Here is a 72,089-nt window from a genome sequence, read left to right on the forward strand (position 1 = left end):
AGTCGTAATGACAACATATCAAAAGGGACGTTAAAGAGCATAGCATTTAACATTATCGATATTTTAAAACATATAATTAATTTTAGTATAGCCTCCGGAATTTTTCCTGCTCACTTAAAATGCTCTGCGGTTATAACACTCTTTAAAAAGGGGAATAAAAATGACAAAAATCAATTTATGATAAAAAATGTTGTGCGAGTCTCTTTGTATACATAACAAAGGCATTTGATATGGTTAGCCATAGTATTCTAATAAGCAAGTTTAGCTCCGCAGGTTTTCGTGGTAATATTATTAATTGATTTACGTCATATCTAGAGAATAGAGTTCAGAGAGTTAAAGTTGAAAATAATCTAAGTGAACCCACGCCTATAACTCTAGGGGTTCCGCAGGGTTCGGTTATTGGACCAATCTTAGTTTTAATATACATTAATTCAATGTTTTCTTTGCCTTTTATTGGTAAAGTAACAGCCTTTGTTGATGACCTTGCCATCGCATATGGAAAAATACGGAAAATGAATTTAATCTTTTTGCTGATATTATCACGATGTTTACCTTTTCAAATCTTGTTTCGCAAGGCATAAGCTCGTGGTAAGCAGCAAAACGAAGTTGATGTATTTCAACCTTTGTGGGAAGAAAATACTTGAGAACGAGGTTGTCTTTCATAGTTCTATATGTATGCGGCATCGTTTGTATTCTAATACTTGTACTCAATATAAACTGCGTTCCAATAGAATATTGTTATTGGTGTATAATGGACTAATCGATTCAAAATTATAATACGGAGTCAGTTGTTGGGGTGGTGCCTACACTAGTAAGATCCATCCGCTTTTAATCCTACAGAAGTGTCTAATCCGAAGAATATGTAAATCTGGTCGTTTAACACACTCTATGGGTCTATTCAAAAAAATTAAATATTCTTCCTGTGCGGCACTTATACTATTTTAAAGTTTAAAAATGTTTTATAAGGAACGGGTATACGCAAAGCCCAATATACAACCTTCACAATCTGAGAAATAAGACGTTATCTCAAACAAAAGTTACTAACTTTCGCACCACACTTTTTCGTAACTTCTACAGCATCGTATCATGTAATCTATATAACAAACTACCTGCAAAAATACGACTCATTAGAAGGCTGCCAGCGTTTTTGAGGGAAGTGAAGCAGTGGCTACTTGGTTTGAATCATGATGACATTGGAATTCTTTTGAGACCTACACTCAAAAAAAGTTATCATCAAGGCGATGCCATCTAGGCATCAATGTGCAATTTTTTCCTATCTTTTTTTCGTCATCAATGATCTTATATAGACTGCATATAAATGTAATGCGTTTAATAATCAATCAAGTATTAAATGTTATCATAATGAAACTAGGAAATTTATACAGTTATCATTTTGATACATTTTGAGGGCGAAACAAATATTTTCCATGGACAAATCAATAGTCACGATACAAAATTGATACTTTTAATTATACTTTTTATAATATTTATCGTTGCATTGATACCACGAAAATGATACCATTTATAGTTTCATTTTTGCACATCGTGTATTAAAATGATAGTGATGCTTTTTTTTTTTTTGAGTGTATAATATAAGTACCTGTGTCCATTAGCATCGAGTTTTTTTTCTTTTTCCATTTGATGAAAGTACCTTCACATCTGTAATTTTGAATTTTTTGTTTTAATATACATGCATATAATAGTTATACTTTTTCCTTATACATATTTATATATTTTAAATTTTAAGCAATTACAAACATTTTTTATAAGCTTTTCTGATCTGATTGTTGATAGTGCAAATAAAAGAGACTTATTCCACATTTTAACTCAAGGTTTCCCCAAATTTCCCTGGCATCGTCAGGAGTTAAGATGTCTCTATTAATTTAGTAAAAGAAAGCGAACTTTAAAAAAACATAAATAAGTTTTGTGTGTTTTTTATTCATACATATATATACAGATATGTAAGAAGACGGTGAACATGATTACACATAAAACACAAATTACATACTTGACAATAACGTTAATTTTGCACTTACTTACATAAAAATGTGTTGCTTTAATTATTAAAATATGTAAAAACAATTAAACTATTAAAACTAAATAAAAATCGACACCATCATTTTTTGTGGTAAACTTTTCACTATAAAAGTTATAAACATAATAAATATGAAGCGGAAATATTGTCAGTGTCTTCTCTTCTGTTAATCGTCTGTTCCCTTTTTTGAAGTACTCGAAGGCTCTCTATGGTGTATCGCGTTTTTTATACTCAGTTGAGCAGAGCTCACAGAGTATATTAACTTTGATTGGATAACGGTTGGTTGTACATGTATAAAGGAATCGAGATAGATATAGACTTCCATATATCAAAATCATCAGTATCGAAAAAAAATTCGATTGAGCCATGTCCGTCCGTCCGTCCGTCCGTCTGTCCGTTAACACGATAACTTGAGTAAATTTTGAGGTATCTTGATGAAATTTGGTATGTAGGTTCCTGGGCACTCATCTCAGATCGTTATTTAAAATGAACGATATCGGGCAATAACCGCGCCCACTTTTTCGATATCGAAAATTTCGAAAAATCGAAAAAGCGATAATTCCTTACCAAACACGGATAAAGCGATGAAACTTGGTAGGTGAGTTGAACTTTTGACGCAGAATAGAAAACTAGTAAAATTTTGGACAATGGGCGTGGCACCGCCCACTTTTAAAAGAAGGTAATTTAGAAGTTTTGCAAGCTGTAATTTGGCAGTCGTTGAAGATATCATGATGAAATTTGGCAGGAACGTTACACTTATTACTATATGCCTGCTTAATAAAAATTAGCAAAATCGGAGAACGATCACGCCCACTTTTTAAAATTTTTTTTTTTTAAATTCAAATTTTAAAAGAAAAGTTAATATCTTTACAGTATATAAGTAAATTAAGTCAACATTCAACTCCAGTAATGATATGGTGCAACAAAATACAAAAATAAAAGAAAATTTCAAAATGGGCGTGGCTCCGCCCTTTTTCATTTAATTTGTCTAGGATACTTTTAATGCCATAATACGAACAAAAATTTACCAATCCTTGTGAAATTTGGTAGAGGCTTAGATTCTAGGACGATAACTGTTTTCTGTGCCACGCCCAGTTTTTATACACAGTCGACCGTCTGTCCTTCCGCTCGGCCGTTAACACGATAACTTGAGCAAAAATCGATATATCTTTACTAAACTCAGTTGACGTACTTATCTGAACTCACTTTGTATTGGTGTAAAAATTGGCCGAAATCCGACTATGACCACGCCCACTTTTTCGATATCGAAAATTACGAAAAATGAAAAAAATGCCATAATTATATACCAAATACGAAAAAAGGGATGAAACATGGTAATTGTATTGGTCTATTGACGCAAAATATAACTTTAGAAAAAAACTTGATAAAACGGGTGTGACACCTACCATATTAAGTAGAAGAAAATGAAAAAGTTTTGCAGGGCGAAATCAAAAGCCCTTGGAATCTTGGAAGGAATACTGTTCGTGGTATTACATATATAAATAAAGTAGCGGTACCCGACAGATGATGTTCTGGATCACCCTGGTCCCCATTTTGGTCGATATCTCGAAAACGCCTTCACATATACAACTAAGGGCCACTCCCTTTTAAAACCCTCATTGATACCCATATCGTACAAACACATTCTAGAGTCACCCCTGGTCCACGTTTATGGCGATATCTCGAAAAGGCGTCTACATATAGAACTAAGGCCCACTCCTTTTTAAAATACTCATTAACACCTTTCATTTGATACCCATATCGTACAAACAAATTCTAGAGTCGCCCCTGGTCCACCTTTATGGCGATATTTCGAAAAGGCGTCCACCTTAAGAACTAAGGCCCACGCCCTTTTAAAATACTCATTAACACCTTTCATTTGATACCCATATCGTACAAACAAATTCTAGAGTCACCCCTGGTCCACGTTTATGGCGATATCTCGAAAAGGCATCCACCTATAGAACTAAGGCCCACGCCCTTTTAAAATACTCATTAACACCTTTCATTTGATACCAATACAGTACAAACAAATTCTAGAGTCACCCCTGGTCCACGTTTATGCCGATATCTCGAAAAGGCGTCTACATATAGAACTAAGGTTCACTCCTTTTTAAAATACTCATTAACACCTTTCATTTGATACCCATATCGTACAAACAAATTCTAGAGTCACCCCTGGTCCACCTTTATGGCGATATTTCGAAAAGGCGTCCACCTATAGAACTAAGGCCCACACCCTTTTAAAATACTCATTAACACCTTTCATTTGATACCCATATTATACAAACGCATTCTTGAGTCACCCCTGGTCCACTTTTATAACGATATTCCGAAAAGGCATCCACCTATAGAACTAAGGCCCACTCCCTTTTAAAACACTTATTAACACCTTTCGTTTGATACCCATATTGTACAGACGCATTCTAGAGTCAACCCTGGTCCACTTTTATAATGATATTCCGAAAAGGCGTCCACCTATAGAACTAAGGCCCACTCCGTTTTAAAACACTTATTAACACCTTTCATTTGATACCCATATTGTACAAACGCATTCCAAAATCCCCCTGGTCCACTTTTATAACGATATTCCGAAAAGGCGTCCACCTATAGAACTAAGGCCCACTCCCTTTCAAAATACTCATTAGCACCTTTCATTTGATACCCATATAGTACAAACAAATTCTAGAGTCATCCCTGGTCCACCTTTATGGCGATATCTCGAAAAAGCGTCCACATATAGAACTAAGGCCCACGCCCTCTTAAAATACTCATTAACACCTTTCATTTGATAGTCATATCGTACAAACAAATTCTAGAGTCACCCCTGATCCATCTTTATGGCGATATCTCGAAACGGTGTCCATCTATAGAACTTAGGCCAACGCCCTTTTAAAATGCTCATTAACACCTTTCATTTGATACCCATATCGTACAAAATAAATTCTAGAGTCACCCCTGGTCCACCTTTATGGCGATATCTCGAAACGGCGTCCATCTATAGAACACAGGCCCACGCCCTTTTAAAATACTCATTAATACCTTTCATTTGATACCCATATCGTACAAAATAAATTCTAGAGTCACCCCTGGTCCACCTTTATGGCGATATCTCGAAAAGGCGTCCACATATAGAACTAAGGCCCACGTCCTCTTAAAATACTCATTAACACCTTTCATTTGATAGTCATATCATACAAACAAATTCTAGAGTCACCCCTGATCCATCTTTATGGCGATATCTCGAAACGGCGTCCATCTATAGAACTTAGGCCCACGCCCTTTTAAAATGCTCATTAATACCTTTCATTTGATACCCATATCGTATAAAATAAATTCTAGAGTCACCCCTGGTCCACCTTTATGGCGATATCTCGAAACGGCGTCCATCTATAGAACACAGGCCCACGCCCTTTTAAAATACTCATTAATACCTTTCATTTGATACCCATATCGTACAAAATAAATTCTAGAGTCACCCCTGGTCCACCTTTATGGCGATATCTCGAAAAGGCGTCCACCTATAGAACTTAGGCCCACTCCCTTTTAAAATTATCATTAACACATTTCATTTGATACCCATATCGTACAAACAAATTCTAGAGCCAGACCTGGTCCACCTTTATGGCGATATCCCTAAATGGCGTCCATCTATAGAACTATGGTCCACTTCCTCTTAAAATACTCTTTAATACCTTCCATTTGATACACATGTCATACAAACACATTCCAGGGATCCCCAAGGTTCTTTTTACAATATGGTGATTTTCCCTTAATTTGTCTCCACAGCTCTCAACTGAGTATGTAATGTTCGGTTACACCCGAACTTAGCCTTCCTTACTTGTTCTCTTTTATCTTTGTCCAATATTGTTGTATATGCAATTTAGCTGTGTGGTTGTTTGTTACCGCGTGTTTAGATAAAGCTGTTCTTTGTTTTTGTTTGCTTATGTCGACTTCGTGTTCAGCTAATCGCGTAACTAGTGTTCTTTTAGTTGTGCCGATATACACTTTGTTACAGTTTTCGCTGTCGTTGCCTTTGCACTGAATTTCATATACCACATGACTTTGTTGTTTGATATCTATAAGGCTTTTTGTTATTGTGAAACACGTCGGTAGAGTGCAATTCGATTTAAATGCCAATGTTTTGTGGGATGTTTTCTTATTATTATAATCATGAGCGAGATTTTCTGTGAGTCTGGGAATGTATGTGACACTGAAGTATCGCTTTGTTTGGTTGTCTATATTTGGGGTTTGTTTTGTTGTGTTTTTTATGTCCATTAGTTTTTTGTCGATTAAATTGGTTATTAAGTAGTCAGGGTAGTTATTCTTTTTAGCATCTTTTTAATTTTTCTGACATTGACCTCATGAAATTGTTGATGGCTAATTGATAATACTTTATGTATAAAATTCTTGGCTGCATTAATTTTATATTTAAAGGGCTGAGAAGAAAAATAGTTAATTAGGCGCCCAGAAGCCGTTGGTTTAGAATACTAATCTAAAATCAATTTATTGTTGTTGTTGTGAATGCGGGTGCCCAAGAGCGATACTGCCATTTACTTCTTTCTCTACAGTGAATTTTAACTTGTTGTGGTATTTGTTGAGTGTATCTAAAATTATATTTGCGTCGTCCTTTTTAATAATCGCGGAGATTTCGTCTACGTATTTGACTAGGACTTTGATTTGTATGCTGTGTTGTTTCTGGAGTTCCATGAATGTGAAGTTGAGTACATCGTCCATGACTATGTCGGCAATAGTGTGGGGAGAGGGGGTTGCCCATGGGCATGCCATAAGTTTGTGTATACATCTAGTCGTTCTGTGTGAAGTAATTGTTATCTTTGAGGCAGAAATCTAATACGCTTTGGAACTTGCTCTTTGATATAGTCGTGTTTTTTGCTATTTCATCCCATTTCCGGATAATGATTTTTGACGCTAAATTCGTTGGTATGTTGGTGAACAAGGAGACAACGTCGAACGACACTAACACATCTTTTTCACAAACATTTATATTGTTTAGTCTTTCTTTTAATTCATATGAGTTTCTAATGTTGAGTTCAGGCGAAATCAGCGATTTGAGTATTTTTTCTATAAATTTGGGCAGATGATAACATGGGACAATGGTGGACGAAACAATTGGACGTAGTGGACATTCAGGTTTATGGATTTTTGGCAGCTCCTATAAACGAGTGGCATTTGCTGCCGTGCTGGTCAATTGTTGTTTTTCTCTAAAGTTAATGTGTTTGCCTTTATATAGTTCGTATACTGATTGTTTATACTCAGTTGAACAGAGCTCACAGAGTATATTAACTTTGATTAGATAACGGTTGGTTGTACAGGTATAAAGGAATCGCGATAGATATAGACTTCCATATATCAAAATCATCAGAATGAGCAATGTCCGTCCGTCCGTCCGTCCGTCCGTCCGTCCGTCTGCCCGTTAACACGATAACTTGAGTAAATTAAGAGGTATCTTGATGAAATTTGGTATGTAGGTTCCTGGGCACTCATCTCAGATCGCTATTTAAAATGAACGATATCGAACAATAACCACGCCCACTTTTTCGAAATCGAAAATTTCGAAAAATCGAAAAAGTGCGATAATTCATTACGAAATACGGATTAAGCGATGAAAATTGGTAGGTGAGTTGAACTTATGACGCAGAATAGAAAACTAGTAAAATTTTGGACAATGGACGTGGCACCGCCCACTTTTAAAAGAAGGTAATTTAGAAGTTTTGCAAGCTGTAATTTGGCAGCGTTGAAGATATCATGATGAAATTTGGCAGGAACGTTACTGTTATTAGTATATGTCTGCTTAATAAAAATTAGAAAAATAGGAGAACGACCACGCCCACTTTTTAAAAAAAAATATTTTTTTAAATTCAAATTTTAAAAGAAAAGTTAATATCTTTACAGTATATAAGTAAATTATGTCAACATTCAACTCCAGTAGTGATATGTTGCAACAAAATACAAAAATAAAAGAAAATTTCAAAATGGGCGTGGTTCCGATCTTTTTCATTTAATTTGTGTAGGGTAATTTTAATGCCATAAGTCGAACAAAAATTTACCAATCCTTGTGAAATTTGGTAGAGGCTTAGATTCTAGAACGATAACTGTTTTCTGTGAAAAAGGGCGAAATCAGTTGAAGCCACGCCCAGTTTTTATACACAGTCGACCGTCTGTCCTTCCGCTCGGCCGCTAACACGATAACTTGAGCAAAAATCGATATATCTTTACTAAACTCAGTTCACGTACTTATCTGAACCCACTTTGTATTGGTGTAAAAAATGGCCGAAATCTGACTATGAACACGCCCACTTTTTCGATATCGAAAATTACGAAAAATGAAAAAAATGCCATAATTATATACCAAATACGAAAAAAGGGATGAAACATGGTAATTGTATTGGTCTATTGACGCAAAATATAACTTTAGAAAAAAACTTGGTAAAATGGGTGTGACACCTACCATATTAAGTAGAAGAAAATGAAAAAGTTTTGCAGGGCGAAATCAAAAGCCCTTGGAATCTTGGAAGGAATACTGTTCGTGGTATTACATATATAAATAAATTAGCGGTACCCGACAGATGATGTTCTGGATCACCCTGGTCCACATTTTGGTCGATATCTCGAAAATGCCCTCACATATACAACTAAGGGTTACTCCCTTTTAAAACACTCATTAATAACTTTAATTTGATACCCTTATCGTACAAACACATTCTAGAGTCACCCCTGGTCCACGTTTATGGCGATATCTCGAAAAGGCGTCCACATATAGAACTAAGGCCCACTCCCTTTTAAAATACTCATTAACACCTTTCTTTTGATAACCATATCGTACAAACAAATTCTAGAGTCACCCCTGGTCCACCTTTATGGCGATATCTTGAAAAGGCGTCCACCTATAGAACTAAGGCCCACGCCCTTTTAAAATACTCATTAATACCTTTCATTTGATACGCATATCGTACAAACAAATTCTAGAGTCACCCCTAGTCCACCTTTATGGCGATATCTCGAAAAGGCGTCCACTTATAGAACTAAGGCCCACGTCCTTTTAAAATACTCATTAACACCTTTCATTTGATACCCATATTGTACAAACGCATTCTAAAGTCACCCCTGGTGCACGTTTATGGCGATATCCCGAAAAGGCGTCCACCCATACAACTAAGGCCCACTCGCTTTTAAAGCACTTATTAACACCTTTCGTTTGATACCCATATTGTACAAACGCATTCTAGAGTGAACCCTGGTCCACTTTTAAAACGATATTCCGAAAAGGCGTCCACCTATAGAACTAAGGCCCACTCCCTTTTAAAATACTCATTAACACCTTTCATTTGATACCCATATAGTACAAACAAATTCTATAGTCACCCCTGGTGCACCTTTATGGCGATATCTCGAAAAGGCGTCCACATATAGAAGTAAGGCCCACGCCCTCTTAAAATACTCATTAAAACCTTTCATTTGATACTCATATCGTACAAACAAATTCTAGAGTCACCCCTGGTCCATCTTTATGGCGATATCTCGAAAAGGCGTCCATCTATAGAACTTAGGCCCACACCCTTTTAAAATACTCATTAATACCTTTAATTTGATACCCATATCGTACAAAATAAATTCTAGAGTCACCCCTGGTCCACCTTTATGGCGCTATCTCGAAAAGGCGTCCACCTATAGAACTTAGGCCCACTCCCTTTTAAAATTATCATTAACACATTTCATTTGATACCCATATCGTACAAACAAATTCTAGAGTCAGGCCTGGTCCACTTTATGGCGATATCCCTAAATGGCGTCCATCTAGAGAACTATGGCCCACTTCCTTTAAAATACTCTTTAATACCTTCCATTTGATACACATGTCATACAAACACATTCCAGGATTACCCTAGGTTTTTTACAACATGGTGATTTTCCCTTACTTTGTCTCCACAGCTCTCAACTGAGTATGTAATGTTCGGTTACACCCGAACTTAGCCTTCCTTACTTGTTTTCCTTTGTAGTGTGTTTGTTGGATCGACTCTAACTACTTTGTAAGTATTCTTTTCTCCTAGTAGATTTTCCATTTTAGTATGGTAGTCAATTTTGTAGAGTGCTATTGTTTTGTTTCCTTTGTCGGTGTGATGACTATGTCGTCTTTGTGTATCTTAAGGAACGCTTTCGTTTTTCTTTATGTTTCTAATACGAATTTTTCCACAGAAGTATGCCTGATGTTGCGCTTAAAATTCCTAATTCTGTTGCTAAGTTTATTTCTTGCTACTTCCTTTTCTTTCTCTGTTTCTAAAGTCTCAAAAACTTGTTCCATTTCGGCTATTGTGTGGACAGAGGAAAAATTGTTTGTTGTAGTTGGCAATGTAAATTTTTTGCCTAAAAACAATAGCCACTTGACATCCTCGGGAAATTCTATATTTGTAGCGTTGACAAACTATTCGGAGTTAAGGTTGATGCCTAATTTCCGAATTTGCTCGTGTTTGGGCTTCTGAATTTTGCAGGAAATGGTTGTTTCACTTTGCTTACCGATCTTGTTGCTTAGAGAGTTCTGCTTGACGACGACTGCCTTAAATTCATCTTCGTTGAGAGTCCTGCGTATTTGTTGATGTGCGTTATATATCGTATCCTTAGTTACTTTTATGTTCAGGTTTGTTTGCGTGATTTCAATATTGTGAATTTTTAAGAAAAATTGGTGTTTTGTATTTTCTATATGTTGGTTTACTTTGTCGGATGTTGCGTCTGTTAGCGTGCTTTTTAGTGTGTTGGAAAGATGGTTCGGTATGAGGCCGTATCTTTTACATTCTAATAAATATTTTAGTTGTTGTGATTGCTTAGCTAATTCAATTTTCTGTTTACTAAATTTTTTTAAGTACATGCAAGTGTGTTCGCCTTATTTGTACTTCATATGATTGTAGAAGTTCTTCATTCTCAGGTTTCTTATGTTGCTTTCTCTTGTTGTTGTTTAAATAAATAGATAGTAATAGTGATTGAAGTTCCGAGATTGTGTTACCGATCAGTTTGTTTGGTATGCAAACATTTTTTATAAGCTTTTCTGACCTGATTGTTGACAGTGGGAATAAAAGAGATCTATTCCACCTTTTAACTCAACGTTTCGCCTAATTTCCTTGACAATTAATACTATCTATTTATTTAAACAACAACAACAGAAAGCAACATAAGAAACCTGAAAATGTGGAAATTCTACAATCACATGAAGTACAAATACGGTGAACACACCTGCATGTACTTAAAACAATTTAGTAATCAGAAAATTAAATTCGCTAAGCAATCACAACAACTAAAATATTTATTGGAATGTAAAATATACGGCCTCATTCCGAACCATCTTTCCAACACACTAAAAAGCACGCTAATAGACACAACATCCGACAAAGTAAAGCAACAAATAGAAAAAACAAAACACCAATTTTTCATAAAAATTCTCAATATTGAAATTACGCAAACAAACATGAACATAAAAGTAACTAAGGATACAATATATAACGCACATCAACAAATACGCAGGACTCTCAACGAAGATGAATTTAAGGCAGTCGTCGTCAAGCAGAACTCTCTAAGCAATAAGATCGGTAAGCAAAGTGAAACAACCATTTCCTGCAAAATTCAGAAGTTCAAACATGAGCAAATTCGGAAATTAGGTATCAACCTTAACTCCGAATAATTTGTAAACGCTACAAATATAGAATTTCCCGGGGATGTCATATGGCTAGTGTCTTTAGGCAAAAAATTTGCATTGCCAGCTACAACAAACAATTTTTCCTCTGTCCACACAATAGCCGAAATGGAACAAGTTTTTGAGAAAGAAAAGGAAGCAGCAAGAAATAAACTTAGCAACAGAATTATGAATTTTAAGCGCAACATCAGGCACAATTCTGTGGAAAAATTCATATCTATTTATTTATTTATTTATTTCAGTCATCGAAACAAGATTTCTTACAGACTATGATTGTGTTTACATATTTAATTAAACAGTACAAATAGGCTTAACTTAAAACAATAAAGGCTGTCGTTAAAATTTATTTGCGGAGCGTATGTGTTACAAAGGCGTATGATTCTGGCTATCGGTTCATTATAAGAACAAAGCGACTTATGTGAACCCTCAGTAAACTTTCTGGGATTTCTGAGATTAATATTAGATTCCTGTACTAGAAAAAGGATAAATATATCTGGGCATACAATATTGCCATATAAAATATTGCAGGCAAATAACAGCGCCAGATATGACCTTCTGTCCGCAAGAGATTGTAAGCCAAGGAGTTTCCTCTTTGAGGCTTAACTCGGAATGTCATTTTCGATAATCACTCTTTTCACAGCAAATCTGGTAAATTTCTTCTGGATCATCCCTATTTTATCAGAGTACTTTGTGTAGTATGGGTTCCAAATGATCGTCCCATATTCTAAAATACTCCGTACCAAAGCAATATAGAGAGTTTTCAGAGTCACAGGGTCCCTAAAATCTTTGGTGTTCCTGATTATGAAACCCACCATCTAGTACGCTTTAGATGAAATTAGATAAATATGTTTAGAAAAAGTTAATTTCGTGTCAAAGATAATTCCTAAATCATTAATTTCGGATTTACGCAACAAATCAGCAGCCATCCAGAGAATAGTTGAAAGTATAGACATATGCGCGGCGACAATAAGAGACAACGCAACACTTGCTAATGTTTAGGCTTAGGTTATTGATGGTACACCAATTTAAGAAAATGTTTAAGTCTTGCTGAAGTTTTTGGCAATCGAGAAGGCTGTTAATATTGAGGAATATTTTGACATCATCTGCGAACATTAAGCACTCTGACGATATGACAGAGGGACAATGTGAGTTCTTTGAGGAATACCCGATGTGGCATAGACTTCAATGTTCGAGCTTATTGAGTTTATTATCACCGATAATTTCCTACCAAAAAGAAAACTTCTGAAAAAGCTCAATAAAGTGCCGGAAACACCAAATTTATTGAGCTTCAGTATAAGAATGTTAAGGTCTACTTTATCAAAAGCTTTTGAGAAGTCGGTATATACGACATCGAGTTGCGAATGTTGTTCCTTTGCAGTGATAATGTTGTTTGAAATAAGAGATAGATTAGTGACTATTGATTTACCTGACAAAAACCCATGTTGGCAGCTAGTTAGGGAATGCTGAACATGTTCGAGTAGTTTTTTGTTAAGTATGTGATCGAAAATTTTTGGAAAGACCCCCTGCTTTACTATAGATCGATAGTTGGAGGTGAGGCTTTTGTTTCCAGATTTGAAGATGGGTTCAATTGAACATGACTTCTATCAGTCTAAGATTCTTCCTTGGCGTAAACATGTCTTAAAGAGTTTGGTGATTGGTTTTACAAGAGAATACACGCACCGAATGAAAAATATTGGGGGAAGACCATTAGTGCAGTTGAAGCTTGGCTTAAGGTCTGAGTTTGCATTTGCAACATCACCCTCAGTGATAATAAATGCGTCAATAAAATTAAAATTAGTTGGTCTTGAAATTGTAGAAGCAGTGTCTTCGGGCTGGTAGCTTTCATAAACTTCTTGAAAAAATTAGGCAAATAGATTGCAAGTCTCTTTGTATTCCATTCTATCAGGTATGCCGCATGATTTACGAGTTCACGTAATTCCAGAACGAAGACGGATTGAGTTTCAGGCTGTCTTCAATTTTGGTTATACATATATCGATTAAAGAGATATTTATGAAGTCTGTTAAATTCGCTTTTATAATTGTTGAAATTATGAAGGTCCACGGGAGACTTTGAGCTTCTGTGTTTTTTAGAGCCTTATTTTTAATGTTCTTTAGATGGCTTAATTCCGCGTTGAACCAAGGCGGTTTATTTTTGGCTTAGAAGATTTCAAAGGCACAAACTTAGTGACGGCATCAGAAATAATGTCACAAATATTTGTATATATGAAGTCTGGGTCTTCTATGAAATCTAAAAAATCCCAGTTCGTACAATAAAGAGACGTATTCAATGCATCGAAGTTGGCTTTTCTAAAAGATAATAAAGGTTCGTGGTTCATATTAAGTCGCTGAAAACTTAAAAATTCGAATTTAATAGTTAAAGCTTTATGGTGAATTGTGTTACATAATATAGGTGACAAATTCAATTCACATGCTAATTTGAGATCTTCTGTTGCGAATACTAAATCCAGTATTTTATCACTGGAATTTGCAAAGAATTTAATTGTTGAAAATTGTTAGATAAGAAAAAACTAGTGACAGAAGATTCAATATCGGATTTAATATTAAATGGTAGTAGCCAGCCATTGTCAAATGACCAAATAATGTCAGGTAAGTTAAATTCACCCATAACTATTATCTGCCCATTTAGTGCAACAGATTCACTGACAAATTTTATGTTATTTATATGTTGTTCATAAACATTAAAACTAGAGTTAGGCGGTATATAGGATATCAAGGTGTGAATATGTTTGACATTTGAAATTGATACATCTATGCAGACTTGTTCGAATAACTTATCAGCAAAGGGCAAAACTAATAAACTGCTATTTAGGCTTGTTTTAGCTGCTAATAACACTCCTCCACCTCGAGCGCAGCCACTAGCAATAGGGCATCTATCATGGCGATACACAGTGTAATGGTTGTCAAAAAACTCGGAGCTGGAAATTTGTTCACATAGCGAGGTTTCGGTGATAGCAACAATATCATATTCACGTAATGATGAAGCAATCCTAAATTCATTTGATTTTGTTCGTATACCACTTGCATTTTGATAGTATATTTAAAATGATTCAAGTGATGTTGAGCCCGTTAGCCCGCTTCGAGATTCTCCGCTCCCTCTTGCAAAGACTGAAATGGACGGATTTTAAAATTAGCACTCCATACCTTTGCATCAAATATGGCATCATAGTGACATGGAGATACACCGAGTTTGAAGCTTATGCGCCTTAATACATTAAGATTTGCATCTTTCTGCACAAGTGCAAAACACGATAGATGGTCGCGAGTAATCACAGTGTGCTTAGTCACGTAAGAGATAATATCCTCCCTTTTGACAGTATTTTTAAAATAAGAGAGGTGAATCCATCTTTTCTTAGCAACCACATCAAGCTCCAAATTATCGTTCATACCAACCACGGGGGCGGCATTTAGATTTTTTACGTTTTCTGCATTTTTGGCATTAGCGCTAGAGTTTGCATTAACAACAAGATCAGTGTTACCATTTGCCCTAACATAGATAGGCGTACGTGGATATTTCAAAACAGCGCCCGTAGCATTAGCATTGATGTTGGCATTTGCATTAACATTGGCACCGGTTGGCCTTTTATTATCCATGTTGGCGACATTTTCTTTGGCATTAGTATTTCTTGGCGAACGTCGACTAGCATCGGCAGCGGCAGTACTCTTAGCATTTTCTATGGCATTAACATTAGCATTACTCGGCGTACATCGACTAGCATCACCAGCGGTAGCACTCTTAACATTTTCTACGGCATTAACATTGATTGTCATACCTCGGCTCAGAACGCCAGCGTCAACAGCATCGAATGTACTTCTAGTAGATAGGTCGGCATTATTGGCATTAGCGCCAGCGTTGGCAGAAATGGTGGGAGTAGCTGGTTTATGTCTATCGCTAGCATAATTTTTAATGATGCTGTTTAAGTTTTCAACGGCGCTGCTAAGATTTTTAATTTCGACATTAAGTTTTTTAATGTTAGCAGCTTTTTCACTTAGGGTAGACTGCAGTGCACTCACCTCAGCGTATAGTTCATCTATTTTTTTTTTAAACTGTTGTGATTTATCTTCGCAAAATGCTTTGATAGTAGAAATAGCTTTCGTATTCTCTGCTCTAAGAGCAGGCATTTCCTGAAGCAGTGATTGCAGAGTCAGTTGTTGTGTGTGGACGTTATCATTTGCGTTCATATTGCCTGCCCTCTTCTGAGAGGTAGGCTGTGATTCGGCATTAGAAGTTATTAGAAACATATAGAACAAGTAAGGAAGGTTAAGTTCGGGTGTAACCGAACATTACATACTCAGTTGAGAGCTATGGAGGCAACATAAGGGAAAATAACCATGTAGGGAAATGAACCGAGGGTAACCCTGGAATGTGTTTGTATGACATGTGTATCAAATGAAAGGTATTAAAGAGTATTTTAAGAGGGAGTGTGCCATAGTTCTATAGGTGGACGCCATTTAGGGATATCGCCATAAAGGTGGATCAGGGTTGACTTTAGAATTTGTTTGTACGATATGGGTATCAAATGAAAGGGGTTAATGAACATATTAAAAGGGAGTGGGCCTTAGTTCTATTGGTGGACGCCTTTTCGAGGTATCGCCATAAAGGTGGACCAGGGGTGACTCTAGAATGCGTTTGACAATATGGGTATCAAACGAAAGGTGTTAATGAGTATTTCAAAAGGGCGTGGGATTTAGTTCTACAGGTGGACGCCTTTTCGAGATAGCGCCATAAAGGTGGACCAGGGGTGACTCTAGAATGTGTTTGTACGATATGGGTATCAAATTAAAGGTATTAATGAAGGTTTTAAAAGGGAGTGGTAGTAGTTGTATATGTGGTCGCCTTTTCGTGATATCGCCATAAAGGTGGACCAGGGGTGACTCTAGAATGCGTTTGTACAATATGGTTATCAAACGAAAGGTGTTAATGAGTATTTCAAAAGGGCTTGGAGTTTAGTTCTACAGGTGGACGCCTTTTCGAGATAGCGCCATAAAGGTGTACCAGGGGTGGCTCTAGAATGTGTTTGTACGATATGGGTATCAAATTAAAGGTATTAATGAAGGTTTTAAAAGGGAGTGGTGGTAGTTGTATAGGTGGTCGCCTTTTAGAGATTTCGCCATAAAGGTGGACAAGGGGTGACTATAGAATGCGTTTGTACAATATGGATATCAAACGAAAGGTGTTAATGAGTATTTTAAAAGGGCGTGGGGCTTAGTTCTATAGGTGGTCGCCTTTTAGGGATTTCGCCATAAAGGTGGACAAGGGGTGACTATAGAATGCGTTTGTACAATATGGATATCAAAGGAAAGGTGTTAGTGAGTATTTTAAAAGGGCGTGCACCTTAGTTCTATAGGTGGTCGCCTTTTCGAAATATCGACATAAAGTTGGACCAGGGGTGACTCTAGAATATGTTTGTACGATATGGGTATCAAATGAAAGGTGTTAATGAGTACTTTGAAAGGGCGTGGGGCTTAGTTCTATAGGTGGACGCCTTTTCGAGATATCGCTATAAAGGTGGACCAGGGGTGTTTGTACGATATGGGTATCAAAGTAAAGGTATTAATGAGGCGTTTAAAAGGGAGTGGCGGTAGTTGTATATGTGAAGGCGTTTTCCAGATATCGACCAAAATGTGGACCAGGGTGACCCAGAACATCATTTGTTGGGTACCGCTAATTTATTTATATATATAATACCACGAACAGTACTCTAAACATGCCTAAACATGCCGGCCCCCTTGCGATACGCAACATCGTTTTCCGCCAATGACCTCCGCTCAAACGAGAAAAATGAATATAAGACTTACACACTAAACTTAATCTAAATGAGGAGTTCGTCTGACGACGCCAAATGGCCGCGAATCCTTTCCGACTTGCTTAGCATGCCACCTGAGCTAAGATGAAAAAATTAGCGGTTATGAACAGTTATAAGTGAATATTTCTTGCCATTGAATTATACATAAATATAGAAATTCAGAATGTAATATGTGTATAGTCGATGGCCAGTAAGGCTGGACGAAGAGGCCAAGGTCTCCGTTCCAGAGTGGCATCATTTTTTTGTTATTCTTTGATTTTTGTCGTTCCGGATGGAGAGGCCGAGGTCTCCATTCCAGATTTGCGGTTTTTTTTTTGCTGGTTGGATGATGCGCGTTTTCGCTGCAGCGTATGTATTTCGTCAGTTGTGTATTATATTATTACCCTACAAAACACTTGGTCACAAAACTTACCCACGCCCATGCAAATGTGACTACGAATATAACCTATCACCGTAAAATGACCAGTCAAATGACGTGGGATGACGAGAGCGTTTTTGCAAGGTAGTTAGTGCTGTGATTTCGAGCAGCTTATGCATTTCAACAAAACCAGCAAGATTGCGGTGTGTGGGAGGTTGGAACTGACGTGATTCCAAGCCACCCACGAAAAATTACTTGTTTTCGTGATACGCGTGTTGTTTTATTAACAAACGTACGTTAAAATAGATGAATAAACGGAGTTTAAAACGAAGCGTAGATGATGACGAAGGTATGGATTTAATTTTGTGCGACAGCTCATGACGAATAGCGAAAATCGTAATTAAACTCGAAAGTGTACCAACTGCCGGTGCTTGCATGCAGCTTGGCGATGCGTTCTCCACAACGCGTTCTATCTGCACGTACCATTCTGAGATTGCATGCAACCCTGTCGTGTATTTCGTGGTTAGCTGACAGCTGGTATGGTGAATTTGTGGTGTGCGAGTATATATATATATACATATATGTATTTGCTTGCCCTTGAAGAAAAAACTAGGTCACTGGGGCAGTAGCACACTAGGCCGGTAGAAACAGTTGACTTTTTCCAATTTCGGGATTTTGTCGTGTCGGGATTCTTTTATTTCGGAACCCGGATTGTTTTTGTACCGAGCCCTTATAATGACTGTTTGTGATGTTTGTTGTTGAAAAACAACAAGTCCTGCCCCCCGCCAAAAAACAGGCAGTACCGACGGCAAAAAAAATCAAAAAAAATTGTTTTGTTGTTTTTTTTTTTTGTTTGCAAATGAGAGCAATTAATGTTTAAGGAGGTGTTTGCCTTTATTTTTTGCGCGTAATTATGTTTTGGGACTGCCCGGGTCAAAAAAGCCGATCCCGACTTTGTTCTTTTTGCGGGTTTTCGGTATCAGTGTGCGTCATTTGATGCAGCACTAATAGGACATGCCGAACCAAGTAGGCATACATACATACATATGCACATAAGTTGGTTACAACTATGCCAACGGCAAAAGACAAAACAAATGAACATTCATACACACCCGTGTATAGAATGTAGAATTCCAATGAATTGAAAGAAGCGGTAAAGAAATCGAATGATTTTTTTCCCCGTTCTTTCAATTCTTTTTACTACGGCGCTTGGAGTACGGCGCATGGAAAATTGAGGAGGAAACAAGTAAGGAAGGTTAAGTTCGGGTGTAACCGAATATTACATACTCAGTTGAGAGCTATGGTGACAACATAAGGGAAAATAACCATGTAGAAAAATGAACCGAGGGAAACCCTGGAATGTGTTTGTATGACATGTGTATCAAATGAAAGGCATTAAAGAGTATTTTATGAGGGAGTGGGCCATAGTTCTAAAGGTGGACGCCATTTAGGGATATAGCCATAAAGGTGGATCAGGGTTGACTCTAGAATGCGTTTGTACGATATGGGTATCAAATGAAAGGTATTAATGAGTATTTTAAAAGGGCGTAGACCTAAGTTCTATAGATGGACGCCTTTTCGAGATATCGCCGTAAAGATGGACCAGGGGTGACTCTAGAATGCGTTTGTACGATATAGGTATCAAATGAAAGATGTTAATGAGCATTTTAAAAGGGAGTAATCCTTAGTTCCATAGGTGGACGCCGGTCGAGATATCGCCATAAAGGTGGACCAGGGGTGACCCTAGAATTTGTTTGCACAATATGGGCATCAAACGAAAGGTGTTAATGAGTATTTTAAAAGGGAGTGGGCCTTAGTTCTATAGGTGGACGCCGTTTCGAAATATCGCCATAAAGGTGGGCCAGGGGTGACTCTAGAATTAGTTTGTGCAATATGGGTATCAAACGAAAGGAGTTAATGAGTATTTTAAGAGGGAGTGGGCCTTAGTTCTATAGGTGGTCGCATTTTCGAGGTATCGCAATAAATGTGGACCAGGGGTGACTCTAGACTTTGTTTGTACGATATGGGTATCAAATGAAAGGTGTTAATGAGTATTTTTAAAAGGGAGTGGGCCTTCGTTTTATAGGTGTTCGCCTTTTCGAGATATCGCCATAAAGGTGGACCAGGGGTGACTTTAGAATTTGTTTGTATGATATGGGTATCAAATGAAAGGTGTTAATAATTATTTTAAAAGGGCGTGGGGCTTAGTTCTATAGGTGGACCCCTTTTCGAGATATCGCCATAAAGGTGGACCAGGGGTGACTCTAGAATTCGTTTGTGCAATATGGGTATTAAACGAAAGGAGTTAATGAGTATTTTAAGAGGGAGTGGGCCTTAGTTCTATAGGTGGACGCCTTTTCGAGATATCGCCATAAAGATGGACCAGGTGTGACTCTAGAATGCGTTTGTACGATATGGGTATCAAATGAAAGGTATTAATGAGTATTTTAAAAGGGCGTAGACCTAAGTTCTATAGATGGACGCCTTTTCGAGATATCGCCGTAAAGATGGACCAGGGGTGACTCTAGAATGCGTTTGTACGATATAGGTATCAAATGAAAGGTGTTAATGAACATTTTAAAAGGGAGTAATCCTTAGTTCCATAGGTGGACGCCGGTCGAGATATCGCCATAAAGGTGGACCAGGGGTGACCCTAGAATTTGTTTGCACAATATGGGCATCAAACGAAAGGTGTTAATGAGTATTTTAAAAGGGAGTGGGCCTTAGTTCTATAGGTGGACGCCGTTTCGAAATATCGCCATAAAGGTGGGCCAGGGGTGACTCTAGAATTAGTTTGTGCAATATGGGTATCAAACGAAAGGAGTTAATGAGTATTTTAAGAGGGAGTGGGCCTTAGTTCTATAGGTGGTCGCATTTTCGACGTATCGCAATAAATGTGGACCAGGGGTGACTCTAGACTTTGTTTGTACGATATGGGTATCAAATGAAAGGTGTTAATGAGTATTTTTAAAAGGGAGTGGGCCTTTGTTTTATAGGTGTTCGCCTTTTCGAGATATCGCCATAAAGGTGGACCAGGGGTGACTTTAGAATTTGTTTGTATGATATGGGTATCAAATGAAAGGTGTTAATGATTATTTTAAAAGGGCGTGGGGCTTAGTTCTATAGGTGGACCCCTATTCGAGATGTCGCCATAAAGGTGGACCAGGGGTGACTCTAGAATTCGTTTGTGCAATATGGGTATTAAACGAAAGGAGTTAATGAGTATTTTAAGAGGGAGTGGGCCTTAGTTCTATAGGTGGACGCCTTTTCGAGATATCGCCATAAAGATGGACCAGGTGTGACTCTAGAATGCGTTTGTACGATATGGGTATCAAATGAAAGGTGTTAATGAGAATTTTAAAATAGAGTAATCCTTAGTTCCATAGGTGGACGCCGTTTCGAGATATCGCCACAAAGGTGGGCCAGGGGTGACTCTAGAATTCGTTTGTGCAATATGGATATCAAACGAAAGGATTTAATGAGTATTTTAAGAGGGAGTGGGCCTTTCTGGACCAGGGATGACTCTAGACTTTGTTTGTACGATATGGGTATCAAATGAAAGGTGTTAATGAGTATTTTAAAAGGGAGTGGGCCTTCGTTCTATAGGTGTTCGCCTTTTCGAAATATCGCCATAAAGGTGGACCAGGGGTGACTCTAGAATGAGTTTGTACGATATGGGTATCAAATTAAAGGTATTAATGAGAGCCTTAAAAGGGAGTGGTGGTAGTTGTATATGTGAAGGCGTTTTCCAGATATCGACCAAAATGTGGACCAGGGTGACCCAGAACATCATCTGTTGGATACCGCTAATTTATTTATATATGTAATACCTGCCAAGATTTTAAGGGTTTTTTATTTCGCCCTGCAGAACTTTTTCATTTTCTTCTACTTAATATGGTAGGTGTCACAACCATTTTATAAAGTTTTTTCTAAAGTTATATTTCGCGTCAATAAAACAATCCAATTACCTGACCATATTTCATCCCTTTTTTCGTATTTCGTATAGAATTATGGCATTTTTTTCATTTTTCGTAATTTTCGATATCGAAAAAGTGGGCGTGGGCATAGTCGGATTTCGTTCATTTTTCATACCAAGATAAAGTGAGTTCAGATAAGTACGTGAACTGAGTTTAGTAAAGATATATCGATTTTTGCTCAAGTTATCGTGTTAACGGCCATGCGGAAGGACAGACGGACGACAGTGTATAAAAACTGGGCGTGACATCAACCGATTTCGCCCATTTTCACAGAAAACAGTTAGCGCCATAAAATCTATGCCCCTACCAAATTTCAAAAGGATTGGTTAATTTTTGTTCGACTTATGGCGTTAAAAGTATCCTAGACAAATTAAATGAAAAAGGGCGGAGCCACGCCCATTTTTAAATTTTCTTTTATTTTTGTATTTTGTTGCACCATATCATTACTGGAGTTGAATCTTGACATAATTTACTTATATACTGTAAAGATATTAAATTTTTTGTTAAAATTTTACTTTAAAAAAAAAATTTTTTTAAAAGTGGGCGTGGTCCTTCTCCGATTTTGCTAATTTTTATTAAGCGTACATATAGTAATAAGAGTAACGTTCCTGCCAAATTTCATCATGATATCTTCAACGAATGCCAAATTACAGCTTGCAAAATTTTAAATTACCTTCTTTTAAAAGTGGGCGGTGCCACGCCCATTGTCAAACATTTTACTAATTTTCTATTTTGCGTCATAAGTTCAACTCATCTACCAAGTTTCGTCGCTTTATCGGTCTTTTGTAATGAATTATCGCACTTTTTCGGTTTTTCGAAATTTTCGATATCGAAAAAGTGGGCGTGGTTATAGTCCGATATCGTTCATTTTAAATAGCGATCTGAGATGATTGCTCAGGAACCTACATACCAAATTTCATCAAGATACCTCAAAATTTACTCAAGTTATCGTGTTAACGGGCGGACGGACGGAAGGACGGACGGACGGGCGGACATGGCTCAATCAAATTTTTTTTCGATCCTGATTATTTTGATATATGGAAGTCTATATCTATCTCGATTCCTTTATATATGTACAACCAACCGTTATCCAATCAAACTTAATATACTCTGTCAGCTCTGCTCAACTGAGTATAAAAACGGTAAGTTGGTTTTAATATTTATTCTTTTTGTAAAAGAATTTTTATTGTAGATTATTAATTAATATTTCTTTTATTTTCAGGTACATGCGGTGGGGATCCAGGAGAGCTGATGGGTAAGTATGCCGGTATCGTTCCTTTTTTAGTGTTTTGTACATTTTCTAACTTCTTTACTTTTGCCTTTTCTCGTTTCAGGTATTGGTGATGAAAAAGTCGAAAAAATACCACCTATATTGTTCATTGTCATCTAAATAAAGTGCAAATTGCTGACCCTTACAATAAAATATCCTCGAGGTCGAAGAGATCTACACAGCAGCCTGAAAAAAAACCCAAAAAAAAAAAAAACCCCGAGGCCAACAGCTGGCCAGTGGAGGTCTCGCACACTAGGCGCAGTAATGAGTAGTAGTAATTTTAATTCGAATAATGGCACAGCGGGATTAAATTTAAAAACAGGTCCAACAAATATGGGCCGAGATAACGGCTGGCTATCGTACATAGTGCCCAGTATGCAAAGAAAGGTCACAAAATTAAATTATGATTTAATAGAAGAATGTAAACGTTGTAAGGATGACTCTGTGCTGTCCAAGTATACGTGGTGATTTGGAAAGCTATTGCCGTGACATTCGTCGCGAAATTGTCAAAAAAGTGCGAAATCGTTGCGCACCGCTTTTCATAGCCTGAGAACGTGGTCGCGTGCCTGTAGCAGGATATTTGGTAACCGTTTGTGAGGCTGATATTGAACCGCGTGGCCTTTATGAAGTGCCCGAAGATCATATCTTTCATTTTGTCACGCCACTCTGGTGTGCTGTGGTTTCAGGAAAATTGCCTATGGTCAAATGTTTGGTACGCATTGGCTGTGATATAAATGCCACCTCCGATTCTGGATCTACACCAGTGCGTTGTTTTATGTTATATATATTTAATTAAATTAAAAAATTTAATATTTTATATGTATATATATTTAATAGGGTTGGGAAACTGCTGAACTAAATCACTGAATTCTTAAATTGGATTAGTTTAATTAGTTGTTGCTACAACAACAACAACAACAGTTTAATTAGTGATTCAATGAGGCTATCGAAAAAGCCCAGGTATAGCTCGCTTAATATATACATAGAACGAATTTGAAGTGACCTTTTCATTTCATTGATTTTAGAACGAAAATCTAAGTATATAAAAATATACAGTCAGTGTCAAAAGAAAACGTACACACGTGGAAATTGTTCAACACCTAGTTGAAGGTGGTGCGGATATTAAACAAAACGAATATTAATGGTGGCATTTGTTTGATAAATTCAGTACAATCCACACACTTATGTTTATATTTGATTAATAAAGGCGCAGATGTTACTGCCAAGGATATACGAGAAAAGACTGCGCTAACATTATGCGATACAGGAACATAGGCTAGAAACTACCAAGCTGTTATTAGAACATGGTGCCGCTCCATATGTTAGGAGTCGCTACGGTGGTGATGCTCTACGCACTGTTTGCATTAAAGGGGGCGAATCAAATTTCGATTATTTAAAAACACACCTCGAATACTCAGACGAACGCATTGCAGAAGCGCATGAATTGATTGGTTCTTTTGCGTGGTGATGGGCCATCCAAGCCACGTACGCTATAAAGGGCATTCAATAAAGTTCGACATGTTAGCAAGGTGAAAATAAATGTTTCTTCAGGGGTTGCACGTGATATTTGGATACGATACATACATGAATATCCTGAAAGAGCAAATTACTTGATGCGGACCAACTTACAAATCGAAACACAATGTGGGCAGCTGTATAATCTGTGATGTGCTGAATCATGCAAATTGACAATAAAGAAAAATTTTCGTATGAAAAAGCTTTCAACATCATGGATATACCCACAGTTGATGTGCCTATGTGGAACGCTGATAACTTGTGCCGAGTATGTGTTAAAGAACTGAACACGATTAAGAATGCAGAAGGGGACGCGTGTGTGAACATTTTCGAGATACCCGATCATTTGGCTAAAGTATCCGCGTGCATATCAAATGAATTTTGTGCTTCTAATAAATACTCCAAATTCCTCTGCATGAGCTGTTATCAACACATTATTGCATTCTGTAAGTTTCGCAGAATGTGTATAGATTCCATTAGACGATTTGAAGAGCTCTTGCATACGGGCGATGTGGTGCCTTTTGAAGATGATAAACCATTTTCACTTTCAAGCGAAAGAGAGGTTAAGGAAGAATCTACGAATAATTTGCCAATAGAACAATATAATCACCTTCATAAAGATTAGGAAGAAAAAGCACAATCCGAAATAGCTGATACCAGAAATTAAAAAAAAAATGTAAAGAACACCAACAAGAGGACAGCCAAGAGCCACAAGAAACGAACTATAAATACGACTGAAAATGCACAAGAGCTTGTTCATGATTTCAATTCATTTGCCAATACCGAAAACGAACATAATCTATCTGATAATGCAAAGGAATCTGGAAATCCTGATGATTCTGAAGATAACATGTCATTAGCTAGCTTCAAAGATTCTCAAGATGTTAAAACTGGGTATAAGCGCAGAAGCACAAGGAATAAACCAAAAACTGTCAAAACACCGGCCTCAAAAGCCATAAGAAGCAAAACGAAGAAATTAACTATCTATCATTGTGAGATTTGTCCGTCGCGTTTTTTTTTGTTTTTTTTTTTTTTTGTTGAGCACCGCCTCCTGGCACATAATCGTGAGCATAAAGGTCTCAACCCCTATCCTTGTACGCGAGAAGGTTGCAATAAATCCTGCACGCGGTGGAGTGGCATGAAGATAGCATGAAGATAATGCGAGTTTTTGTTTGAATGCGATGAAGAGGGTTGCGGTAAGATATACAAATGCAAATCGGCATTAAACGTACAAAAGAGGGAGATTCACAAACTGGGCCCTGAACTAAAATCGCACATTTGTGAAACATGTGGCAAAGGATTTAAAAGTACGAAAATCCTTCGTGAACATCGCTATACGCACAAAGATAAATCTGAACGTCCATTTTCGTGTGATCAGCCACATTGTACACGTCGTTTTGCCAATAAAGACAAGTTAAAAGTACATCTGAAGCGGCATGCTGGCATCAAAAAGGTATGTATGCTCACATTGTGGTATGCATAAACGACTAAGAACGAATTGACGATTCACATGAACTATCATACGCTGGAACGTATGTACATGGCCATGTCGCTTCTGTAGCAAGGTTTGCAATAGTGCTGGTAATTTGAAAAACTAAAGGAATATGCTTGTCGTCATTGATATCTTAAATTTGCCAAACCCGATACACGAAAGTATCATGAAATGAGACATACAGGTGAGAAGACAAAGAATGGTTACTGTAAATATGATATTAACTTGTTCTTTCCTTGTAGGTGCCGGTGTGTTGCAATTTAAAAAAACTACACAAAAATTAGCCTCAAATTCAGCTGAAGAAGTTCGCCTTGAACTCTAAACAACCCTCCCAATTCTCATCGGTGCCTGGTGCAGATTTCTTTACATTAGCATGCCATTTGGCAACATTAGCATATTTACTAAAATCAAATCCGGCTACTTCAAAAGTGGACGCTGTCTCAAGTATAGAAAGATCGGGTAAGGTAAGTGCATCACCAGCTACATACTTGTGTCCTTCGAGGAAAGTATTTAGCAGGTCAAAAGCTGATTCAATTTTCTTGTACAACTCTGGATCAGCAGGTGCTTTGGCAAATAATTGTGGGTAATAATAGTCAGCGAAGCTCTTATAAAGTGTACCCATATCGAAATATAAACGTTGATTGATAACTGCTTTCCTTTTGGGGCATTTAGGGTATAGCGTATCATCTTTGCCATATTTCTCAGCCAAATAGACCATAATTGCGCGTGATTCCCAAAGTGGAAAACCATTGTCGACCAGTGTAAGAATAGTGTGCTGTGGATTTAGTTTAAGATATTCTGGTTTCATGTGCTCGCCAGCCATAAGATTCTTTGGTTTCTTATTTAAGTTGAGACCAAGCGCTTTTGCGGTCATTATAACCGATCGGCAAGGGGCAGAACTAGCTGTGTCATAGAAATCCATGTTTGTACTTGGTGTATTTATGTTTGCTTTGCGATGAAAACAAAATTTGCAATTTAAAGCTTCAACGACTTATTAAAAAAACTCGGCATAGGTGATTTGGTGCATTTCGATTGTATGGATCTCCCCGCACAGGAAAATCTGATGCGTGCGCTAGAATTGCTCAAATGAAATACTTTCGGGTACGGCTAAGCTGCCGGTGAGATTCCATGCACTATTATGAGTTGCTCTTATTGTTATTAAGCTCCAGTATTTTGGCCATAGTGTGCCAAAGAATAAAAAAAAGGGGGGTTTGTGTTGTGTGGCAGATTGGTGGATCTGATCGAGAGCTGGGTGATCTCTGGTTCCCGAGAGGGAGCGTGGGTGATGGGGTTTGTTGGCCTCGTTCGGGTGAACGAGAGCTGGGTTACGGTGGATTATCGATAGGGGGTGGAGTTCGGAAAGGAGGGAGAGAAACGGAGGGATTGTTATGAGGAGCTCTTGGCCTTGTCGCAATCCATCTCCTCCGTTGGAAGAAGGATCAGTTTGACCAAAGGTCGTCTGACTTGACCCTTATCTGTTATGAGGTCAACTACGCGAACTCGGTTATCTTCGCCGGGGTGTACATTGACGACTCGACCTAACCTCCATTCGTTGGGAGATAAGTTGTCCTCTTTGAGGACAGCGAGATCTCCCACTTTTATATTTTCTTTGGGATGCTTCCACTTCACTCGTTTTTGAATTTCGGATAGATATTCCACCTTCCATCGTTTGCAGAAAGTGTGATGGAGGGCTTTGATTTTCTGCCATTGATTGATCATCGAGGCAGGGCTCTCACTAGCATCTGGCTCTGGCGGAGCCAGTAGATGGCTGCCAGTGAGGAAATGGCCTGGGGTAAGTGGCTCTAGGTCCGTCGGGTCATTGGACGCCGGGCTGAGCGGCCGCGAGGTCAGGCATGCCTCGATGCGGCTCAAGAGGGTATGGAATTCCTCGAAGGTGAATTTGTGTGGTGAGGCTATCTTTTTGAAATGGCTTTTGAAGCTTTTCACTCCAGCCTCCCACAGCCCTCCCATATGGGGAGCGCACGGAGGGATGAAATGCCACGTGAGTGACTGGTGGCTGTACTTTGAGACAGCGTTCTCTCGCACTTGTGAGATGAAGGTCTTGAATTCTGATCGTAAGGATCGTGACGCTCCGACAAAGTTCGTACCATTGTCGGAGTACATATCTTTCGGGCATCCGCGCCTAGATATGAAACGGGCAAATGCCGCTAAAAATGATGGTGTGCTGAGGTCAGTCGTGGCCTCCAGATGAATTGCTCGTATGGAAAGACACACGAAAAGGCAGACATAGCCTTTGGATAGCCGACACCCTCTGCCGCGGTAAATTTTAATGTCGAAGGGTTCGGCGAAGTCGACTCCAGTGAGGGAGAATACCCATAAGTTGGGTCTGAGCACGCTTTCGGTGTATAATGCAAACTTTGTAATTATGAATGGTTGCCCTAATCATGGTTTTGATGTTTGGTATCCAGTATTGGGTGCGTATCAGACGTAACATGAGTTGGTTTTCCCCATGCAGACTTTGCTGATGAAACATTAGGACTGTCAGACGGGATAACCGGCAGTTGTATGGGAGGAGGATTGGGTGGCGTTCATTAAAAGCTAAGTCCTTTGACGCCCCGAGTCGACCTCCTACCCGAATGATGCCATGTTGGTCTAGGTAGGGATTAAGTGAGAGTATTGCACTTTTCCCTGCAATTGGTTTTCCGGCCTTTAGATCACTATATTCGGAACTATAGTGTTGTTTCTGATAGATTTTAATTAAGAGTTGGGTTACTGATTTGATCTAATCAGGAGAGATTAAAAGTGACTTGACCTGAAATTATTTTATTGTTTTGGGGTGAGTTCTTCGGTAGAACCTCATAACGTATGAGAGCACCCGTAAAGCCCTAGGTAGGTCTGAAAAGGGTTGGAGAACATCGGTAGTATTTACTGTTGTTGTTGCGCAGGTCTTCGCCCTCTTTTCCTCTACGGAGGTGATGTAGTCACTTTCTTGTGCTGGCCATTGGGAAGTGTCTTCTTGCAGCCAAGAAGGTCCCTGCCACCACAACGAATTGTTAGATTCTGAATTCACGTGCAACCAGTCCTTATTTCCGACCATGTCGATGATCTTGGTGATCCGATGTGCGACGAAAGTGGACCAAGAACAGGGCGGTTTCCTTATCCATGCGAGGACTATAGTTGAATCCGTCCACAGGTGCAATTTCACTGGTCCCAACTTGAGATTCCTGAAAATTGATTCGGTGATTTCCGCTAACAGCACGGCTCTGCAAATTTCCAATCGTGGAAGAGAAAGAGTTTTCACTGGGGCTACTCGGGTTTTGGCTAGAAGCAGGTTTGTCCAGATGTCATTATCCGTTTTTACGCGCATGTAAACGGCTGCTGTATAAGCCTTCTCGGATGCGTCACAAAATCCATGGATCTCGATGTCGGTTCCTGGTGAAAAGTTGACCCATCAAGCTATCCGGATTTTATCGATTTCATGGTATTGGTCGGTGAAGGTTTTCCATCGTTCCAGCGTACTGGTAGATACTGGTTCGTCCCAAGCGGTGCCTTCCAACCAAATACTCTGCATGAGTATTTTTGCCACAATGACCATTGGTGCCAGCCACCCTAATGGATCAAAAGTTTGGCGATTGCTGATAGTATCGCTCTTTTTGTAATGTTTTCCGGGTTGTCCAGCGTCCCTGCTTTAAAATAGAATAAATCGGAGAGGGCATTCCATCGAATTCCTAATGCTTTAACGGAACTGGTATCTTCGAAGGCCAGGAAGTTTTCACTGAGCAGGTCTGCTTTGGTGATGTCCCTTAGAATGTCCTCTGAATTGTATGTCCATTTGCGAAGTAGAAAGCCCGCGGAGTGTAGGACTTGACGAATTTCATCTCTGGCTTTAATGGTCGATATGATCGTATGTCCACCCGCTAACACGTCATCTACATACATGTATTCTCGAAGTATGCTAGTCGCTGTAGGGTGTGAATTTGAGACGTCGTCTGCTAGTTGGAGAATCGTTCTTATCGCGAGGTATGGAGCGCAATTCACTCCGAAGGTAACCGTCTTTAATTCGTAGAGACTAATAGGGTCATTCGGGGAAGTGCGGTATACAGTGCGTTGAAATTTGGTGTGATTATCGTTCACCCAAATTTGACGATACATCTTTTCGATGTCGCTATTGAAGACAAAATGGTATAGTCTCCATCGTAATATAAGGATGGGTAGATCGGCTTGTAGAACTGGGCCTGCGAGTGGAATATCATTTAGGCTCTTCCCGTTGGCCGTAGGGCTCGAGGCATTGAATACTACGCGTACCTTTGTAGTGGTACTTTCCGCTTTAATAACGGCATGGTGGGGCAGGAAGTAATGATCCGAATCGTCGGATGGGATATTTCTTTTCAATTTTTCCATATGTCCGAGCGTTTCATATTCTGACAACACCCGAACATATTCCTTACCTAAATCTGGGTTTTTTATTAGCCGCCCCTCATTCCGGAAGAATTGAGAGCATGCACGCTTCAGGGATGGTCCTAAGTTAATATTGTTAGGGTAATCCTGCCGGAATGGTAGTGACACGGTGTATCTTCCATTCTCACTTCGCTGCGTTGTTTCTTTAAATAGTTGTTCGCAGTACCTTTCATCCTCATTTAATATTTTATTTTTGGGTACATTTTTTTCCTCCCAGAAAGCTTTGAGTTGGTTGTCTAACGCAACCTCGTTGTAGAAAGGCATAATGCTCTTCGTTGGATTCGGTGATTCGATACGACCGGTTAGTATCCAACCGAATACTGTCTCTTGGGCTAAGAGTGTGTTTAGCACATTCTTTTTTATACCTTTCATTATAATTTGGGGATATATGTCTCCGCCAAGTATGAGGTCTACGTCTTCGTTGACGTAGAACCTCTTGTCTGCCAAAACCAAGTCTGGGAATGCCTGCATAGTCATTGCGTTGATATGGCAGGATGGAATATTCCCAGTGAGTTTCGCTAGAACTAGTACGGGTGTAGTCAGGCTGAAGCAGGGATCCACTGGTGAACGTAATTCGATGTTGGATGCTTCTTTCAACTGAGCTGGCACCGCATTTGTGATGCCTGAAACATGGGCATGCATTTTCCTCGCTGGCAAATTGATTCTGCGTTTCAGTCTTTCAGTTATAAAGGAACATTCAGACCCAGAATCAATTAATGTCCGCGCGGAGAAGTCGGTACCATTATGGTGAATGTGTACGCGAGCAGTTCCTAATAGCACACCTGTGCTGGAATTTGCATGGCAGGATTTTACATTCTGGTTCGTAGATGAAGGTGGTTGTCCCGCTTCCTGTCTTTTCCGTGCCTGTACCGAAGTTGATGGGGTATTATCCGCATCTTTGAAAGGGTTGCGCACCGCCGGTTGCTTAAGTGTGTCCGCATGCAGGAGCGTGTGGTGACGAGAGTGGCATTTGGAACAGTTGAACGAACTGGTGCACCTCGTTACTGTGTGTCCTGGGGATAAACAATTCAGGCAGCCATTTGAGGATTTGACGAATTTAATCCTTTCTACCGGGTTTAAATCGCAAAAACGTGAACAGCTGCGTAATCTGTGCTCCGTAGATTTGCACATTTTACATATTGATTTTGTTGTTTTCTTGGTTACTTTTGTTTGAAAAGCACCAAGTCTTTTTGTAGGGGTTTCTGTCGACTGGCGCGACGGGTTTGACTTTTGCACTTTAGAAGTGGCATTCCCTGTAAAACCCGACACGGTTTCAAGTGTCTGAAAACGATTTGACAAGAGTTTGTCCATATCCTCCCACTTGGATATGTCCGTTTTGTGGTCAATGCTCTGCTCCCATAGAGCCAATGTATTTTCGGGTAATTTTGTCGAGCATAAATATGTGATGATCGCATCCCAATTTGAAACATCGATCTGATATTTTTTTAAGGATGCTAAACAATTATTTATGTCGCGCTGTAAAGTTTTGATTGAGCTGCCGCACTCGCTATCTATCGTTTTTAGATTAAACAAAATTTGTAGTTGTGAGTTTACGAGAATCCATTTATTCTCGTATCTCTCACATAGGTTTTTCCAGCTGTTTCGAAGCCTTCATTTGTCAAAGGACATTTCTTGACAATGTCCTTTGCCTCACCTTGTGTTTTTTGGTTAAGGTGGAACAACTTTTCTACCGGGCTTAGGCGACTGTTTTTTTTGTAGATGGCCGTGAACAGGTCACGAAACGTTGGCCAAGATAGGTAGTCGCCCTTGAATACCTCAGTATCGCAAGCTGGCAGGCGGATACTGTGTTCGCGCGCGCCTTCCCCCTTAGGTTTGACTTCCCTATCTTTTTCCTCCTTCAATTTGGCTTGAAGTTCAGCCATGTTCGACATGCATCGCAAGAATACGGCATATGCCGCTTTATGCTTGATCTTGACCGCTGCAATTTTCTTTGCGTCGAGCGTGTCAGAGCCAAGCAACTCCTCTAGGGCGTTCTCTGCTTTTTCCCACTTGGCTTGCAAATCTTTTTGCTGTATTGCAAGAGTGTGTACAGTGTGCAGAGCCGCATTGATTAAATCGGCCTCGAATTCGATTATGCGATCGGCCAATCTAATGTAGGAATCCATGTTCATGGTTGAAAAATTTGTGGACAAATTGAGTGAGGAATGTAAATTTGTATGAACCTGTTCGAATCACCCAACCAAATAAAAATGTAAGGCGCGATAACCTCCGAAGAGATCTAAGGCCGAGCTTCTCTTCCAATTTGCGTCGTGCTCCTCTTGATTTTTCCCTACAAATTGGCCGGACGGGACCTACATGTTTTATGCCGACTCCGAACGGCATCTGCAAGGCAGATGAGTTTTCACTGAGAGCTTTTCATGGCAGAAATACACCCCGAGCGCTTGCCAAACACTGCCGAGGGGCGACCCCGCTTAGAAATATTTTCTTCCAATTGAAAAATCTTATTTCTAAAATTTTGATGTTGCTTTTCCCGGGAGTTGAACCCAGGGCATACGGTGTGATAGGCGGAGCACGCTACCATCACACCACGGTGGCCGCCAGCGAATCACCCAACAAACAACTATTAAATTACGCAAAATTTTAGTTATTACTCCTAATGTGTTTATTTTGTCTGACTTTGCAGAGCATTTGTGCTGTAAAACAGGGAGTAGGGGGGAGCAACACCAATGTGTACTGTGTGAGGTAAAGGGGGCCACTCGCCAAACGTTTAATTTTATTATAAAATAAGTGCGCGCGTTGATATAAACTCGACGAAAAGTGTGAAATCGTGAAATAAATCTTATGCAATAAAGAACAAAACTGTGTAACAAAGATTGATTAGAGAAATTAGTGAAAATAATAGTGACGCAAAAGAAAGTGAAATTTGCCTCAATCGAATGGCGTGAATTTTTTGTGAAAGTGAGGTTATGTGCACCTCTTCCTTGTGCTGTGTCTGGAGAGCCTTACCGCTGGTGGGGGGACAGACCAGATAGTCACAAGGGATCTAAGACAACGTTAATGTCCCGCGTTTGCACTTAATTATCTTTTCGACACTAATAAATTATTCACACTTTTCGCGGTTAAATACGATTACTACATGTATGGCACTCACAGTATATATTTTTACACGGTTTTTGTATAGTTTATAACCAAAAAAAACAAATTGTGGCAAGCAATATTGCACTTACGTTGTGGCTGTTTGCTGTTCTGGTGATTATGTGGCAAGATGACTTGTGGTGTTGCTGATGGCTTAAGCTGGCTGTTGCTTGCTCAGTGTTTTTTTCACGTTTTGATATCAAATATAACCTTTTAGTTTTGGTTTTGTATAGCTGTTGGTGGGTAAATATTTTTCCGTATAAATTTTCGGGCTAATTATGTTGTGGGCTGTATTGTTAAGGTGCTGTTTCCAATTCCTGGTGAGATAGGACCAAAAGTTCGGCCGGGGTGCGTCTGATCCTTGCGAGAGGTGGGCGCACCGGGGTCGATCTCAATGGGAATATGGCGTGTGGGAATAAAAATAAGAGAATACGAGATTTCTCGTTATAATGATATGTTTTATTGGGTAGATAATAAATATACAGGAAAATATATTACCTTGTGAATATGTGACTACGGCAGAGATCGATGGCGGCAGATGTGTACGCGTTGGCTGCTAGAATCCAATAGGCCGGTTGTATAGCAAGCTACAACCGTTGACCCGCAAAATCCTCCGTTTTGGAGGGGAAAGGCACCCACACATCAACCCCGACATGCATATGCATGAGTGCTGACAAAAAACACACATACACGTACATGTACATGCATGCAAATGCATGTGGCGGTGATGGTGTGGGTGGTTACAAATTAATTCGAGTATCGAGTATCGATTCGCAGGGTTGCATTGGGGGGATCGCAGACAGATACGAAAAAGTTAGGCATCCTGCCTAAACATAAAGATATATCGATTTTTGCTAAAGTTATCTTGTTAACGACCTAGCGGAAGGACAGACGGCCGACTGTGTATAAAAACTGGGCGTGGCTTCAACCGATTTAGCCCTTTTTCACAGAAATAAGTTATCGTCCCAGAATCTAAGCCCCTATCAAATTTCAAATGGATTGGTACATTTTTGTTCGACTTATGGCATTAAAAGTGTCCTAGACAAATTAAATGAAAGAGGGCGGAGCCACGCCCAGTTTGAAATTTTCTTTTATTTTTGTATTTTGTTGCAACATATCATTACTGGAGTTGAATGTTGATATAATTTACTTATATACAGTAAAGATATTAACTTTTCTTTTAAAATTTGAATTAAAAAAAATATTTTTTTAAAAAGTGGGCGTGGTCGTTCTCCGATTTTTCTAATTTTTATTAAGCAGACATATAGTAATAAGAGTAACGTTCCTGCCAAATTTCATTATGATATCTTCAACGACTGCCAAAATACAGCTTGTAAAACTTTTAAATTACCTTCTTTTAAAATTTTACTAATTTTCTATTCTGCGTCATAAGTTCAACTCACCTACCAAGTTTCATCGCTTTATTCGTCTTTGGTAATGAATTATCGCACTTTTTCGGTTTTTCGAAATTTTCGATATCGAAAAAGTGGGCGTGGTTATAGTCCGATATTGTTCATTTTAAATAGCGATCTGAGATGAGTGCTCCGGAACCTACATACCAAATTTGATCAAGATACCTCAAAATTTACTCAAGTTATCGTATTAGCGGACAGACGGACGGACGGACATGGCTCAATCAAATTTTTTTTCGATCCTGATGATTTTGATATATGGAAGTCTATATCTATCTCGATTCCTTTATACCTGTACAACCAACCGTTATCCAATCAAAGTTAATATACTCTGTGAGCTCTGCTCAACTAAGTATAAAAACGAAAGCGTCCCTTAAGATACACAAAGACGACATAGTCATCACAGACACCGACAAAGGAAATAAAAAAATAGCACTTTACAAAATGGACTACAACACTAAAATTGAAAATCTACTAGGAGACAAGAATACTTACAAAGTAGTTAGAGGCGATCCAACAAACACACTACAAAGGAAAAACAATCATAGTATACGAACTATATAAAGGCAAACACACTTAAGAGGAAACAACAATTGACCAGAACGGCAGCAAACGCCCCTCGTTTATATGGCTACCAAAAATCCATAAACCTGAATATCCACTGCGTCCAATTGTTTCATCCATCAATGTCCCATGTTATCATCTTCCCAAATGTATAGGAAAAATACTCAAATCGCTGATTTCGCCTGAACTCAACATTAAAAACTCATATGAGTTAAAAGAAAGACTAAACAATATAAATGTTTGTGAAAAAGATGTGTTAGTCTCGTTCGATATTGTCTCCCTTTTCACCAACATACCAAAGAATTTAGCGTCAAAAATGTATAGGAAAATACTCAAGTCGCTGATTTTGCCTAAACTGAACATTAAAAACTCATATGAATTAAAAGAAAGACTAAACAATATAAATGTTTGTGAAAAAGACGTGTTAGTGTCGTTCGATGTTGTCTCCTTGTTCATCAACATACCAACGAATTTGGCGTCAAAAATCATAATGCGGAAATGGGAAGAAATAGAAAAAAACACGATATATCAAAGAGCAAGTTCCAAAGCATATTAAATTTCTGCCTCAAAGATAACAATTACTTCACACAGAACGACAAGATGTATACAAAAACGTAGAGAAAGAAGTAAATGGCGGTATCACTTTCTTGGACACCCGCATTCACAACAACAACAATAATTTGATTTTAGATTGGTATTCTAAACCAACGGCTTCTGGGCGCCTAACTCGCCAGCGGAAGTTAAAAGTTGCTCTTTCTCGTGTAGGTAGTGTGACATCTCCCCACTGTCAAGTTGACAAACTTCACAAATAATTCAGTGTCGTTATTAGGGTTACCATCAAATGCACAGAATGATACTAAGTTTTAGAGTGGACTTTTACGGTTTCATAAGTCGCGTTCACACTTTTCCTTTGAAACGATCAAAGCATTCATTTACACTTTTCCCTGAAAATAAAGTATCCCAACCATGCATGTTTATTTTGTATTTTGTTGCAACATATCATTACTGGAGTTGAATGTTGATATAATTTACTTATATACAGTAAAGATATTAACTTTTCTTTTAAAATTTGAATTTAAAAAAATATTTTTTTAAAAAGTGGGCGTGGTCGTTCTCCGATTTTTCTAATTTTTATTAAGCAGACATATAGTAATAAGAGTAACGTTCCTGCCAAATTTCATCATGATATCTTCAACGACTGCCAAAATACAGCTTGTAAAACTTTTAAATTACCTTCTTTTAAAATTTTACTAATTTTCTATTCTGCGTCATAAGTTCAACTCACCTACCAAGTTTCATCGCTTTATTCGTCTTTGGTAATGAATTATCGCACTTTTTCGGTTTTTCGAAATTTTCGATATCGAAAAAGTGGGCGTGGTTATAGTCCGATATTGTTCATTTTAAATAGCGATCTGAGATGAGTGCTCCGGAACCTACATACCAAATTTGATCAAGATACCTCAAAATTTACTCAAGTTATCGTATTAGCGGACAGACGGACGGACGGACATGGCTCAATCAAATTTTTTTTCGATCCTGATGATTTTGATATATGGAAGTCTATATCTATCTCGATTCCTTTATACCTGTACAACCAACCGTTATCCAATCAAAGTTAATATACTCTGTGAGCTCTGCTCAACTGAGTATAAAAACGAAAGCGTCCCTTAAGATACACAAAGACGACATAGTCATCACAGACACCGACAAAGAAAATAAAACAATAGCACTTTACAAAATGGACTACAACACTAAAATTGAAAATCTACTAGGAGACAAGAATACTTACAAAGTAGTTAGAGGCGATCCAACAAACACACCACAAAGGAAAAACAATCACAGTATACGAACTATATAAAGGCAAACACACTTAAGAGAAAACAACAACTGACCAGAACGGCAGCAAACGCCCCTCGTTTATATGGCTACCAAAAATCCATAAACCTGAATATCCACTGCGTCCAATTGTTTCATCCACCAATGTCCCATGTTATCATCTTCCCAAATGTATAGGAAAAATACTCAAATCGCTGATTTCGCCTGAACTCAACATTAAAAACTCATATGAGTTAAAAGAAAGACTAAACAATATAAATGTTTGTGAAAAAGATGTGTTAGTCTCGTTCGATGTTGTCTCCCTTTTCACCAACATACCAAAGAATTTAGCGTCAAAAATGTATAGGAAAATACTCAAGTCGCTGATTTTGCCTAAACTGAACATTAAAAACTCATATGAATTAAAAGAAAGACTAAACAATATAAATGTTTGTGAAAAAGAAGTGTTAGTGTCGTTCGATGTTGTCTCCTTGTTCATCAACATACCAACGAATTTGGCGTCAAAAATCATAATGCGGAAATGGGAAGAAATAGAAAAAAACACGATATATCAAAGAGCAAGTTCCAAAGCATATTAAATTTCTGCCTCAAAGATAACAATTACTTCACACAGAACGACAAGATGTATACAAAAACGTATGGCATGTTCATGGCCAACCCCCTCTCCCCCACTATTAGCGACATAGTCATGGACGATGTACTCAACTTCACAGTCATGGAACTCCAGAAACAACACAGCATAGAAATCAAATTTCTAGTCAAATACGTTGACGACATCTTCGCGATTATTAAAAAGGACGACGCAAATATAATTTGAGATACACTCAACATTTACCATAAGTTAAAATTCACTGTAGATAAAGAAGTAAACGGCGGTATCCCTTTCTTGGACACCCGCATTCACAACAACAACAATAATTTTATTTTAGATTGGTATTCTAAACCAACGGCAGCTGGGCGCCTAATTAACTATTTTCCTTCTTCACATTTAAATTGAATTGAACTCTAGCGACGTGTTTCACAAAAACAAAAAGCCCTATAGATATCCAACAATAAAGTATTATGGTATATGAAATACAGTGCAAAGGCAACGACAGCGAAAACTACAACAAAGTGTATATATATACAACTAAAAGAACATTAGGTACGCGATTAGCTGAACGCGAAGCCGACATACGCAAACAAAAACAAAGTACAGCTTTATTTCAACACGCGGTAACAAACAACCACACAGCTGACTTTGCAAATACAAGAATATTGGACAAAAAGAAAAGAGAAAAAACGCGATACACTATAGAGAGCCTTCGAATACTTCAAAAAGGGGAAGAGACGATTAACAGAAGAGAAGACACTGACAGTATTGCCGCTTCATAGTTATTATATTTATAACTTTTATAGTGACAAGTTTACCACAAAAAACGATGGGCCGAATTTTGCTTAGTTTTAATAGTTTAATTGTTTTTACATATTTCAATAATTAAATCGACACATTTTTATGTAAGTAAGTGCAAAATTAATATTATTGACAATTGTGTAATTTTTGTTTTATGTGTAATCATGTTCACCGCCTTCTTACATATATGTATATATATGTATGTATAAAAAACACACAAAACTAATTAATTTTTTTTGTAATGTTCGCTTTCTTTTACTAAATGAATAGAGATATCTTAACTCCTGATGATGCCAAGGAAATTTGGCGAAACGTTGAGTTAAAGGTGGAATAAGTCTCTTTTATTCGCACTATGAACAATGGGATCAGAGAAGCTTATAAAAAATGTTTGCATACCAAACAAATTGATCGGTAACAAAATCTTGTAAGCAATTATAATTTGTTGTTATTATGCGCCCCACAAGCATTTATGTAGGATTTGGGTGTACCCTAATAATAAAATATTGTGAACAATCGTACATCTCTCCTACCGTGAGCGCGAATACATTTAGCACTTACATAAAACACACACACATACAAATCAAAAAACAAATTGTCGACGTCATTAGGTGACGGAGACAGAGAAGTAAAGGCGTTCGTTCGCGCTAACGTCTCAAATCTGCATCAATGGTCATCATATCTGTCGTAAAATATTTAAATAATAAAACATATGAAAACTACAAATACTTAATTACTAAAACTATGTGAATTTTATATTGACTAAATATGAAAACTAAATATGTTGGTTTGAAGAGCTTGAGGCCGTAAAGTAAATAAAACACGTTTATTTTCCTTTTTTAAAAATATTTAATTGGTCGATATTTCGACTTCAACCTGAAGTCATCATCAGGACTAACATAAACAAGAAGACAAAAACCAAAGGTATAAGAATTTTTTACAAGTTAAAATATGTACAAACATATATATATATATATCTGCGGACAAACAGAACTTACACCCAATGATGCGCTTGATCGACTGATGAGCTGGTTGAAAAGTTTGTTCAAAAGGAATCAAATAAAAATAGTATAGTAACCCAAGGACTTGTTTTTGACCATGGTCAAATACTGCATCAAAAATAATAGTTACTTTAAATATAATGGAAAGATCTATGAACAACGCACAGGTATTCCCATGCGATCACCACCGTCTCCGATATCGTCATGAAGGAATTGTTGAGCAAATTTGAAAAAGACGCCACTATCAAACCACGTCTTTTGACCAAATATGTCGACGACTTATTTGCTGTTGTCAGAACAGACGAGATTGAGAACATGATTAATATGCTCAATGGGTACAACCGGACCATTCAGTTCACGATAGAGGTAGAAGAAGCTGGTCATTTACCTTATCTTGATACTTTGATAATAAGGAAGAATAATAAATTACTAATCGACTGGTACAAGAAAAGAACTGCATCCGGAAGGCTTATCAATTACAACTCAAAACATGAACGCAAAACGATCTTGAATACCCCGAAGAATTTCATTACAAGGGTTCTTACGATAAGCGATAAAGTGTTTCACAAGAAGAACATATCTATAATTAAGAAAACGTTAGCACAAAATGAATTTCCCCATGAACTGATAAATAAACTGGTACGAAATTTTCACATAAGAACCCACAACGCCAGTTCAAGTGACACAAATGCCAAAATATACAAATCAGTAACATATGTCATTGGAAAAGCAGAGAGAATCAAGAGTTCAAACTTATATATTTGATTTTTCATAAACTAAATTTAGCTTTGCATTATTCTTTTTCTCAAACGCATATTTTTTTGTATCAGATTAAGAAAATTTATAAAAATACCATTACAACTTGAAAAAAAAAATGTAAATATGAGTTTCTACAAAACTGCTTATAAATGTTAAATTTGTTCCGCTTAATCTTCATGCTAACGCTTAGCAAAAATTACTTATCTTATATTGTCAAACAAAACATATTAAAAAAAAAGTTATGAGCAGCAGTTAAGAAAAATGGTTTGATAATATAAATTGGATTAAGCGTTACCTGCGTGATATTTTGTTTAAACTTTTGTTAGAGAAAATAATAAAAATAATTGTACACTTATTATGATTAAAAATTTTAATGAATTTTTAAAATTTATGTATATGTTTGGTACATGGTTCGTAATCTATGGCATGAAACACCTTACTAACATGGCTCAATTATCTTTTATAGCATTACCCAACTTTGCATCTGCAATCAGCAAAGAAGACTATCCTTCTTTGGAAAACGAAAATTTTAATGTCTTTTTTAAGATGCTTTGACCTTTTTTCCTCCACTGCAGCAGTTGCTGCGGCCAGTGCTTCCGTAGTGTCACTGAATTTCTCAAAATGTTTCAATTTTAATAGTTTATTCGCCTTTTCCGGTGTTTGAAATTCCAGATAGAGGTTATCTACTTCTGCTAGTTTCTTTTCATCCAACAACTTAAATATCGCGTAACCCGTCGGCGTTTCCTACAAAACGGAAAATATGTTACAATACTTTTGCTGATTGCCGGAAAAAAATATTCCTTTAGCTCTAAATTCGGCAATCAATTTTTATATTGGTCATCAAATCACTCTTAACTGCACAAACTTCAATAAATTTCCTTATTTTTTTTTTAACATCAATCACTTGCATAACTTTGCAAATTCACTTTGTAATTACTCTTAACCAGCAAAATTATTTTCAAGCGTACTTTATTTTCTACTCCAACTGATCTGCTTCCACGCCAACTTAAAACGGAATCCTCTCGCCAGCGGAAGTTAAAAGTTGCTCTTTCTCGTGTAGGTAGTGTGACATCTCCCCACTGTCAAGTTGACAAACTTCACAAATAATTCAGTGTCGTTATTAGGGTTACCATCAAATGCACAGAATGATACTAAGTTTTAGAGTGGACTTTTACGGTTTCATAAGTCGCGTTCACACTTTTCCTTTGAAAAGATCAAAGCATTCATTTACACTTTTCCCTGAAAATAAAGTATCCCAAACATGCATGTTGATTCTATCATTAATAGCAATAAAGTTGCAATTTTTAAACAGTAGTTATCGGGCAGCAAATCTAAGTCGACATTTCTAAATTCTTGCAGGGCAAGAGGAACATGATGCCGGCCGGGGCATGAAAAAGGGTCGAGACATTCTTCCAGAGGAAAACTCATATTTTCACTGAACAAAATTAGATCTAATCTTTAAACAATTTATTTAAAATTGTATTAATTTAGGTAAGATTAACGCTCAATAAACTGTCAATAACATAAGTTTCAGGAAAGCTAGTTACATTTTTGGGGTACAAAGTTAAATTCTCGCCCACTGTCGCCCACCTCACATCAAATTGCACTCTGATTTCCTAGAAACTAAGTCTACAAGGTTATCAGTGTGTACTTTATACAAACAGTCAATACTACCAGGCGGAATGTAAGATACACCTATAATGAGTGTCGACGAGCCATTGACACATACATTAGTAACAATCATTTTGCCAAAGGCGTAGCAACATTGCGGCCAAAACACAAACTAAATTTATCTGTGTTAGTGTTGGTTTGCGTAATCATTTCAGTGTGTGAATGTATAAGTGTGTTGATAGTTAAATGAAAATACGGGAAAGCCTAAATATAGTTTTGCACGTATAGTTAAACATTTTCCGTAACGTTCTCTGTCACGGCAGGAGCTATAAAAGAGCACAATGTTAGGCAATGGATAAAGTTGTATTCTATTAGTGCCCAGTGCAAGTTTCAAAAGTGCCAAAGTAAAGTGCGCGGCTTTAAATCCGAACAAAAAAGTTTTTGCTCGGTTTTTTTTTTTGCTGTGCGCGCCGTAAGTTTACGCACGTACTTTTACCAGTGTCAGCTGAGGACCACGAAACCAGAAAACCTGCCCAAAAAATCGAGAGTCGAGGTAAGTCAAAATAATCTGCTACCTGGTATGCTTGCAAGTAATTTGCTCCCACCTAGCAAATTTCCCAAGCAAACCAAATAGAAACACTGCATTAATGGAGATGCATATACACGGAGATGTGTGTATATGCGTCTGCAGTCATGCAAACAGAAAAGCCCCCATGTACATACTCACTAAGTGTTTTGAGCTAAATTCAGTAGTTTTAACTAATCCTCATCATTTTTATTCCAGGCCACCTCGCCAACGCAAGGTCCCACTGGGCACAACTTTTCGACGGCACACAACGCCTACAACAACACTACCACTTGCTTTCACCGACGGCAAACAACGCTTACAACAACACCACATATTTTTTTTTCGGCGGCGCAATGCTAATAACAATTACGACATATTTTTACTGCTGGCAATTTCGACTACCACCTGCGACGCAGGCAAAGGCAACAATAACACTTTTTTTTATTGGCTGCCACACATTTTGGTATTGGCGATATATCGTCACAACAACAAAAGCCACAACAACACCATCTTCATCCACCGACGACCACCACATAATTAATTTTTACCAGCTCGTTCAGCCTCCACAGGGCAACAACAGCATCACCCAGAACAATGCAAGGTTATTAAAAATATTTATTATGCGCACGTAAGGATTTCGCAAAAGCAACAGGCCAACAAGAAAAGGAGGCTAAAAGTGATACTGACGGCGGTTACTCCCAACAACTAAAAGACACCACAAATGAAGCAGAAAAAAAACTTCAATTACAATTTTTTTTTATTTTCGACAGATTTTGTGTAGGTATATAGTGCATATATTCCTTTTTATATTCCTTTTTATACTCAGCTGAGCAGAGCTCACAGAGTATATTAACTTTGATTGGATAACGGTTGGTTGTACAGTAGGGCGGGTCGATTTAAAAATCGCTCATTGCTCTGTGAAAATCGTATTCTAGGAATCAAAATAAGAAACTTTGCCGAAGGAACCATACCTCTAAAACGAATTCTGATGTCCCCCCCTTTCGCTCGAACTTTTGGGTAGGGGCAATTTCAATTCTACCTGCTGTGTCTTGTGGTGGCTTAAAACAACAACACAAGCAATTTTACGATCTGCAATTGTGTCACAGTGATACCTACATTTTTTAAAACGGTTGAATAAAAAACCCACACAACTATGTTTACGACATGCAAATGCATCACAGTGATGCTTTGGTTTTAAAAGGGGGTTGTAAAAACGCTAATTTCTAAAAATTTTTTTAAATTTCTTTTCTATTACTAAGTTAAATTCATTTTTTCATTTACATATGTTCTGATTAAAAAAATTTCCAAAGGGAAAAATAAACTCCAAAAAGAAAAAACATAGGCATTTCAAAGTGGGATTTTTCAAAATTTGCCCTTACGCCCCAAAGGGGGGGGGGGGGACATCAGAATTCGTTTTAGAGGTATGGTTCCTTCGGCAAAGTTTCTTATTTTGATCCCTAGAATATGATTTTCACAGAGCAATGGGCGATTTTTTTTCCTCCCCGCAAATCGACCCGGCCTATTGTACAGGTATAAAGGAATCGAGTTAGATATAGACTTCCATATATCAAAATCATCAGGATCGAAAAAAATTTGATTGAGCCATGTCCATCCGTCCGTTAACACGATAACTTGAGCAAATTTTGAGGTATCTCGATGAAATGTGGTATGTAGGTTCCTGAGCACTCATCTCAGATCGCTATTTAAAATGAACAATATCGGACTATAACCACGCCCACTTTTTCGATATCGAAAATTTCGAAAAACCGCACGTGTTTATCTGAACTCACTTTGTATTGGTATAAAAAATGACCGAAATCCGACTATGACCACGCCCACTTTTTCGATATCGAAATTTACCAAAAACGAAAAAAATGCCATAATTCTATACCAAATACCAAAAAAGGGATGAAACATGGTATTTGGATTGGTTTATTGACGCAAAATATAACTTTAGAAAAAACTTTGTAAAATGGGCGTGACACCTACCATATTAAGTAGAATGAAAAGAAAAAGTTCTGCAGGGCGAAATAAAAAACTCTTGAAATCTTGGCAGGAATACTGTTCTTGGTATTATATATATAAATAAATTAGCGGTATCCAACAGATGATGTTCTGGGTCACCCTGGTCCACATTTTGGTCGATATCTGGAAAACGTGTTCACATATACAACTACCACCACTCCATTTTAAAAGCCTCATTAATACCTTTAATTTGATACCCGCATCGTACAAACACATTCTAGAGCCACCCCTGGTCCACCTTTATGGCGATATATCGAAAAGGCGTCCACCTATAGAACTAAGCCCCACGTCCTTTTAAAATACTAATTAACACCTTTCTTTTGATACCCATATCGTACAAACATATTCTAGAGTCACCCCTGGTCCACCTTTATGGCGATATCTCGAAAAGCGGCCACCAATAGAAATAAGGCCCACTCCCTTTTAAAAAGACTCATTAACACGTCTCACTTGATCCCCGTATCGTACAAACAACGTCTAGAGTCACCCCTGGTCCACCTTTATGGCGATATCTCGAAAGGGCGACCACCTATAGAACTACCACCACTCCCTTTTAAAACCCTCATTAATACCTTTAATTTGATACCGATATCGTACAAACACATTCTAGAGTCACGCCTGGTCCACCTTTATGGCGATATCTCGAAAAGGCGTCCACCTATGGAACTAAGACCCACGCCCTTTTAAAATACTAATTAACACCTTTCGTTTGATACCCATATTGTACAAACATATTCTAGAGTCACCCCTGGTCCACCTTTATGGCAATATCTCGAAAAGGCGTCCACCTATGGAACTAAGACCCACGCCCTTTTAAAATACTAAATAACACCTTTCGTTTGATACCCATATTGTACAAATATATTCTAGAGTCACCCCTGGTTTATGGCGTAATCTCGAAAAGGCGTCCATCTATGGAACTAAGACCCACGCCCTTTTAAAATACTAATTAACACTTTTCGTTTGATACCCATATTGTAAAAACATATTCTAGAGTCACGCCTGATCCACCTTTATGGCGATATCTCGAAAAGGCGTCCACCTATGGAACTAAGACCCACGCCGTTTTAAAATACTAATTAACACCTTTCGTTTGATACCCATATTGTACAAACATATTCTAGAGTCACGCCTGATCCACCTTTATGGAGATATCTCGAAAAGGCGTCCACCTATAGAACTAAGGCCCACTCCCTTTTAAAATACTCATTACCACCTTTCCTTTGATACCCATATTTTACAAACGCATTCTAGAGTCACCCCTGGTCCACCTTTATGCCAATATCTCTAAAAGGCGACCAGCTATAGAACTACCACTACTCCCTTTTAAAACTCTCATTAATACCTTTAATTTGATACCCATATCGTACAAACACATTCTAGAGTCACCCCTGGTCCACCTTTATGGCGATATATCGAAAAGGCGTCCACCTATAGAACTAAGCCCCACGCCCTTTTAAAATACTCATTAACACCTTTCGTTTGATACCCATATTGTACAAACGCATTCTAGAGTCACCCCTGGTCCAGCTTTATGCCGATATCTCGAAAAGGCGACCACCTATACAACTACCACCACTCCCTTTTGAAACCCTCATTAATACCTTTAATTTGATACCCTTATCGTACAAACACATTCTAGAATCACCCCTGGTCCACCTTTATGGCGATATCTCGAAAAGGCGTCCACCTATAGAACTAAGACCCAGCTCTTTTAAAATACTCATTAACACCTTCGTTTGATACCCATATTGTACAAACGCATTCTAGAGTCACCCCTGATCCACCTTTATGCCGATATCTCGAAAAGGCGACCACCTATACAACTACCACCACTCCCTTTTAAAACCCTCATTAATACCTTTAATTTGATACCCATATCGTACAAACACATTCTAGAGTCACCCCTGGTCCACCTTTATGGCGTATCTCGAAAAGGCGTCCACCTATAGAACTAAGCCCCACGCCCTTTTAAAATACTCATTAACACCTGTCGTTTGATACCCATATTGTACAAACGCATTCTAGAGTCGCCCCTGATCCACCTTTATGCCGATATCTCGAAAGGCGACCAACTATACAACTACCACCACTCCCTTTTAAAACCCTCATTAATACCTTTAATTTGGTACCCATATCGTACAAACACATTCTAGAGTCACCCCTGGTCCACCTTTATGGCGATATCTCGAAAAGGCATCCACCCATAGAACTAAGCCCCACGCCCTTTTAAAATACTCATTAACACCTTTCGTTTGATACCCATATTGTACAAACGCATTCTAGAGTCACCCCTAATCCACCCCTAATACTCTTTAATACCTTTCTTTTGATACCCATATCGTACAAACACATTCCATTTTCCTACATGGTTATTTTCCCTTATGTTGTCACCATAGCTCTCAAATGGGTATGTAATGTTCGGTTACACCCGAACTTAACCGTCCTTACTTGTTTTGTATATTCTTATATAAATACCCAGACTGTATTTTTTTCTGAACATAAGTTTTTGATAGTAAGGGGTTTCGATCAAACGCCAAGGGGTTTCTTTGCTTTGCAATTTTGTCAGTTTTCATTTGCACTTTTCCTTTTTTTTGACATTTGTTTGTATTTCTTTATATTTATTCTTTTCATTTTGTTTTTAGGGTTAGTATAAAGTAACATAAGCATTAGACAAAATTATTATAAGGTAGTCCATGTGGTTGGGGCTTAAGTTGTATTTGACAGGCGCGTACAGTTGGCAACGCAGCCCACGGCACTGAAATAAAAATGAGGTACATATAATAAATTTGCACTGATTAAGGACGCTCGTGTCCAGGTAAAAACTTGTTTTTTAAATTGTTCCCGAATAAACTTGAAGTGTGGCGAAGCCACCCGCCGCGACAAGAAAAGTTGGCTCAAGGGGTTAAAACAGCGACGGTTTGGAGGCGGCGCCCTCCACGACGGATATTGCGAGCAGGGAACACCACAAAGGAGAGTTTTCTGACTTGCGTGTACAAAAGGACTACGTGCCAGGTGAGCGAGTCCAACATAACCTATTTTGGTAATCTAACATGGCGAGCGTGACGTTTCAGTTGCAATTAAATTTTCCAATAAATTTTAAATATTTCGTTAGCTACAATTCACTGTAAATCAGCTCCTTTTTCCAAAAATTTGTTTCTCAACATTTCAGCTTCAATTATAAATTCCGACATTCAAATAAGTGCTTCATTATTTTCATAGTAGGTTTTACTAAATTCCTTTGCTTTTCTTATAACTACATGCATACAATCTTAGAAATAAGAAGCAAGTTCACAAAACTTCACATTCGGAATCCGATTACGATATATTAGCTTCAAGCTCCGAAAGTTTAACTTCATCTTCGACCGAAACAGTCACAAACCAGAAAAATAAATTATCTTTGTCGACAGATTTCCCAGGCTTTGAAGATTCTTCAAGCAAAAATTTAACTTCTTCTAAGCTAAATTCAAATCTTAACGATTCAAATAGTGCAAAATTAACTTCAACTTCTTCTAATTTAAATCCAGATCTTAACGATCCAAATAGTGCAAACTTTGCTTCACCTCCTTCTAATTTAAATTCAGATCTTAACGATCAAATCATGGCAACAATAGAAGAAAAGAAAGCTTTCATAAGCCTTTGTGCATCGACATTTAGGGAAAATTATAGTGGAGATCCGTTAACTCTCGAGTCGTTTATTGATAAAATTAGATCGGTTGAAGAATTCGCAGAAAAGAATTTAACCAGTACATTAATAGCGTTTGTAAAGTCAAAATTGGAGGGAAAAGCCCGTGAAGCAATACCGACGCAAGTAAATTTAGCTGATGAAAATAAAGTAGCTCTACGTAGTAGGATCAAACCAGACAACTCGAAAGTTGTAGCAGGAAAAATAGCAGTGCTCGTTAACAATAATAATTATACAGATTTTGCCAAGAAAGTTGAAGATTTAGCTGACTCACTTGAGCGGTCTCTTATTATTGAAGTGATCACTCTAGCGAAAGCTCATGAAATGGCAGTTGCACAAACGGTCAACGTGTGTCGCTTAAACGCTAGATCCGATTTAGCCAAACTATTTTAGCCTCAACGGCATTTACTGATCCGAAAGAAGTAGTAGCGAAACTAATTGTAGAACAACATAACGAAGTAAAAGATCGTCAGGTTTTAGCTTTTCGATCGCGTGGTAACAACACATTTAGAAATTCACGTGGTAGTTATCGTGGTTTTTACCCAAATCGCAGCTATACTGGTTATAAAAAAATAGTTCATTTTCATACAACAGCAACCGTAATGGTAACAAAAGTCAGCGATATCGATATAAGCGAGTAAGCGAATTTCCCTCACCAACAGGCGTCTTTTGTTTAAATTTAAATTACTTAGATTTCATAGTATTACAACTTAACGGGTCACAGAAATTTTGTTCTTTCTTAGCAGACATTCAAGCAGACATTTCTTTAATAAAACTTTCATGTATAGACAGTAATATTTCCTTAAATACAAAAGACATTGTTAACATTACCGGTGTCACTTCCAATTCAGTTTCCACCTTAGGTAAAATTACCGCAAATTTAAATTTTTCAAACTTTCCTCTTAAACATACTTTACATGTAGTAAATGAAGACTTTAATATTCCATCCGATGGCATACTGGGTAAAGATTTCCTGAAAATTAACAAATGCATTATTAATTATGAAAGAAATAGTATTTCCTTTTGGGTAGGTAATGAAAAAGTCGCGGTACCAATCCTGCACGGAACAGAAAGCGACAGTTGTATCATTCCTCCCAGATGTGAAATCTTCAGACTTTTTGATTTAGGAGATTCACCCGAGCCACTTTTCGTGGACTCGCAGGAAACTGAAAAAGGCATTTTCACAGCGAGGTGCATTGTTAATTCCAGTAACCCAATAATTAAAGTCATAAACACCACGGATGATGTAAAGTATGTGAAAAGAAACAGTATACGGACAGAAAAACTTTCAAATTACAATCTTTATTCAATTAAGAAAACAAAAACAGAAGACAAATGTACGTAAAAGCTGATTTCAATTTAAAAACCAAATACCCCAACATGCTAGAAGTAAATTAATTGACCTTTGCATAGATTATGCCGACATTTTCGCTCTTGACACGGACAAAATGACTTTAACCCTCCGATGAGTGAGAAGGTCCCTAGTGGCCTTTTTGCCTTTTCAAACTGAAATTACTCCTACTTAGGCCACTACGAAAAATTCGAAGACATGAACTTTATTGCTTCCAAGGAAAGGCACAATATTCTAATTTTATACTACTAGCAATAAACCAGTTCTTAGAATTTATTGTTTTTATCATCATCCCTAATGTCTTTGAGTTGAGGTAGACGTACGAAAGAGTATAAAAGAAGTTGTAGTTTCGTACACCAAATCAGTCAAAGTTTAGACAGCGAAGAGTAAAATCGTGTGTGATAGAAACAAAAATATAAATATGGCAGATGCAAGTAATTTGGACGTTGCTGAAATGGTTGTACGCCGTAGTAGACGTTACCAGCAAATAACTGCGGATGAAAGGCGTGCGGTTGATAATTATGAAGTTGAGGATGATGAAGATCGCACATACCAACCTGCTGAAGAGTCAGATGCCGAAACTGAAGGATACGTCGAGCTAAATGAAGATACTAATGACGACGATGATGAAGAGGAAGAAAATGATGGACAGGAAACGAATGAAAGTTACTATATTGGTAAAGATGGCACCCAATGGAGTAAAAAAGCACCACCAACATGACGCACTCGTAATCATAATGTGGTCGACTTCACAAGAAAGAAACCAGGACCAACAGGAAATATACGCGACCCCTATACAATAATGCGTTCAATCATGACACAGGAAATAATACACTTAGTGCTACGTGAAACAAATCGTAAAGGCAGGGAGGTTACAGCTGCATGGAATTTTGCCAACCCTACGAAGAAAAAGGAGTGGAAGCCAGTGACAGTGAAAGAGTTTGACGCCTTTGTAGCTATTCTTTTTTATGCTGGACTCACAATATCAAACCATGCACCAGCTATGGAATTTTGGGGCGCGACGCGTTGCCCAATATACAAAGCTGCGTTGTCGTACGATCGCTTTATGTGTATAAAGCGATTTTTTCGATTCGACAATGGAAATACTCGACAACATCGAGTCATCAACAGCAAAACTGCGGCTATTGACGATATTTGGCAAATGTTGCAACATAACTTGGCAGCAGCTTACACTCCTCATGAAGCACTAACAGTTGATGAGCAGTTGTTCCCTTACAGAGGCCGCACCCGCTTGACACAATATATTCCGTCAAAGCCAGCTAAGTATGGTGGTTATGCGACTTACAGAGTTATTATCCTGTGAAGGGAATGATATATTCTCGAAAACTGCCAAACCAACAACGGGAGATAAACAAAGGGCAGAACGTAGTGCAGGATCTTGTGGAAAAATATTTAGATGCTGGCCGTACTATATACGCGGATAATTTCTTTACCACTCTTGACTTGGCACGTATTTTGATGAGGAGGAAGACCGCATATGTTGGTACAGTGCACTACAACAAAACATTAATTCCACAGGAGTTCAAGAAGCACTTGTAGCACTTGCGCACAGGGCGGGGGATAAGAAGTACACGCTCAACAACAATAATTTTTAAACCTTTTTATAATATTCTTAAGAAAATTCAAGCAAAAAAAAAAATAAATTAAAAAATTGAAACAATTATTTTCGTATGTAGAATTTAGTTATAAACAATAAATACAAAAAAAAAATAAAAAAAAAAATTGTTTATATGAAAAAAAACATGATTTACAAAAAAAGGTCCGTTGGGACCTTTTCACGCGGCCGTGAAGTTCAGAACTGTCACTCATCGGACGGTTAAACAACTTCTACGAGCAAAAATAAAAATTGACAGACAACGGCCCGGTATATGCAAAAAACTATAGATTGCCTTGCTCCCAACGTGAAGAAATAAACCGCCAAGTAAATACACTGTTAGACAACGATTTTATTGAACTTGGTTACTCTAATTACAATAGTCCTTTGATTGTAGTCCCAATGGAAGGTACTAATGGTCAAAGAGCTTATCGTATGTGCGTAGATTTTCGGGCAGTAAACAAAAAACTCATTGCTGATATATTTCCACCAGCTACAGTTTACGATATTTTAGACAATCTTGGTAGGGCAAAGTATTTTTCGAAATTAGATCTTTTTCGGGATTTCATCAAATCCTCTTGCATCCTGACTCACGTGACATTACTTCCTTCAGCACTGACCGGGTGCATTTAGATGGAAATTACTTCCATTCGGCTTAAATATAGCACCAAATTCATTCTCACGAATGATGACAATCGCTTTTTCGTGTATACCACCCAATGGCGCATTTGTTTACGTCGACGAGATTACCGTCATAGGTTGCAGTGAAGCATACCATATTAAAAATCTTTCAAAAGTTTTCAATACTTGTAGGTTTTTCAATCTCAAGCTTAAGTAAGTGGAGTGTCCACAACGACAAATGAAAATTTAGGTGAAGTCTTCACTAAAATATGTCGCTCAATACAGGTAAATCCGCTATCTATTCGCACTGCTTTTCGTATTCGAAAAGGCAAAAACGGTAGATCACCTTTAAGAATAAAATTAAATTCACCCAACGACAGCTCTTTGCTTTTAAGAGCAATTGCTAAATTCTGCAAAAGCAATAGAATATCATTGGCTCTTCGCGATGTTGAACGCAATGGCAATGGAAAAATATTTGTGCATGAGTGCATTACAAAGCCATGAAAGTATGTATGAATGTATGTATTTGCACTAAATAAATTATGTATTAGAGTGGCCGTGTTTGCAGTATAAAAATATTTAGGTCTTGACCTAAACATGCCGGCGCCCTTGCGGTAAGCAACATCTTAAAATGAAGGAAAGTCATGCTGAAGCGGTCACGCGCACGTATTACTTAAAACTAGATACAATGGCGCATAATCATAGTCAAAATAAAACAGATTTAAAATTTAGTTGCAGCTTTTTGACATAATTTTCTATGAGCTATCTGCCAAAAAAGCTGAAACTAACTTTAAAACCTATTTTATTTTGACTATGATTATGCGCCAATATGTTTATATTATTGTATGAAAATTTGTTGGCTGATGACGTCCGGACTTGTTTGCATATGGTAGCCGCTGTAGGAAAAGGAAGCAACATATTAAAGCTGAAAAACAAGAACGGGTTATAATTCAACGCACATTATACTGTATACATATTTCGACTGTATTTATTTGTATTTATCTCTTTTGTGTTCCGAGATTTGTCGTAGACTGGACGTCTCCGTTCCAGATTTCGACGAATGAAAACCAATTTTCCATCTGGACAAAGAGGCCAAGTCTCTGTTCCAGATTTTAAATTTATGAGGTTAAATGTTATATCCAGGCGAAGAGGACGTGTCTCCGTGCCAGATTGGATTTATTTTGTTATATTATATTTGAATTTTAATTTTGGGTTTTATTTAAAAAAATGAATTTTGGTTGAGTGGCGAACGCTAAATGGTATATGTATATGCATTTTTTATTTTTTTTTCGTATTGGCCCCCTGACAGGCGCTTATAGCAGTTTCACCATGAGCAGGGAACTGCATATGGGTTGCCCAAAGTTCGTGCAGTGATGCATTTGCAATATCGAAAAATAATGACCGCGTGAGCGCACAACTGTTTATCAACGGGTTATTGATCACTTTCTAAATGCTCCCTGTTTAGGTGAGCAGTACAAAATAAATTTACCTTCCTTTAGGTGTATGCGGGGCGAAACGTGAACTCTTATACTCTAATAGATATAACTATAGATATAATTCATGGATTTAACGTAATTCATGAGTCGTAAAGATAATAACTATACATCAAATAGTAATGTATAAAAAGGTTCAATGCACATATTTATATATATGTAACTTGATTGCCGTAATTATAAATAAGGTATATGTTCAAATTGAATATAAAAAATTCAGGTAAAATTCAAGTTCTTTTAATTGGTTATAAAAATACGATGTTGATGGAGTTGGCTGTTGATGACTGCAATAGTCGCTCACCCATCGTCCCCGCCCTAGGCGCGTTCAGCGGCTAGAGCCTCTTGCAGCTCTTGAAGAGTCCGTAGCGCATCTCGTACGAGGAGGTCAGACACCTTTCCCCTGAAAGTGGCAGTTTGCAGCCCTTGAGCGGTGCACCGAATGGTGCGTCGAGCGGCAGTAGATGCTGGCGGTTGTGCTTTGGTAGCTGGGCGAGACCGAGAGATAGCTGGGCGAGAACGGGATCGCACTGGGGTGATTGGCCGTTATTTTCCTTAATGGAAATCCTGCTGACGCTAACACTTGGATGACTTGGGAGAGAGATGTTTCAGCAGAGAGAATTTCATGGCTGCCAGAGAGAATGTCATCTACATACGTTTCTTTCATCAAAACAGGGACGGCTTTGGGGAAAGTTTCTTCTACATCTTTGGCCAGTTGGTGAAGAGTACGTATGGCGAGGTAGGGGGCACAGTTCAGACCAAATGTGACTGTTTTCAGACGATAGTCTTTTATGGGGTCGCTCGGAGATGAGCAAAAGACGATCCTCTGATAGTCTCGGTCGTCTTCATGTATTATGATTTGACGATATATTTTTTCTACTTCTCCGTTAAAAACAAATTGGTAGGTACGCCACTTGAGAATCAGAAGCATCAGATCGGGCTGGAGGGTAGGGCCGGTATAAAGAACGTCGTTAAGCGCATGTCCAGATGCCGACTTTTTTGAGGCGTTAAACACCACCCGCACTTTTGATGTCTTTTTCTCGGATTTGACAACTGCGTGATGAGGAAGATAAAATGAGAGGCATTTTCCTCCGTCAAATTTTTCATAGGAGCCGGTTTCCTCCATATGATCGAAGGTGAGGTATTCTTCTAGGACACTATCATATTGAGTCTTTAAATCCCCTTTCTTGTGGAAACTTCTCTCCATTCCAAGAAACTGGCTTAGAGCTGTAGACCGAGAGTGGGGTAATAAGATTGACTCTAGGAAGCTGGGTTTAAACGGCAGCCTTACGATATACCGACCGTTATCATCGCGCGAGGTTGTGGCTGCGTAGAAATTCTCGCAAAACTCGTCTTCTGGGGTTATTTGGGGTTTGGTGGGAACTTCCTCCAACTCCCAGAATTTTCGCAATAGAGAGTTAAGATCTTCGTTCGTCATTTCTGACACTTGCATGCAGAAAGAGTTGAACATCACAGGGGCTCTACCGCTCAGAATCCATCCAAAAATGGTTTTCTGCGCTAGAAGATGGGGGGAAAGTTTCTCAACGCCATTTTGGATGATTTGCGGTATTACATCACTGCCTAGGATGAGATCTATTTGCGAGGGGGAGTGACAGTTCGAGTCTGCGAGGTTGAGGTGTGCCCATTTTGCTTGAAGCTCGCTAGTGAGCTTAAGCGAGGGGAGCATTTTTGTTAGCCGGGGTAATACTATTGCCTCTGCTCTTATTCTGGTTTTAAAATCGGGGGATACCAAAGTCAGAGAGCACAATTTGTTTGAAGTCTGAACTACCTTGCCGCCCATCCCTGATATTTCAAATCTAGAGGGTTTGAATGGGAACTTGAGTCTATCTTGGGCTCTGGTAGAGATAAAGGTTGGTTCAGATCCCTGATCTACAAGAGCTCTGAGTTTGAAATTTCTCCTCTATGCTCTACGGGTACGATAGCCCTGGGTAAAATTATTTCACAATCGTTTTCGGAATAAAACGATTGGACTTGGCTTTTCTGCGAGCATGAAGGGCTTTCATCCAGGGCATTGGCTTGATCGGCTATTACCGGAGGAGGTTGTGGAATTCGTGGTCGTGGCTTGTGAGGCTGTCTTTTGCAATCGTGAGGGTTGTCTTTTCGGCACTTGAGATGTGTCTTCGTGAAGATCTGAGTTGTGCCGATCTTGACATTGATTGCAAGTTTGAGTACTGGAACAGTCTTTCAATATGTGGGACTGAGAGAGGCAATTGAAACACATATTGTTTTCTCTCACAAACCTTCTGCGATCAGAGGTCGACAGCTTCTTAAATTTGAAGCAACCTATAAGGGGGTGAGATGAGGTTTTACACATAGCGCACTTGTACATTGTCCGCTGCTCTGTCATATGAGACTGGGTGTGGGAGGTCGATCTATTTTGAAAGGGATGCGACTGCTGGGGTTTAAATGATGGACTAGCTTGTGGGTGGCTTTAAATTTATTTGGTCGCCATTGATCGACTCGCTCTACGACTTCATATCGAGTTGTGAGGAACTGGTCCATTTGGGACCAGTTAGGAAGTTCTCTTCTTGAAGTCAGAGACTGCTCCCATAACGTGACTGTATTTTCAGAGAGTTTAGAGGTAACCAGATAAATAAGTATGGGGTCCCAGTTATCTGTGGAGACTTGTTACGTAGCGATAATTTGAAGGCAATTATTTACCGACGATTGCAACTTTTGAATGTCTTCACTGTTTTCTGTGGTGATAGTTTTTAAGTTCATCAGGGCCCGTATTTGATTATCAACGAGAACTCGTCTGCTCTCGTATCGGGCCTTTAGGGCTTCCCACGCTAAGGCAAAGTTGTCGTCAGTCAAGGGGAATTGATTGACTATTTGAGCTGCCTTTCTTTGGGTTTTGTATCTGAGGTGATACAATTTTTGCGCTTGAGAGATTTTCGGGTGGTTAATATAAACGGCTGTGAACATGTCACGAAATGAGGGCCATTATTCATAACCACCATAAAATATTTCGGTATCGCAGGGAGGGATTTTCAGCGAAATATCGGAGTTATCGGGTGGACCTGGTGTGACGGTAGGGGGCGCGGGGGCATTTGCTTGTTTAAGCAACTGAAGCTGGTCTTCGATCTGGGCTTTCGTGTCTTCATACGCTATGAGACAGGACCTGTATATGCTATTAGCAGATGTTGGAAAATCTTCGGGCAGGTACTGATCTGGGGTTTCGACAATTTTATCGAAAGCGTGTTGGACTCTATTCCAGAATTTTTCTATGTTTGAGTTTTTTATGTTAAGTGAGGACTCAGTGTTGTCTTGAAGCGACGTCGACCTAAACCGAGCACAATATTCCATAAAATTGTCCGTTTCGGATGTAAATTTTTTGGGGCAGACGAGATTTTAAATTTTTTAACTCCTTGAGTTTTGGAGCCACTTTTTTTGGTTTAATCGTCACTCATTTAGTACTATTGGATTTTTTGCGACCTGTGTTCTTGCAAATATTTGGCGATTCTGCTGGCTCAAGGTCTCTTTAAATAAAACACATAGGTTTTTTTCTTTCCGAAATATATCGGAAAGAAAAAAACCTATGTGTTTTATTTAAAGAGACCTTGAGCCAGTCACTCATTTAGTTAAAGACATGATCGAGTTTTCGGACTAAGTCCGCCCCCTCCGTCTGGCAGTAGCTCAGCTGTGGCTTGCCAACCACCACCGCGCTCACTCTCAACAGTTTAGTTTATCTAAAACTACCCAACCACACGCATCGACCGTGGCCGCATCATTCGTGCAGTTTACTCGCCCGCCGCCGTCGCGCATCTCTTTTAAGCATTAATTAAATTCACTTTTATTTTCTTTTATATCGTTGTGAATTCAAAAAAAAAACGCAGTATAATAATATACTCATAATTAAAACTTAAAACTAACGCGTTCCGCTTTTTTATTGAAGAGTGCAAGGTGAAAGTATATACACATTATGAGCTTAGTTTTATGACGCTTAGAGTTGAGAATTAACAAAAAATTTAACTTCAGAGAGAAAAAACTTTTTTTTGAATAGAGAGTATTTGCTTTTAACTATGTGAGGGAGTTACGTTTAAATATTCACGTTAAATAGCAAGAGAGAATAATTTCCAAAACTAAAAAAAGTTTTTAAGTTAAATTTTATTGAGGGGGTGACCAATCGAGTTTGACCACTGTGCCGCGTTTGCACTGTATTTAATGCGTATATATGGAGGGAATTAAATATACGTGGGAAAAATACAAATATATATATGTGTAAATATGAGTAATTATTTTTTAAGATTTTCACTATCGATATTTTTTGTGGACTGTATAAGAGGGATACAGAGTGAAAGTAATAATAACCACTGTTTCGGGGACAATATAGCTTTACAAGAGAGAAACTATATTTTTTAAACGCTAGTGGACGCACCGAACCACTCTTGTACCACTGTACGAGATTTTAATTTCACCGCTTATGTCGATTTGTGTAATTATAGTTATATAGTTGCAACGTAAGAAAACTTTTTTTTCCAATATTGGTTAAAGTGGGGGCAAATCAGACGCTTGCAGAGGTTTTGCAATATATTTAATTAACGACAAGAGATATTTTAATTTAAAATGAGAAAATTTTAAATTATTAAGAGATTTGTCGCATTAATATATATGGGGTGCTTTTAGCAAGTGTGCCCACTGTAGCTAACTACTGAGTTTTCCTTATTTTGCTTTGCACATATACCGTACTGAGTTTTGCAATATGGGGTTACTGCTATATGTATATATATATATATATATATATATACGAAATGGTATGTGTAGGTTTTGGCGGGAAATTGAGAAAATTTGGCGGGAAATGAGGATTATTGGCTGGAAATAATAATTTTCTGAGGATCAAATTTCCTTACTTTTCCCGATTTTATATATATTTCTTGTGTGGGGGTGTATTAAATCGCATTTAATACTCACAATTTTTTGGAAAATGTGTACTTTTTGTGTCGCTGGCTCCTTAGTGGCATCGAAGGACCACTGTTTAGGGGAGCAGTACAAAATAAATTTACCTTCCTTTAGGTGTATGCGGCTGCTGCGGTGATGGCGATGATGGTACTGAGGTGGTGGCGAATGGATGCGCTTGGATGTGGCGGTGATAACGATGAAGTAATGGCGGTGCTCTGATATTATGTTGAGGGTGTCCAGTAGTGGGTAGTTGCTGGAACTTTGCGCTTTACACAATTTACTATGGAGACTATTTCTCAAATAAAATGGCACTTTCAAATTCACAAAGCAAATCCTTTTCTTTAATTTAGGATTTAGATTATAAATTGAAGTTTTTTACAAATTGATAAGGGCTTAAAACTTGGAGTTTTTACACAATTTTATTTCCACACCGAATGGTTAAAAGAATTTCGATAATAAAATGTAAAAACAAAAATGTCAACAGAACATATGTATATATATGTACATATGTACGTACATGTCAACTGTCACTCATCGTTGGGGTTGCCAGAGGGGCGAAACGTGAACTCTTATATTCTAATAGATATAACTATAGATATAATTCATGGATTTAACGTAATTCATGAGTCGTAAAGATAATAAAAATACATCAAATAGTAATGTATAAAAAGGTTCAATGTACATATTTATATATATGTAACTTGATTACGTTAATTATAAATAAGGTACATGTTCAAATTCAATATAAAAAATTCAGGTAAAATTCAAGTTCTTTTAATTGGTTATAAAAATACGATGTTAATGGAGTTGGCTGTTGATGACTACAATAGTCGCTCAACCACTCCCTGAGTACATCCTATCTCTACTTTATATTAAATTTCGTGTTTCTGCATTGGAATCGTACGTAGAAAATGAATTAATTATACTTGAGAGTGATCAATTCATAATTTCTACTGAATACAATAAATAAAAATTTGTATATTCGAATCTGATCGAAAATTTATAATTTGGTTTTTATCTTTGTGATTTAATTTGTCACAAAATTTTCTGCCACCCAGCAAAGTTTCCCATTTTCCAACTAAATTTGTGGATTTCGGTAAAAATATTGTAGTTGAAAAAATTTTTGTTGCGAAAAAATTCAAACTTTTCGAGTTTTGAAGGATTTTCTTGCAATTCTTAATTATTTTGCAATATTTTTCAATAAAGTATTCGTGAAATCAGTAATTACAAACATTGAAAAAAAATTGGAACGGATCATGTTCCACTAAAAGACCCATATTGGTGTAAAAAAAAAAAAAAATGTTCGCTATGGCAATACCATACCGCGTAGCTGAAATGTCATGTAAATGACAAAAGCGAAATGTAATTACATAGTAAACATGCCGGTAAGTAAACACAGAGGAATTTTGTAATTTATTAATTGTATGATTTGAATAACTTGTATTTACTTTTCTTTTCAGATTATGCCAATTATATGATGCCCCTGTGTGATATGTATGTATATACACTATGCTGCAATTAATACCCAAGAAGGGATTTATGTTGCAGTATTACCGGTTGCTGCACAGGCAGCAACAACAAAAAGTAGGCAAGAAAAAATCTTAAGGACTATTTAATGGAGTGCGTCCATCAGGTTTGCATATTTTAATTGATTAGGAAATCCGGAATTAAATGCTTTGTGCACAATTGTGTTATTTTGAGTGAAAAATAAGCACGTTATTTGTATTGTTTTTGGTTCATTTGCTGTGTCTCACAATACCCTACAAAAAATGTTGTAAGTTATTATGAGAAATAAGAACCAGCAATTAAACTCTAAAAATATTATTTTATACTCCAGTTTAAAATAAATATATAAATTTGTTTGTAATTTCAATGCTACGCATTATTAATACTCCGAACGAGTGGTGGGTTTATACCCGATTGCATGTGAGGTTTATACCTACTTGCGAATTTGGTTTTTAATGAAAAATAATGGTCTTTAATAAGAAAAAAATGCTTATGTATTGCAATTGTCCAATTACACCAACTTGACGTGAAAGTTTGGCAAGTTATTGTAGTTGTACCTTGTAATTGAAACATTATTAAACCGTTTTGTATTTAGGTACATTTTGATGAAGAAAATAAATATGGTCGATTTTTGAAATGAAAATGGGGAATTGAATTTATTTTCCTGCAGCTTACGGACGTAAACGTGGTAATCTGTTTGTAGATTGTTGTGTAGTTTGGCTTGTAGTTAGTTAATGTTTTTAATTGTTATTATTTTTTCATTTCTGTGGCGGAAAAGCTTGGCTATCTGCGAGGGTGTCGTTTCAATTAATTTTTATCTTATGCCGATATTTCGAAGTGTTTTTACATATTTTAAAGAAGTGGAATGTCCTAATTTAAGGATCGATTTGGTAAGCGGTGGATACCTCTCCACTTGTTTCATTGGCTGGTGGAAGTAGAACCACTTTGGTCAAGGGCCTTGTAATTTGACCTTTTTCAGTCGTGATGTAGACAACTCTTACAAGGTCGTCTGGTCCCGGGTGGAGTTTGGCCACTCTTCCAAGTCTCCATTCGTTTGGGCCTACATCGTCGTCTTTCACTACGACGAAATCCCCTATTTTGATGTTTGCTTTCGGGTGTTTCCATTTTACCCGCTTTTGCATTTCTAAGAGATATTCTCTTTTCCATCTTTTGCAAAAGGTTTGATGCAAAGCTTTTAATTTATGCCACCTATTGAGGATGGAGGCAGGATTCTCTTTGGAATCTATTTCTGGAGGAGTGAGAAGATGTCCGCCTACCAGGAAATGGCCAGGGGTTAAGGGTTCTAAGTCGGTCGATTCGTTCGACGCTGGACTTAATGGTTGCGAGTTGAGGCAAGCCTCTATTCGACAAAGTAGAGTTGTGAATTCCTCGAAGGTATATTTATCCCTACCTGCCACTTTTCGAAAGTGGCTTTTGAAACTTTTTACTCCTGCTTCCCACAGACCTATTATGTGAGGAGAGGCAGTATGGATAAAATGCCATTTCAGAAGTTGATGAGCATATGTAGACAATGCTTTTTCATGCGAATCAGCTATAAATGCGCTAAACTCAGACCTAAGTGATCGTGATGCCCCGACAAAGATGGTCCCATCGTCGGAATAGATATTTTTCGGACATCCTCGCCTGGCGATAAATCTGGAAAATGCCGCGAGAAAGGATTGGGCGCTAAGGTCGGTTGTGGCTTCCAAATGTATGGCTTTCGTAGTAAAGCAGACGAACAGACAGACATAACCTTTCGAAATTCGACACCCTCTACCTCTATGACTTTTTATGTAGAATTGTCCTTCAAAATCTACCTCTGAATTAGTAAATGGCCCGGAAAATGTGGTACGTTCCTTGGGAAGGTTACCCATAAGTTGAGTTTGTACACGTTTTTTATAGATTGTGCAGACCTTACAATTGTGAATGATGGATTTTATCATATTTTTAACCCTAGGAATCCAGTATTGGGTCCTAATAAGCCTAAAGATTAGTTTTCTCCATGTAAAGCGATTTCATGGATAAACTGAACTAAAATACGAGAAACTATGCATGTGTAAGCTAGGATTATTGGATGGCGTTCATTGTATGGTAGGTCTAGAGCCGCGCGGATGCGACCACCAGTCCTTATAATGCCATACTTGTCTATGAAAGGGTCAAGAGGAAGCACTTCGCTTTTACATTCTAGTAGCTTGCCTAACTTCAGATTTTTGTATTCTGTGGGATAAAACTGTTGTTGCGACATCTTAACTAAGCGTTGCGTAGCGATTTCGATTTCATCTGATGAAACCAGATACGACGTTTTATTAAAATAATCTTTTGTCTGTGGATGAGTTCTTTCTGGGTAGTTCTATAGGTGGACGCCTTTTCGAGATATCGCCATAAAGGTGGACCAGGAGTGACTAGAATTTGTTTGTACGATATGGGTATCAAAGGAAAGGTGTTAATGAGTATTTTAAAAGGGAGTGGGCCTAAGTTCTATAGGTGGACGCCTTTTCGAGATATCGCCATAAAGGTGAACCAGGGGTTACTCTAGAATTTGTTTGTACGATATGGGAATCAAACGAAAAGTGTTAATGAGTATTTTAAAAGGGCGTGTGTCCTAGTTCTATATGTGGACGCCTTTTCGAGATATCGCCGTAAAGGTGGACCAGAAGTGACGCTAGAATTTGTTTGTACGATATGGGTATCAAATAAAAGATGTTAAGGAGTATTTTAAAAAGGAGTGGGCCTTAGTTCTATAGGTGGACGCCTTTTCGCGATATCGCCATAAAGGTGGACCAGGGGTGACTCTAGAATTTGTTTGTACGATACGGGTATCAAATGAAAGGTGTTAATGAGTATTTTAAAAGAGAGTGGGCCTTAGTTCTATAGGTGGACACCTTTTCGAGATATCGCCATAAAGGTGGGCTAGAGGTTACTCTAGATTTTTTTGTACGATATGGGTATCAAATGAAAGGTGTTAATGAGTATTTTAAAAAGGAGTGGGCCTTAGTTCTATATGTGGACGCCTTTTCGAGATATCGCCATAAAGGTGGACCAGGGGTGGCTGTAGAATGTGTTTGTACGATACGGGTATCAAATTAAAGGTATTAATGAGGCTTTTAAAAGGGAGTGGTGGTAGTTGTATATGTGAAGGCGTTTTCGAGATATCGACCTAAATGTGGACCAGGGTGACCCACACCATCATCTGTCGGCTACCGCTAATTTATTTATATATGTAATACCACGAACAGTATTCCTGCCAAGATTCCAAGGGCTTTTGATTTCGCCCTGCAGAACTTTTTCATTTTCTTCTACTAAATATGGTAAGTGTCACACCCATTTTACAAGGTTTTTTCTAAGGTTATATTTTGCGGCAATAAACCAATCCAATTACCATGTTTCATCCCTTTTTTCCTATTTAGTATAGAATTATGGCATTTTTTTCATTTTTCTATATCGAAAAAGTGGGCGTGGTCATAGTCGGATTTCGGCAATTTTTTATACCAATACAAAATGGGTTCAGATAATTACGGGAACTGAGTTTAGTAAAGATATGTCGATTTTTGCTCAAGTTATCGTGTTAACGGCCGAGCGGAAGGACAGACGGTTGACTGTGTATAAAAACTGGACGTCGGTTCAACCATTTTCGCCATTTTTCACAGAAAACAGTTATCGACCTAGAATCTAAGCCCCTACCAAATGTCACAAGGATTGGTACATTTTTGTTCGACTTATGGCATTAAAAGTGTCCTAGACAAATTAAATGAAAGAGGGCGGAGCCACGCCCAGTTTGAAATTTTCTTTTATTTTTGTATTTTGTTGCACCATATCATTACTGGAGTTGAAGGTTGACATGATTTACTTATATACTGTAAAGATATTAACTTTTTTTTTAAATTTTACTTTAAAAATTGTTTTTTTTTAAAGTGGGCGTGGTCGTTCTCCGATTTTGCTAAGTTTTATTAAGCGCACATATAGTAATAGGAGTAACGTTCCTACCAAATTTCATCATGATATCTTCAACGACTGCCAAATTACAGCTTGCAAAACTTCTAAATTACCTTCTTTTAAAAGTGGGCGGTGCCACGCCCATTGCCTAAAATTTTCTATTCTGCGTCATAAGTTTAACTCACCTACCAAGTTTCATCGCTTTATCCGCCTTTGGTAATGAATTATCCCACTTTTTCGATTTTTCGAAATTTTCGATATCGAAAAAGTTAGCGTGGTTAAAGTCCGATATCGTTCATTTAAAATAGCGATCTGAAATGAGTGCCCAGGAACCTACATACCAAATTTCATCAAGATACCTCAAAATTTACTCAAGTTATCGTGTTAAGGGACGGACGGACATGGCTCAATCAAATTTTTTTTCGTTACTGATGATTTTGATATATGGTAGTCTATATCTATCTCGATTCCTTTATACCTGTACAACCAACCGTTATCCAATCGAAGTTAATATACTCTGTGAGCTCTGCTCAACTGAGTATAAAAACAAAAACGACTCACTTCTGTTTTCTCACTGCGTGGAGATGTGTATGTACGTACTCGTCAACACAGTGATGTTGTAAAAATTATTGATAAAGGGAGCGCTGAACGAATTGCAGGATACAACATAGCGACAAATGAAGCTAACAATACACAAACACCCTAGCATAATGCTTTGCTTAGTTTTAACTTAATATATTCTTTTATACTGGCACTATTGTTTCTCTTCCCATTTCACACGTTATACTCTTTTTCTCTTCCACATTTAAAACTTCCATCTGCTGCTCTGTTGATATCGTCTTGATTGTTTGTTTTGATTATGTATGAAGTGAACAACGATTGTACTGACAGTGGGCAGGTAAGGTGTATCTTGAGTCAAATATGTAAAAAACATCCAACATTCAATATGTGTCATTTAAATACTAGCAATCTTACGGTTCATAAATTAGACTACCTTTCATATGTATTTGCTGATCTAAACATTGACTTAATTTGTATTACCGAAACGTGGTTCAAATCTGGCGTTGGAGATCATTCATATTCATTAGATAAATATGTATTGTAACATCCGTGGTGGTGGAGTGAGGCCGCTTTTTTTGACTGGAATTGGTGTTTTTCCTTCTCTAAGTTAGACGAAAAGTTGGAATATTTTAATAGTCTTGTCAATCACCTTTTTAATAGATATGTTCCTCTAAAAACCGTTAAAATCCAACGTCAAAAAAACCATGGTTTTCAAATGAAAATTTGAAGCTTATAGGAAAACGTGAGAAAGCTTACAGAGAAAGGAAGCAATTTCCAAACGAAAACAAATGGGAAGCCTATCGTCTTTTGCGCAATCAAGCTACCTTATTTATCCGGAATGCTAAGATGGCATATTTGAATAATAAATTTAATGCAAATTTGCCTCCAAAAGTGCTATGGAAGAATCTTCGCACTTTTGGAGTATCCAAAAATGATAATAATCAATGCCTGTTGGCCTCGCCGAACGCTCGGTGCGCGGAGGTTCAATATATGTAATTTAAAGAAACGAAAAAACACAAATAATTTCAATATTAGTATGGTATAATAATTGATTTATTATTTGTTAAGTTAGTACAATATTTTACCTTTCGTATAAATTGAGATGTGGCGGGACCGCAGCAGTTGACCCTCTTCGTTCGTGGTTGAAATTGAACAGCAAAATGGAAAGTGATCTCCGTGTTGTCGAACCGGAGATCGTGCGGGGGTTTCCCATCCGATGGAAAACTCATTTACCCGTGTTAGTGTTGCATATATGTGAACATACATGAATGTGTATGCATGTGGGTGTGCAGTACATGAAAGTATGTATGAATGTATTTACACTAAATAAATTATGTATTAGAGTGGCCGTGTTTGCAGTATAGAAATATTCAGGTCTTGACCTAAACATGCCGGCGCCCTTGCGGTAAGCAACATCTTAAAATGAAGGAAAGTCATGCTGAAGCCGTCACGCGCATATATTACTTAAAACTAGATACAATGGCGCATAATCATAATCAAAATAAAACAGATTTAAAATTTAGTTGCAGCTTTGTGACATAATTTTCTATGAGCTATCTGCCAAAAATGCTGAAACTAAATTTAAAACCTATTTTATTTTGACTATGATTATGCGCCAATATGTTTATATTATTGAATGAAAATGTGTTGGCTGATGACGTCCGGACTTGCTTGCATATAGTAGTCGCTGTAGGAAAAGGAAGCAACATATTAAAGCTGAAAAACAAGAACGGGTTATAATTCAACGCACATTATACTGTATACATATTTCGACTGTATTTATTTGTGTTTATCTCTTTTGTGTTCCGAGATTTTTCGTAGACTGGACGTCTCCGTTCCAGATTTCAACGAATGTAAATTAATTTTCCATCTAGACAAAGAGGCCAAGTCTTTGTTCCAGATTTTAACTTTATGAAGTTAAATGTTATATCCAGACGGAGAGGACGCGTCTCCGTGCCACATTGGATTTATTTTGTTATATTATATTTGAATTTTAATTTTCGGTTTTATTTAAAAAAATGAATTTTGTTTGGGTGGCGAACTCTGAATGTTATATGTATATGAAAATTATTTTTTTTCGTATTGACCCTCTGACAGGCGCTTATAGCAGATTCACCATGTGCAGGGAACTGCATATGGGTTGTCCAAAGTTCGCGCAGTGATGCATTTGCAATATCGAAAAAGAATGACCGCGTGAGCGCACAACTGTTTATCAACGGGTTATTGATCACTTTCTAAATGCTCCCTGAGTACATCCTATCTCTTCTTTATATTAAATTTCGTGTTTCTGCATTGAATACAATAAATAAAAATTTGTATATTCGAATCTGATCGAAAATTTATAATTTGGTTTTTATCTCTGTGATTTAATTTGTCACAAAATTGCCTGCCACCCAAGAAAGTTTCCCATTTTCCAACTAAATTTGTGGATTTCGGTAAAAATATTGTAGTTGAAAAAATTATTGTTGCGAAAAAATTAAGAATTTTCGAGTTTTGAACGACTTTCTTGCAATTCGTAATTATTTTGCAATGTTTTTCAATAAAGTATTGGTGAAATCAGTAATTACAAACATTGAAAAAAAAATTGGAACGGATCATGTTCCACTAAAACACCAATATTGGTGTAAAAAAAATGTTCGCTATGGCAATACCATACCGCGTAGATGAAATGTCATGTAAATGACAAAAGCGAAATGTAATTACATAGTAAACATAGAGGAATTTTGTAATTTATTAATTGTATGATTTGACTAACTTGTATTTACTTTTATTTTCAGATTATGCCAATTAAATGATGTCCCTGTGTGATATGTATGTATATACACTATGCTGCTATTAACACCCAAGAAGGGATTTATGTTGCAGTATTACCGGTTGCTGCACAGGCAGCAACAACAAAGAGTAGGTAAGAAAAAACCTTAAGGACTAACTAATGGAGTGCGTCCATCAGGTTTGCATATTTTAATTGATTAGGAAATCCGGAATTAAATGCTTTGTGCACAATTGTGTTATTTTGAGTGAAAAATAAGCACGATATTTGTATTGTTTTTGGTTCATTTGCTGTGTCTCACAATACCCTACAAAAAATGTTGTAAGTTATTATGAGAAATAAGAACCAGCAATTAAACTCTAAAAATATTATTTTCGATTCCGGTTTAAAATAAATATGTAAATTTGTTTGCAATTTCAATGCTACGTATTACTAATACTCCGAACGAGTGGTGGGTTTACACCCGACTGCATGTGAGGTTTATACCTACTTGAGAATTTGGTTTTTAATGAAAAGTAATGGTCCTTAATAAGAAACAAATGCTTATGTATTGCAGTTGTCCAATTACACCAACTTGACGTGAAAGTTTGGCAAGTTCTTGTAGTTGTACCTTGTAATTGAAACATTACTAAACCGTTTTGTATTTAGGTACATTTTGATGAAGAAAATAAAAATGGTCGATTTTTGAAATGAAAATGACGAATTGAATTTATTTTCTTGCAGCTTACGGACGTAATCGTGGTAAACTGTTTGCAGATTGTTGTGTAGTTTGGCTTGTAGTTAGCTAATGTTTTTAATTATTATTATTTTTTCATTTCTGTGGCGGATAAGCTTAATTCTTATTTTATGCCGATAATTCGAAGTGGCATTACATATTTTAAAGAAGTGGAATGTCCTAATTTAAGGATCGGTTTGGTAATCGGTGGATACCTCTCCACTTGTTTCATTGGCAGGTGGAAGTAAAACCAGTTTGGTCAAGGGCCTTGTAATTTGACCTTTTTCAGTCGTGATGTCGACAACTCGTACAAGGTCGTCTGGTCTCGGGTGGAGTTTGACCACTCTTCCAAGTCTCCATTCGTTTGGAGCACCATCGTCGTCTTTCCCGACGACGAAATCCCCTATTTTGATGTTTGCTTTCGGCTGTTTCCATTTTACCCGCTTTTGCATTTCTAAGAGATATTCTCTTTTCCATCTTTTGCAAAAGGTTTGATGCAAAGCTTTTAATTTATGCCACCTATTGAGGATGGAGGCAGGATTCTCTTTGGAATCTATTTCTGGAGGAGTGAGAAGATGTCCGCCTACCAGGAAATGGCCAGGGGTTAAGGGTTCTAAGTCGGTCGATTCGTTTGATGCTGGACTTAATGGTTGCGAGTTGAGGCAAGCCTCTATTCGACAAAGTAGAGTTGTGAATTCCTCGAAGGTATATTTATCCCTACCTGCCACTTTTCGAAAGTGGCTTTTGAATCTTTTCAACTCGTACAAGGTCGTCTAGTCTCGGGTGGAGTTTGACCACTCTTCCAAGTCTCCATTCGTTTGGAGCACCATCGTCGTCTTTCCCGACGAAGAAATCCCCTATTTTGATGTTTGCTTTCGGCTGTTTCCATTTTACCCGCTTTTGCATTTCTAAGAGATATTCTCTTTTCCATTTTTGCAAAAGGTTTGATGCAAAGCTTTTAATTTATGCCACCTATTGAGGATGGAGGCAGGATTCTCTTTGGAATCTATTTCTGGTGGAGCGAGAAGATGTCCGCCTACCAGGAAATGGCCAGGGGTTAAGGGTTCTAAGTCGGTCGATTCGTTTGATGCTGGACTTAATGGTTGCGAGTTGAGGCAAGCCTCTATTCGACAAAGTAGAGTTGTGAATTCCTCGAAGGTATATTTATCCCTACCTGCCACTTTTCGAAAGTGGCTTTTGAATCTTTTTACTCCTGCTTCCCACAGACCTCCTATGTGAGGAGAGGCAGTAGGAATGAAATGCCATTTCGGAAGTTGATGAGCATATTTAGACAATGCTTTTTCATGCGAATCAGCTATAAACGCGCTAAACTCAGACCTAAGTGATCGTGATGCCCCGACAAAGATGGTCCCATCGTCGGAATAGATATTTTTCGGACATCCTCGCCTGGCGATAAATCTGGAAAATGCCGCGAGAAAGGATTGGGCGCTAAGGTCGGTTGTGGCTTCCAAATGTATGGCTTTCGTAGTAAAGCAGACGAACAGACAGACATAACCTTTCGAAATTCGACACCCTCTACCTTTATGACTTTTTGTGTAGAATTGTCCTGCAAAATCTACCCCTGAATTAGTAAATGGTTGGGAAAATATGGTACGTTCCTTGGGAAGGTTACCCATAGGTTAAGTTTGTACACGTTTTTTATAGATTGTGCAGACCTTACAATTGTGAATGATGGATTTTATCATATTTTTAACCCTAGGAATCCAGTATTGGTTCCTAATAAGCCTAAAGATTAGGTTTCTCCATGTAAAGAGATTTCATGGATAAACTGAACTAAAAGGCGAGAAAATTTGCATGTGTAAGCTAGGATTATTGGATGGCATTCAATATATGGTAGGTCTAGAGCCGCGCGGATGCAACCACCAGTTCTTAGAATGCCATACTTGTCTATGAAAGGGTCAAGAGGAAGCACTTCGCTTTTGCAATCTACTAGCTTGCCTAACTTCAGATTTTTGTATTCTGTGGGACTGTTGTTGCGACATCTTAACTAAGCGTTGCGTAGCGATTTCGATTTCATCTGATGAAACCAGATACGACGTTTTATTAAAATAATCTTTTGTCTGTGGATGAGTTCTTTCGAGAAATTTCAAGATATAAGACAAAGCTCTGGGTAGGTTCGAAAATCTATCCTTAGAAATTTATGCTTTTTGCATAAGCTACTTCATTCCAAAAATCCCCCTTACTTATTTGAAAAACTAAATTTGTGTCAGTCCACTCGGACCCTAAATCTATTGGTCCCTAAGTTTAAATACACAACATCCTCAAGACTGTTCTTTGTCAGTAAAATCTGCTTATGGAACTCACTTCCCTCCAAAACAAAAACTATTAAAAAAGCAGGATGTTTCAACCTAGCAGCATTTTCTTTTCTTAACTCTTAAGTTATTCTAAATCTTTAAAGTTTTAAGTGAAATTATGATAATATATAAAATTGAAAATTTGTATGTATTGTAACGAAGCTTTTTTCCCTGCCCCGGCGCTTCTTCAATAAATGCTTGGGGTATACTCGCCGTGTACAAGGTTCACTTAAAATAGATTTGTAATTCGGGACACCTTGCAAATCGTTTTCATATAAAATTCACTTTATTTCTTTAACTCTATATATTTTATAACTATAATGAAAATAATGTAATAAAAGAAAGATATTTTTATTCTTCACTTCCCTTTGTGCTTGCTATATGGTTAGTGGAGGGCTAACGGTCCTCGTGTCCCGTTAGTATCGTCCCGTTAGGACGCCTTGCGGATCTTTGCCTGGGTGTGTGTAAATGTATTTCTGTGACGCCCTGTGTCGGCGTGTCTCTCGTACGGCTAGCGACTGCGCTGTCTCTGCTGCGGCTTATGTCGTTGCGTCTGCGTGCGTGTGTAACTCTAGTATGGTTGACGTCGTGTAATTGCGTAAATCTGCTGCTGTCAACGTAGTATGTTTGCGTAGCGCTGTTGCGGCCAGTGTCGTAGGTTAGCGTGATTCTGCTGTGGCCCACGTGGTATGTTTGCGTAGTGCCGTTGCAGCCAGCGTAGTTTGTTTGCGTAGCGTTGTTGCGGCCCGCGTCGTATGTTAGCGTAGTGCGGTTGCGTAGCGCTTTTGCGGCCAGCGTCGTAGGTTATCGTGACTCTGCTGTGGCGAACGTAGTATGATTTCGTAACGCTATTGTGGCCCGCGTTGTAGGTTGGCGTAGTGCTGGGGCCAACGTAGTATGTTCGCTGTTGCGGCCAGCGTTGTAGGTTGGCGTAGTGCTGGGGCCAACGTAGTGTGTTCGCTGTTGCGGCCAGCGTCGTCGCAGGCAGGCGGACGTCGCCTGTTCGCGGGTACGTGTTACTGTGGTAGGGCCGTTGCTTACGAAGTCTCAAGCGATGTTTGGTGGTATAACCGACACATTCACCACTTGAGGCCACGACTCACTCCTATGAAACGGCCTCTCCTGGTGGTATAACCGTGCCATTCGAAGAACGCTCCACTGGTAGCTCCGGTCACGTCCACAGCTGCGTGCTAACTAACTGCTGTGCTGCTGTGTCTCTCCTCTTATAGCTGTTGTGTTTGGTATTGCTAGCTCAAATGGATGCGTTGCCATGGTTACCGTGTTGTTATTAAATGTTGCAACCGCTCGTTGTGTTGCTGAAACTTGTTAGTTTGTTGTGTTGCTATTAAGTGTTGTGATTGCTAGTCGTGTTGCTGAGACTTGTTGGTTTGTCGTGTGGGCCAAATTAATGGTGTTTTATTTGGTCCTCACAGTATTTAACTTTTCTGTATTTATATATGTTATGTTATATCTTTAGAATGAATAAACAAATTTCTTTTTGTAACATTTCCGTATAATAACCTAATCAGATTGATGTACTTCCTTAAAGACTAAGTCTTCCTGTAAAAACTCTAAATAAATAAATCTAATCTAATCTAATATATATTATAAACTAGAAGACCCGGCAGACGTTGTCCTGCTTTAAATTTGGCCTATCTGCATACATTTTAATAAGCTTTTTCCGTCTGACTTTGCCCTCCCCCCTCTCTTCACCTTTTCCTAATCCTTTTATTCACTCCTCCCTCCGTCTTTTT

At 38.0% G+C, this 72,089-nt stretch overlaps 1 protein-coding gene and 1 pseudogene across 1 annotated transcript; one reads left to right on the forward strand and one right to left on the reverse strand.

Annotated features, from left to right (window-relative positions):
• The first annotated feature begins 25,530 nt into the window (after positions 1 to 25,530).
• Positions 25,531 to 26,436, forward strand: LOC137234817 (zinc finger protein 782-like; annotated as a pseudogene).
• Positions 26,437 to 26,464: 28 nt separating this feature from the next.
• Positions 26,465 to 27,146, reverse strand: LOC137234595 (glutathione S-transferase 1-1-like). Its single transcript, XM_067758054.1, has one exon. It carries the CDS (start codon positions 27,092 to 27,094, stop codon positions 26,465 to 26,467), a length of 630 nt encoding a protein of 209 aa, XP_067614155.1. The 5' UTR covers positions 27,095 to 27,146.
• Positions 27,147 to 72,089: the final 44,943 nt, after the last annotated feature.

The sequence above is a fragment of the Eurosta solidaginis genome, chromosome X (assembly GCF_040869045.1).
Source record: "Eurosta solidaginis isolate ZX-2024a chromosome X, ASM4086904v1, whole genome shotgun sequence".
Taxonomy (NCBI): domain Eukaryota; kingdom Metazoa; phylum Arthropoda; class Insecta; order Diptera; family Tephritidae; genus Eurosta; species Eurosta solidaginis.

What these genes read in the sequence shown, in the direction of transcription:
- LOC137234595 (XM_067758054.1), bottom strand. Translation starts at nt 27,094, where the DNA reads ATGGATTTCTATGACACAGCTAGTTCTGCCCCTTGCCGATCGGTTATA.